The 72089-nt window shown below is 35.4% G+C and overlaps 1 protein-coding gene across 1 annotated transcript; it reads left to right on the top strand.

Moving 5' to 3' along the window:
* Positions 1 to 12619: 12619 nt before the first annotated feature.
* On the top strand, positions 12620 to 42579 carry LOC144445383 (vesicular inhibitory amino acid transporter-like). Its single transcript, XM_078134922.1, has 2 exons — positions 12620 to 12955; positions 41398 to 42579. The coding sequence occupies exons 1-2, from the start codon at positions 12620 to 12622 to the stop codon at positions 42577 to 42579; spliced, it is 1518 nt and encodes a 505-aa protein (XP_077991048.1).
* Positions 42580 to 72089: the final 29510 nt, after the last annotated feature.

The raw sequence follows: 72089 nt of genomic DNA, 5'->3' as shown, positions 1-72089 counted from the left end.
CTCTCCAAAAGGTCGAAGATTTTATGACAGTGTCGTCAGAAATAAACCGAACAACATGGTTTGATTTTCTTGCAATACTCGTAAAAGTGGTTAATGGCGCAGTTAAGCATCGCTTCATCATTACCACCTCTTCTATTGCTTACAATCGTCACAATTTGTGATAATTCAGGCAGAAAGACTTTATTACCGGAAACTTCAAGATGGCCGACACAGATGACACATTGATACAAGTTACAACAATCGATCATACAGCGAGTCTTAATGTCATCCTCGTCCCACGATAATACTAGCCAAAGTTATAAAATCATTTCCTTGACTGTTTGTTTCATGTGAAGTATTTTGTAGTGAATACACTTTGACAATCACACACAATCAGTGTTGCTATTGAATCAAATGTCTATTATTCAATAAATTATCGAAACTTTCCTCTTCCCGTGTTTCGTTTCTGACGTTTCAGTGGCGCCATTTATTAGTTCGATAGCGCAGAATCTGTAAACAGTTGAGTCAATGATGCCCGGTTCAGTTTGAAGACCCTCTAATGAGCGCTCAATACTGTGACCATTATTCATTATGTCCCCAAATTTATTTTATTTGGACGTGCCTGCAGACAAATATGGTTAAATTCCATATTGTTGCCAACGTGTCAATAATATGAAACGGTAACAATAATATAATGAGTGTCAATCATCATAATTATGTTTCATATCTCGTTTGTGTAATGTCCTTGCTCATTTGAACAGCTGTGTCGATTCACTTAATGACGGATCGATAACTCGTCTCAGTATTTGGCCGTCCGTCGTATCGAGATTGAGTTTTTTTTATCTGAAGTGGATGGAACGCATCAATGCCTGGACAAGAATTCTAAATGTAGCGATTATTAAGTGAACGAGGTTACATCAAGAAGGTTTCAATTCCTGCGTTATCTACAAAATATCTTCGTGTCTATATTCATTGAATTGCTGACACGCAACGTCCACTGTCTCTTTTCCTAAATTGGTTGCTGTCTGTCGTAAAACGTGCTCATCGTTCGACAACGTTGCACGTATCGGACATTGATAAGGAATTGTTGGTTAATTCGAACGGTGATCGTAATGCTAAACTACTTACTTTGAATATACAAAGGCCAATTTTGAGTTTTTAAACATCTTTATGGAAAACATTTGTATTCCAATTCATAGTTAGTCATTGAAAAAATTACAATGCCCCAATTCCATATACACGCTTTTTCAAAAATTAATACTGTTGGCATTTTATTATATTTGTGCACGCAATATTTATCTGAACAATTAAGTAACTTCACATTGGTTTAAAAAAGTCCGCTTTTAACTTGAAACAGTGATTTTTAAAACAATGAAATAGCGATTAAATAATTGGAAAACTAACTTCTAACTTCTACTTTTGTTTATAGTTTCATTAGCCACAATCGGAAAGCTTTTTGGACCTCTCCTGTTAGATATAATAACAGGTTTCTCGTAATATCATACATCCTGAAAAGTGAATGTGTTTGTACAGCCATACACGTAATATAGTATAATTAATCCATCAAATTGAATTTTGGGTTTGCACCTTAAAGTCAGTGCCACCCTATATGATCACAAATTCAACCTGTTGCTGTACGATATCTGGATATTATAATCGATTTCTAGTATCATGTATAATGTCTAATCTTTGGTATTCCAACAATTTTCATTATATGGTAGTATGATCGGATGATACTCTAGTTACACCTAGTACAGGATTAAAGTGCAGTGCGTCGCTTGTTAATGTTCACATTCTCTATTTGATGTAATCACAGAAGGAAAGAATAAGAAACTTTTCTACATTTTGTCTATAAATGAAATACACCATTCGAGCTTACTACAACTAGACGCAGACATGCGACGTCAATAGCCAATATTTTGATATCTGACTTTGATGACTAAAGCGGTCGCATATTAGTTCATTGCATGTTACTAGACATAATGTAGACATAATGCAGACACAATGTAACAAGAAACTGTATTATCCTGCTATCTTAAAGTGTAGCACGTGCAGTTTACTATTGGTTTCTGTGTGGTTGTATCAAATTATCAGCCTGAGAGAGAGAGAGAGAGAGAGAGAGAGAGAGAGAGAGAGAGAGACAGACAGACAGACAGACAGACAGACAGACAGAGAGACAGAGAGACAGAGAGAGAACAGTCACCTTAAAAGGCGCTGTAATATGTTGAAACTATTTTCAAAAATCACACACACTCCTACACTACGTTGAAACTCTATGAATGTCATATTACCTTAATCGGAAATGCACTTTGATGTATTTTAACGAACGTAAACAGAAATTTGGCGATGGTGTACGCGTCAGTCATATAGCATTATTTTTAAACACAGAAAAACCAAGCCAAGAAAACCAACAATATGAAATATAGCCATACGACTCTTGAACCTGTCCTATTGCAGCTCATGTTATTTAATAATGTCAATGTTCTTATGTAACCATCCGTGTAATAATTAATAATGTATTGCTCATATTATTTTGTACAAATCGCCCAGTTCTATGAAACGTTCCGTTAACCCAACAGTTTTCATGTACACTGAGTTTATTCTTCTCATGTATTGTGAATAATTCTGTAAACAATGTACAATTTATTTACAGACTACATTGTAAACAACACATTTAGCTGTACGGATTGTGATGCAGATTTGATGCGAACAAATTTAATGCGCATGTCAAATAGTTCAAGTAATGTAAGTTTGACCATAGACAGTAGAGGAGGAGACCCTCTACTGTCTATGGTTTGACTCATTAACGATATCGGCTTTTCGATAATTCATGACAGTTACAAAAGGGTTGGCATTTTATTCATAGGAATGGCAGTTTAGTCTGACTTTATGTGTTTGATATAGTAATTACATGTTGATTTTCCGTGTATGAATTATTTGGTAGAATCGTTCACTAAAAGTTAGTACAGTAATTTGAAATAAATATTACAAGAACGGCTGTGTCTCCTCAGTGAGCAAACATTCGGTGCTAAACGGAAAATGCACGTGTGGCTAATTTCGTATTCTACCGAATTAATTTTACCTCTAACTGTTTCTAATTTGTATATATCTATCATTTAAACACGTCACTAACTTAAAACGATGTATGATTTGTTTGATTATAAACATCTCTTTAAGGAAATATAATGGCATTCGACATCAAAAAAAAAAGCTCCTTCGCATCGACACCATACATAACTGCCTCCAGTGGCAGCCATATTTGATTTCATCCTTTCTGATTGGTTGCTCGCGATGACCTGAAACCAAGATGGCGGCTTTCTTCCACGTCTCACATTTAGTAAACATACATGTACTCCTTTCCCCATATTCCTTCCCAACAATTATGCGTATGTTGTATACATTATCTTACATCAGTAAAACGATTTTAATTTAATAACTTATAGAAAATCTAATATGGTCGAAACTGCAGCGATGCTTGTAATATTCTGCTGGAAGTGGAAGTCTAACAGAGGGAGGTAGTACGTTCTCAGCAATGCTGCATAGCTGTAGGGGCTTGCATCAACATATTCGTATTCAACTTCAAAATGCTCCAAGCTTTTCTTCGACCATTGCACACGCCATTAAACTGAAGTGTGTTCAAGGACTTCTACTTTTATCATTGGAATTCGTCACGACTTGATGACACTCCACATTTGATAAAACATTTCATTTGGTACAGCGAGAAATACGTCAGTATTCGCAGCATTTAAAATAGTGGTGCTTTTCATTTAGCAATTGTACATGCCATTAAACTAAAGTGTATTCAAGGACTTCAACTTTTATCTTTTGAATTTGTCACGACTTGATGACACACAGCAGCTGATAAAACAGTGTGTTTTGTATGACAGGCATTACCATTAGAAATATTCCGATCAAACTATCTTTCACTCGTCTCCACAAGGTTGTTTCTAGTATATCTCCTTTCTCCATACTATACATATTTCTGTGTAAGCCTCTATCTTATATAGCACTGTCTTTTTATAAGTCTCGTCTGTCTGTCTGTCTGTCTGTCTGTCTGTCTGTCTGTCTGTCTGTACGTACGTACGTCTGTCTGTCTGTACGTCCTCACGTACTGCTTATCTGTCGCTGTTTGTGTTGTGTTTCGGCATTTGCCTGACTTTTGTAACTGAGTCTCGTATACATGTAAACGCACTTGAACTTTGCCCCTCTGATTATTATGATATCTATATATTTCACATTTTTTGTCTACGTTCCCGTAGGTCAGGTCCACCTCTCGTGTTCAGTACGACCGTTTGTCATTCTCCCGACCACACTCTCTTCTTCCTCATTCCTGTATATGAACATAACTGAACAGATGCAAACCCATCAACATATAACAGTCACTCAACATTATCCCCTGGGAAACACCTAAAATGTTGAATATCCATTATCTGTACCTCATACCACACGGAATTGACTCTCCTAAGCAAATTGTGACGTTACTGAAGAAGTTCAAAGTGCTTTATATCATGTCAGAGGACAAGAGTAAGACGGGAAATCGTGCATCATAAAATAACAAGCTAGAGAAATACACGTACTATACTCCTTGGAGACATATACTCTTTTTACAACAAAAAGAAAAATGTTTAGCTACTTCATTACTGCATTTTTATCTCTGCTCCCCATCGTTATGCAAATGATATGACATTACATGACATGAAAACATAAAACCGAAGTCATATCAGTTTTTTTGCAATGATCTTTGTGTGTAAGCCAACTCTCCTCTGGGCATACACGGTCTCCCAAGATGCTAACACAGTTGTAGGCGTCGTCAGATTCGCCGTCGTATCTGCTTGAACGAATGTGACATCGTTATGCTTTATTGCGAAACATTCGTCTGCCAAAGATTAGGTTTTGTTTTAACACAACACAATCCTATGAATAGTGTTTTCCCATATCTCAATAGTCATATCAATATTCTAACAAATATAAATGTGATGGCGAATGACATTAATAATAGAAAATCAATCTCAACACGTGTATCATTTAAAGTGTTTACATTGGACATAACTATAAGGTTGAATACTCCAAACACAAAGAAAACAGTAAAACGAATTTCACGATACTTGTTATATCTGAATTCCAATAATGTATTCTTCCAAACGCGCAATCGTTGTGACATCAACCTCCCTTTAATTGGCACGACATATTTCATTTGATGTGAATCAGCACATGTGCCATTTATTCAAATTGTATTCAAATTTGTATGCTTTCTCATTTAATTCACACCATTTTCACGACCGGGTATGACCAACACGTATCTAGCCCTATTTTGGCTTATAGTTTCGTGTTTCACAATATTTCTCGAATAGACGCAATTGTCCTGGAATAATGTTTTATGTATGCTGTATGAACAAGTTGGCTTAGAGGTGGGACTGGTGACGTGTAATGTGTGCACATATACTAGATAAACGACAAGTCGTAAATGTCAAACAGCATCTGCTTCGATTTAAACATAATTTTCAGGACTTGAAAGGTTACGGCGGTGATTTATAAGGAATAAGCTGAACTCTTTGACGGAATATGAAGACTGATCAACTACAATAAAAACTGAAACTAATTTGTCCTTACAGTAAACAGCAAAAGGGTTTCCACGTTCTTGTTTACTGGTTGATGCCAACACAAAGGTCACAGTGATTATTAGTAGATACATGTAGATAGAACTGCCACATAATGGAAACTGATAGAAAAGTAAGATCACTATCGTTAATGATGTAACAGATCAAACGATAAGTTATCCTGTGCCAAACACAAAACAAAACAGAGAAATGAGAGCTAATTTCCTAGATATAGTGGAAATGATAATTACATTCAGTTTTAACTATCAATTTTTTTTGATAAACGCCACGTTCGATCAAGTAATATCAACACAAATGTAGATAGGTAACATATCTGGCTAAATAGACACATCATAGACGTTGGAGAGACACTCAACATCTATGGTAACATCAACAAACACTTAGATAATATCCTAGTGCCATTAGTATTATCTGTCTAATTATTAAATTAGTGCAAGTGGTAAGCGACATGAGTGGGCACAACAAAACTTATAAAGTACACTTTAGCTGGGTCACTTGACTGTTGTCCTCACTGTTTATAGTATAGATCTATTTACAGCCGCCCATCACAGTTTATTACTTACACTAATTAGACAGAGGTTACTTATCTCAATTTTTTTGCTGATGTGTCTTAAATAAACGTTGCCCTTATCAAACATGTTTGATCATTGAAACTGAACGCAATTATAATTTCTGTTGTATACTGTGTAGTGCTACAAAAGCATGCACTCCCAGTCTAATCTTTTCACATGGTTGCTTTCTGCAGAGTTAATTTGCGAATAAAAAATTAAAAAATATGATAAAGTATGTTTGTCATAATTTCAGAATTAAAAGAAAAAGCACACAATACATAGAAAAAGAAAGAAAATATTACCAAATGAAACAAATACACTTCTTACTCATAAAACCCCAGTCACCGAAGGAGGCATTAGTATTTACATAGATTCCATTTATTCATAAAATTAAAACAATTCTTTCCAAAGTTTTATTTCTTATTTGTATAAAATGACAAGTCTTTGAATTAAGCAATACTATAATATTGGTTATTGAATTGAATTGAATAGAATTCATGCACTTTAAGCAGAACTTACAACATTGCCAACTGGTCTAATCCGGTAAACACACTTTCAGCTAATCCAGACAGATTATTATTATTCGAATGAATAAAGATGAATTTTATCGCATTAGAAAGTGCAAAGAAGTACACGATATAATCAGTGACAGTAAAATAGAATGACAAAAAAACTGGATCAAAATAATCCTGGTGAGAAGCATAAAAATAGTTTCCTTGGAATAAATCGAAGATCCCGCTGACATACAATTTGAAAATAAATGAATTATAAAAGTTAGATAACACAAAAATACACACTATGTGGACATTACGGGTACTGCCATTATCAGGAAAAGAAATCGAAGATTTTGCGAAAATAGGCGGCTGTTAACAGTTATTGACATACTTGGGAGGAATCGGGTTCAAATTCGAAAACATTCTACGCAATGATGACAGTACCGCCTGTCTTAAAAGTGATGTTTTAGCATACATAAATCATTAGTTGATTCCAGTAAATTACGACCTTTGACTGCCAACAAAAACATATATGGAAATTTCAAAATAGATAAATTGATGATAAAGTTACAATTAAGAGATAACATTTTTATAATGATATCGATCGCTTTGGTCATTAAACAACATTTGATGTATGGCATTAGATGCCTATGGACGTTATCATAAATAATAAAAACTCTGCTGTTGGTTACAAGTATACATATAAGATAGTTTAAGATTTAGTTTTTAAAAATAATTCTACAGACAGATCTTCCTCGTTTATCTTTTAATCCACAATCTTCTTAAAGTCCATACAAACATGACAGATTTAGGAGACACAAATTTATGATTGTTCGTATATTTGATCAAAATTTCGAAACTCTTACACTAATACGTCAATAAAGAATGCCAAAGTGTGCAAACGTCTTTAAGGGGAAACATACAATTGAGTTGATGTAAGTTTAATCGAAAGAAAACATTTAAACAGCAAAGGTTATATATCACCGATTTTCCGTAATACCACAAGCAGTAAAAGGCCCCAGAAAAAAAAGTCAATCTCCCGTACATAGACATATCATAAAGGGCAACAGTGCAGTCGTCCTGTTCGCCCACACGCACTTCTGAGTCTCACGCTACGAAAACCCAGACAGTAACTAGGGACGCTCAAAAAATTCTTCCAAAGAGAATTGCGAAATAAATAGGGTTTTGGTATTCCGAAGGTTTTTAATCTCCAAAGTGAACGCTGACGTCATTCTTACATGCTGCCCGTTAACCTTTAAACATGAACTACAAATGTAGCTGTAACTGGACTATTATTTGTGTGCTCAGACAACCACAACATATTTACTAAACATAGTTTTAACCATTATGTATAATGTTAATTTGGGGTTGATTTATCTAGTATAAGTAGTCCAGATACAATTTGCAATTATGATCATATTAATGGCACTGATTTTAGGGTGCGAACGTAAAAATCAATATACCACATTATTCGTACAGCTACACAAGTATGTTCACCCACAGGCGAAACAGTACCGTGCAGAATGTACGATATCAAAAGTAAGTCAATATTCGTAACAAAACACTAAAACTTGAGCAGATGATATGTAAATGTGGTGAGTATTAGACAAAGTTCCACCTTTGACTTAATTTACCCATGGTGATTTCTTCCCTGGGGATGTAGACAGTCAGCAGTGGTACTGTGTGTTGTGCTACCCAAGGACAGAGATTGGTGGTTTCGTGCATCACAGGTAGGGTAAAGGTTGGATAAAAGTGGGTATAAATTTGACTTTTCGTGTAGTGTTGGTACAGTTTTAAGTTGCCTCTGTAGTACAATATATATTATGTGCCATAGCAAATGTAATGGCCATACTGTAAAAGCGCCATGCAACGTATTGTCCTTGTCAACAACTTAAAATATTTTTATCTGGGCTTCTTCTGGGAACAAACAGATCTCGACCACTGAATGAAATTTAAAGCAATATCTTTGGTCAACAAGTCGATGTAACATTTAGACGTCTCGACAGAAGATAATGGAATGAAGTGAGACTACACACACTTTGCTACAAATGGACTTCACATCACACTTCAATGTCATAGGAAGTACTGCAATCTCAGTTACAATCAAATTAAACGACAAGTTTGCTTGACCTTTGCATCAAACAATGTCGAATACACCGAAATTGTATGAATCACTCAATGTTCGAAATGTGCTGCATACACTTTCTGACTGACTGACTGACTGACTGTCTGTCTGTCTGTCTGCCTGTCTACCTATCTGCCTACCTACCCATCCACCCACCTACATATTATATCTATCTATCCATCCATCCATCCATCCATCGATCGACCCTTCCATCCTGTTACCCGGAAACCCACCAAACAGACCACCCACTCATCAACCCACTCATCCACCCGCCCACCCACAAGTTGTGAAAATAATATTTGAGTTTGTATGTGTCAGTTACTGGCGATGTAAATAACGAATCGTGAAATAATCCAAGACATACATATTAAACTGCATGGTACGTTGAAACTATTACATTCAATGAAATATTACACATTTTCAAGTAGGTTTTGTATTTGTGTACTGCAGATAAATAAATTTCCGTACGAATTCTTTAATGTTGATGCACATGCCACGTTTCACTAATAACCATCCAACTTTGAAAGGGTTTAGCAGGAAACTAGAGATGCTTGAGATGTAAGTTTTCACAATCAATTCAGTGAAAATGCTACTCCACAAATACGGCTTTATTTAAATTTATTGCCATTTTATGTTTAAACTTGTTAAAATTTAGACGTGAATACGCCAAATTGACTGATTATGTACGTATAAATTATGACATCTCACTAAATGGTAATGAATTGCTAGACTGTGCTATAAATTCAATTGAAGGCATTATATTCTATGCATTGTATTTAGCAAACGCATCCTTCTTTGTTGAAGAGCGACTCTATCTGTCATAACGCCGTCAATCATTGCATCATTTCCTGTCAGTGATGTAACAAACAAGTCGCCATTTAAATATGTCGCTCTTCCTTAATAATGAGATATAGTTTTTGTAGCTCTTGGCGTCCATGGTCAGCGGGACTGTGCTTTATCAATTAAGAGGTGGGTGTTGAATTCAATTTGAAGTTTTCTATGCTTGACGCTGAGCAGAGATATTCGATACAACGTGTGTAGTTGATGAAACTTGACGCCACAAGAGTTAGGCCAGAGTGGGTGAATGACCGGTTATCGCAAGAATTAAGTTTTACCTTAGAATTATTCAAGATTGTTAATGGGGCGGAAAGATCAGCTTCACTAATATCATTCTATTGGTTCTGTAATAGATGACGGAACAAGTCAGTTGATTTATATGTAAAACGGAGAACGATACCTTTAACAGAATTGTACCGAGAGTCACTGATTGAAGTTGTCGGGATTGGTTTGACGTCGTAGAATTTCATAGTGCTAGTTAGGCCAAACAAAGAGAGAGGGAATCGTTTCTGGTCAGGACAGTTTGTCTAAAATGGTGCGACGATGCGATTCTGTTCAATTCTCTAAAAAAACTATCACTCAATCTACTATTTATGGCATTTACTGTTCTTTTTATTTAGTACGTTAGAGCAAGTGTGTATGTGGGGCAGATGTCATTTGCTTGTTCATGATTGACTCACTCTGCAGTTGTCTTCACTGAAGTAGGGAAGGTTATTTTTGTGTTTCACCACGGATCTGCAGACTCCAAGGGCTGGACAAATACATGTCAAAAAAAAAAAAGACCGACGCGGTGGTATTTAAGTGATGCGCGCACTGACCAAAAACAATTCTTGTTTTTCTTGGCCTAACGAGGCTGGTTGTTGCTCTCGTTCGAGTCGTGCGTCCTATAGTAATATTAATTCCAATAGGCCAACTTTAAAGACAGGACTACGTTGACGAGTTTTGTAGCAAGGCTTCTACAACGGATTTAGATGAATGGAAGCAAGTGCGCTTGAAACAAAATATCACCTGTCTCAACCAAACTCTACTAAAATTGTTACATTTTATCGCCTGCCATAATAAAACTTTTGCCAATATCTAATTTTTTTACATTAAGTTAGTGCAAGCTATCATAATCTTAGGCCTAACAAAAACAATTGTGTGGTTACGCGCAATTTTTAAATAGGTGGGTTAAGTAGATTTTTTATTTTTTTATTTTTTTTTCAAATGTGAGTGTCTAGTTCAGATAGTTATGTTTTCCGTTGTTTTCCATATAGTATCTGTGTTATTGGTTTCTTCGAATTCTCATCAGATGTATAGCCATTACAGATTGGAAGAACAGTTTTGTTTTGTCATTTTAAGTTGATGTCAATTTTTGCATCCACTATTTCTTGCGAGACTTCACAATATTTGCGATTTAATTATTATCTTCTCGAATACTAAAAAAAAGGTGCAGGGTCAGCAGTGAAAAACTGGGTGGGGTTGGGTAACCGGAAACAAAAGAAATATTTTTTTAGGACTTATCAGTTCATCACCTACCCATGTACATTGTAACAACATACTGTACATGTATGCCCTTTTCGGATATCACTGATTGAAATGTAACGATATTGTGCCAACTCTTGTCGTGCCAGACAATAAAATGTAACAATGCCAGTAAGGTATTTATCGAGCTAGACAAATCATGAAGAATATTTTCGTTCTTTTTGCGAAATGATGATTCGGAGTTGGATGAGTCGAAAGTGCATTTTCCACACCTTCGGTAAACAGTACCCTTCATAGTATGTGCACGTAGACTTTGTTTAGAAAAGGCTTTAATTACGTTTACATCTAGACTATTTAAGGTAGCGAATTAAAGCAGAAATTGTTTACACTCTTCAATCATTTAAACAGAAAAGACAGAAGAACGAATGAAAAGGCTGTGTTTTAGTCAACGCCGAAGAGTATATAGAACACGACAACGTTTATTAACCAGCTGTTGACTAAACAATCGATCAGACCAGTATTACAGCAACCCAGTACACTGTAGTTCGGTATCGTGTAGACATATCGATAATTGCAAAACCTAACAATTTGCCTAAAAATAATTTCTCAATGTTACAAATCAAGCTTATCGACTTGACTGTATAGTAAAGTATTTCGATCAACTTCGTGTCGTAAAAAGCCTCTTCCTTCTGCTTATGACCCTCAAGTGGAGTATCCTGATTTAAATGTTACTGATTTAAATGTTACAATTTTCACAAATTCCTGTCATTTGAACGTTTATGTTAGGTGATGAATTCTTTTCTCCGCGCATTACTTTGTAATTAGCCGTACATTTCAAATCTTGTTGAATTAATTCATCTACCCTTACAAATAAAATCAAAGCTAGGAAACAGTTTGCTTCGGTTGGCATTTTGCAAACCGGAATGATTAACACTGGTTATTGATTGGTAAATCGAAACTCCTGACTGGGACTCCTTAGGTATGTTAAGATTCACCCGATCGAACAGTGTTCCCTTGGGATCTGATTGGTTGAAATTCTCCCCGCAATCAGTGTCAGACCCTTCTTGGGTGACGAAAACGTGATAACTTGCACTTTCTAGTGTACGATGGATTTTTCTATATTTGAAGTCGGGAACTGATGCAGCGAGTATCTACTTTCAAACCGCAGTGCGTGTCTCTTGAAACGATAAGAACGACGGAGAACGTCTGTGCGAAGGTTGTCGTTTATGTAAGATAGTGACAACTACACGGGGCAATTATATGGTACCGTGTATGTATAGAGGCGGTTGGTTAATCATATGCTTCGTTACGCGGTCTATATAACAATCTCATCTCTTCATTTATTCTTTCAGTGTGCGTGGCGACATATATGTCTTATATATCCACCCACTCGCACCGGAAACTCTGAAAGCATTGTTTAGTTTGTGGTATTTCTTCTTTAAATTGCAGTGGAGTGTATCCACATATAAAGCAAATCGAAGACGTGTTGTGGAGAGTTGTTCCGGAATGTTCAGCGTGTGCACGAACTAAGACAAACTTCAATCAACTATGATGCACGCAGTAGCTAGCGCTGCCACCACGGCTTCTCGTAGACTGGCTGATGCGGGAACCGCAGCCAGGAGGTATCTTCCCTTCCGTAGAGATGATGAAGAAGAACGTCTGCATTTTGCACAGCATGATAAGACGGAAATGACAGTGTTCAAAGAAGATGGTACAGATGGCGACGTGATTAACGACGGCGATGCCGCCGAGAAAGGATTGGAAATGAACGGATCGCTCCCCCAAGACAACAAACCAGTTAATAAAATTGAAGGTAGCAATGAACCAATTGCAAGGAAAACAATATCTGTGTGGGATGCTGGATGGAACGTAACCAACGCTATACAGGTAATGTGACCCTTTTCCCATTCTAAATAACTGGCAGACCTTTCACCAGATCAAACACATTGCCTTAGTTGCGATTTCGATTTATGGAATGCCAAAAGTGTACCGGGTAACTTATTGTTTTTGTCACATGCTTGTTTGGCCATTTCATACCCTACATCGTAATTCCTTTAAAAAAATTAAAAAATATAGGTTGCGAATGATACAAAAATGAGCCAAATATCCCCGTGCGTTTTTTATAAAAAGTACAGTGAATACACTCTACTGCTTGCGCATCTGTTATATAGTAAACCTATTTAGCGAATCAACCGTAAAAAGTGTAAGAACATATGCCGGAACTTGAAGGATTTATTTTGAAAAGCTATTCTGCAGTACCCATTCAACTTGCTGGAGCACGGTTAATCACTATTAACCGTATACAGAACACTCAACTAATATTCAAATGTGGTATATATAAATAATTTATTGACACAATTTTTTCGACGTCAAAAATGATGTTATTTCATCATTCATAGTCATTTATATATCTGTTCAAACTGACAGGTGGCAATTTGCCAAAAGCTAATAACGATTTAGCACGCATCAATGAATCGAATACTTTATAAATAGCTTTTGATATAAAACAATACATGATGAGTACGAACTGGTACAGCTAATGATTTGATCCAGCCTCATATGTGCGTCTACCATAAGAATATTGATTAGGGATAGGAGGGGAGGAAGGGGAGGGGTGGTGGGACAAGAAAAATATAGGAAACCTATTCTCGACACAAATACATTTCCTGGGGAAGAAATCTTTTGTTGCGTTGTAAAAATTGTCAATAATTATAATTCTATGAAAACCTTTAAACTTGGAAGTAATTGTCACATGTGTAATAATTTCAAGGAGCTGTACATAGCGAAATTATAAATCACCGGTTCTTCCTAATAAAATGTGTAATAATAGCCGTTACACGGAACATGCATAACTTGGAAGGACAGGATGAAAGTAAAGTACGGCTCATCTCATTCCATAAATTGAAATTTAGAAATATGCTGCTGTCATTATTCAGTTGAATTGATGTCATGTTGTAAACTTTGTGAAAATTTGCTTTACTGCATATCGAAACCTGATCAATTTGCAAATATTCCCTTTGGTGTCCTTTGGATCAGAAACCTCTTCAAAATACAAATCACGTGTATTTGTGTATTTATCTGAAAGTGATATTGTATGTATGTATGTATGTATGTATGTATGTATGTATGTATGTATGTATGTATGTATGTATGTAAGGAGCTAACCCTAAAACTATGTAAGGACGTAACTGGAGGATGTTGTCAATTAATAAATGGGGGTCACTGGCGTATATCTGACAAACAGTGAATATATATATATATATATATATATATATATATATATATATATATATATATATATATATATATATATATATATATATATATATATATATACTAAGTTAACACACTATGCTTTTTGAGGACAAATCTACCTCAGGATAAAAATCAAAATTCTTTAATTCTCTCCAAACTTTGCTACATGAAATCTTGTTCCTGGTCTTTGACGTTTCAAATTTGGAATTTGAAGTTGTCAAGGAAATCGTCAATCTTTTTATTTTCAGTCAGAGATAATAAAGTATTTGGTGGCCATATTGGATTTTAAATTACATTGATTGTGGCATAAATTTGGCTTCTAGTTCAAAAAATGGATTTGTGATCACTGTTTTTTCTCTCGAGATTTTGAACGAGAGTGAAAGAGTGTATGTTTCGCTCGAAAATCGCTCGAAGTGAATTAAGTATATATATATATATATATACATATATATATACTTATATGTATATACACACAAATATATATATATATATATATATATATATATATATATATATATATATATATATATATATATATATATATATACATGGGAGGTATCACGCTATAGTTGTAGACGCCTACGCAATCATGCCGAACTCACTAAACGTAAGTACAAATTAAAGTTAAGGCATGAGCCGATTGTTTTCTTCCCCTCAAGCTTAACCTTTCATTTATTGAAAACTGGTTTAATCATGGAAAAAATTCGTCATAATCGCCTTACAGAAGACTGGGTTCTGACTTTCCAGTCCCTCCAGGCATCGTTGAATACTTCAAGACAAAAATGTAATTTATGCGATATCATCCTATCTCATTAAACGCAATTTGAGGGTCAGGCTATAAAATATAATTTCAGATTTATTAATGATCGTTAATGATAAGGTTGCCAAATTGTTTAGTCAATTTAAATTAACGAAGGTAATAATTAACCACCAATCACATTGACTGAACGTTATTTGATACAAGGGGTTACGTTGGAAATATTTTTTTCATGTCGTGCAATTAAAACTAGTAGATTTCCAGTGCCCGCGAAAGATATGTGAACGAACAATACGAATCATACAGAGTGCTTTTGTGTATGGTTTGATAATTTGAATATCAACGGTGTCTCTTGAATAATGGTAGCGCTGAAACAGATATCGAGAGTCGTGAGAGTCGGCGATTTACTAAAATCTGTTTATTAAAGGCACGTTTGGTGCTTAAGTGGTACGAAACAGTGTCATCGATTTGTTACTAAAATGTAACTGCTGATTTTACAAAATAACAATGAGGAAATGTAATTTTTGGGATTGAAGAAATAATTATGGATTTCACTAAATCGATTGAAAAAATACACCTTAGGAAGTTGTCTATTGACTGACTATACAAAATATGGTGGTACATTCGATTCGTTGTGCGAGCAGCAAATGTTAACATTTAAGTAAAATGTTCAGTTCTTCACCAGTACATCAAATATCTCTGTTTGATCTTTAAAAAACGTAGCGTACTATGGAGACGTTTTCAGGGCAAACTGAAAATAAAAAGATGTACTGTAGAAGAGGTCTCAGCAAAACCAAACAAGTTGCGTACGATGATAGAGCGTGGGCAAACAACTAAATGGCTATGCAATAAATTATCGAGTATTATCAATGGGGGGCATTATGTACAGCATAATGGATTGTTCCTTAATTTGTGTATATACAGTTTCACAAATGGATGAATGTGCATGATAACATGTACTGTAATGAGCGACTTTATGTTTTTTTCAATCTTGTACTCAGACAGCGCAAGATCATAAACATTCTAAATATGTTATTTTACCCTAACATTGTAAATAATCTGTCTTTGTCTATTGCTATATTCACATTTAACATTAGGAATTTCTTAGTACAGACTACTACCGATTAAAGCCGCGATACTGGTTACTAAAGGTTACCATTGCAAATAGAATTTCAAGTAAAACTGCACAGCTAACGTTTCCCTCCTAAAACCTACTACGATAGCAAATAGACGCCGATGATGTTCACAAACAAGCACCATTTGCTACACAGAGCAATCGCTTCTTGATTAGTTTGATTTTTAGGTACGGACATAAACTAGATGTAGTCAGTATTTATGAAATAATCAAGGTTGTGATGTGCATATGCGATGTTAGGCTTTATACGAATATACATACTTTGACGAGTACTAATAACAACAGAACGAGTAGAAATACAGATGGCAATTAAAATCTTAAATTTGGCAAATGTGAAATCTAAAGATGCGGCCCAGTTCGTGTAAAGTATACATGGGCAACTTGCACATTGTTTTACCTAGTAGTACCGAGGTAAGGCTTTATTTTTTGTTGATTTGAATAGCATTTCACCTAAAATCTCACCCCATTGTATCATTTATTCTTAGTTCCATTAGCATAATAGCTATATTCGCCGACTTAGAGACAGTCTCGGCAATATCAGATATGACTTTCGCCCCGAATACTGGCCTGCTATCCCAGGGGACCAACTCGGTTTGTTTAGCAAGTTTCCTTTCTCCTCCACTGGGATTAAAAACAGGGCAGCATAGATCGTGAACTCTGTTCTCAGCTTGTCGTAATCTGATTTGGAGGGCACTTGCAAATCTTTCTGTCATCATTGCAAGTAGTATCATCATTAGCGATCGCTGTTAAGATGAGACGAGATAGTCTGTGAGAGGATAGTTTTATTGAAGTTCGATTTAGAAAAGTAACGAGTAAATTACCTTAGTTCTCTTGAGTAGTCTCCGAGGATCGACAAGTACTTGCCCATGTCATCATGCTCATTCGGTAGATCTAAAAACAATGCCGCTGGAAATGAAGCGATAGAATGCCAAAATGTTTCATATTGACTGTTTTCCTTTGAAGGGATACGACACGAACTGAAATACAAACGTGTTTTGATTTTCAATTAGCTTCCATGAGACGGAAATCCCAATCCATTTTGTTATGTTCGATATTTGTAATTGCACACGTAAACCAAAGTAAGAATGTACACGCAACTATTGCTTTGGCGATAGTGGAGGGAATATTAAAACGTTTTCTTCGGGAGTAGCATATTTATTAAGAAATATGAAAGAATCAAGAAATAAAATAAGTGAACTTTGACCTTAAACATTAACTTTGTTAGGAGGAGAAATCCTGGGATACACTAACAATTTGTTTGGTGACAGTGGGGGGAATATTCACATTTTTTAAAGAAAAAGTGAAAGATCAATGAAATGAATTAATGCTGACCTTCACAGTAATATAGATCGCAGAGGGAACTTTTCAAGCAAAGTTGGTGTTTTGTTTTAAAAATCTGTTAAAATCCAACTTTTAGGATATATTGTTTCTGCAAATTTAATTCACGAAAATTCTAAGAAATTCTCAGTGAAGACAGACCAAGGGAAAGAAAAGTAGTGGACAACATACAAGTTTTTCCTCATAACTCAAAATACTATCAAACTTGAATTATACCTTTTTCAATATGGCCGCCAAATACTGCGTTACCACTATGCGAAAACAAAACGTTATAATGTATCTTCACTTGTCTATCCGATATCGCTACAAACTACTTTCCACCACCCCTAGATATCTCAGGTTATACTCTACCTAGTCATAGCTTGCTTGGCTGTGACATCCGAAGCGAAGTATTTATCACCGCTGGCGCTTCGAGGTAGAAAACTATCATCAAAGTCCCAAACTATGACTTTGCTAACTCTCCCTGTATGTTATGAATGGATGATGGAAATAGTTTTCCCGAATGCCCTGTTTTGTATGTATTATTACAAATATACCAGTGATTATTTGCATCAGTGCGTGTGCATACCATTTGCACTACACTGTAATAGCATACCCGTATGAAAATGAGCGCGCGATTGTTCCATGTTAAAGTCACATGACTGCATAGTTGTATTTGGTAAAGGAAAGTTGTCGTTTTGGATTGACACGAGTAATGTCAATGGAACCTCGTGACCCCCGTTCTGTGACATGCATGATGTGCGAGTGCCACCTGGTTACACGGTATTTTCGGGTTTGGATCATTATCATTCGTGCTGGCAATGTTTTCTGCTACACTTTCATGAGCGAGGCAAGTGGAATTACGGACACAGAGAAGACCTCACACAATTGTGCAAATGTCCGGAGAACACCATTATGCTAAAGCTCCTAGGTTATGAGTGTTATGCCATATCTTAACGTGATTAGCAATGCATACAAACTATACCTATACACTTTCGTCAGATATTTTCAGGGTTTAAGATTATTAGAATATTAATTACAAATAAAATATCAGTCATCTTTGATAGTGTCTGATCCATGTAAATGCGAGCGAACTTTCTAATTTATGCGACTTTACAAAAAAATGTTATCTTGAAAGAGACAACAGACAAATAAACCTTACCCCCCATGAATACTTCAAATTACTATACCAGCATTTCATTTCTGAACCAGCTAGTTAGCCAGACAAATAATAAACTAAACAATCAAACAAACAAACAAACAAACAAACAGTACCAGACACATCACAAAACAAAACAGACTTACAGGTACACATTTCGTGGACAATAAACCAAAATATGATGCCTGAGAAGGCAGGGGCAAGAACGTGTATTCTACCTGAGTAAGACATTGCATAAAGAACGAAAACTGTTTTGACATTTTCTGTGGTGAATTATTGCTTGTAAGATATGACTAAGATAGCAGTCATATAGGAGCTAGGTTTATCATTTCTAAGTAACGTTATGGCAGTTCTATAGTCAGATAAGACCATGATATATTAATGTCACTGTGTGACGTACTCTGTGTGTGTGACTTATACCTAGATCGTGTCCGTAATTTAGTACTCTTTCCGCCAAGCACGAGTTAAGGTTTTCTACATGACTTGAAAAAGTGTACAGGAAATGACGTTTTAAAATGCAGGGAACGTACGTTGTCAACACTTTTAGAGACTATGCCTAACCAGAAAAGCAAATGATAGATAGAAAGTTCTCTTCTGTTGTCGTATTGGAAACGCACCTGCATATCTCAAAAGCAGGAAATGGTGCCATATGTTTGTGTGATGGCTCTAATTGTCACTGGTAGCTGCTGGAGGTAGGTTCCATATACAATATGCCGCGCTTCTGAAAAGTGTATCGTTTCCGGTTGCACCATATAGAACAAAACTGTCGATGACATCAAATCTACTTCACTGTGTGGATGAAATAAAAGTTTGATCTTGTAAAGTAGTTTATTGGAGAAAACGTCACACCACTCGTCTCTCTTACATTGTGTAAGGACAACAAACAAACAAACACACACACACAAAAAACAACAACAACATACAAACAAAGCAAACAACACAAAAAAGAACAACACTGTACAACAATTTGATAACATTACAAATGGAATAATCTGATCTGTAACTTTCCGTGTGTTTATTTCTGTGAACATGGAGCCATTTCTGTCATTTCACGTATTTTCACTTTGCACTTGCAATAAAAACAATTCATAAAACCAAACGCTGACATCAGTTCCACTTCACAGTATACACGAGGCGTAAGACTGAGAATTTAACGTATAATGCGGCTTGGAAGTAATAAAAAGTCAACTATCTTTTACTGTCACTTTTTAAAAAAGAAAACACAATCCTATTCTCAGTTAAAAGCAAGGAAAACAATAGTGGTCACCTTGCAAATGTTTGACATGGGTGTCAAGAAGCGATCAAAGGCAAACAATTTTAGTAGTATTCAAAATGGCCTCCGAATACTGAGTTAATAATCACTGTATGGAAATAGGATTAAAACAAACGATTGCTGATTTCCTAGAAACCAAGTAAGGCAGCCCCAAATTAGCGTTTTTTCTCCGAAGGTGCCAGGAACAAGAATACATGTATCAGAGTTTGAAATATCTAGAGATAATTAAAGAATGTATGTATGTATGTATGTATGTATGTATGTATGTATGTATGTGTGTGTATATGTATGTATGTATGTATGTATGTATGTATGTATGTATGTTCGTAATGTACGCACGTACGCACGGGTGTATATGTACATACGTAAGTACGTAAGTTTGCATGCATGTATGTAAGTATATCATTTTCAACATACAGAGATAGTATCTGTAGCACTGTTCGATATATTCGATTGTGATATTACTTGGGAATTCACTGCCTAACGACTCAATATTACCCGAAGCTAAGACGCACAAATCTCGACGAATCGACTCTCAGCTGATAGAATCAACTCAAGGAAAGTGGTAGTGGACGAGATAATTGAATAGAACCATATCTAACGCTGTGCTACAATTGTTATCCAAACAATTCACTTGAGACAGCTGTGTATCGATTTCGTTTTTCTATCAGTTTTAATTTAGATATATCACGATTGATTTTATACATGAAGTTCAAGGAAAAAAATTAAATGTCAGATCTTACCATTTAGTATTCATTTTTTAGATTTCTAAATGTGAAATGTCATATATATTCATAGGAGTGTAGGCATAGGAAACATTATGATTCGCCAAGACCTAGCTTTAAGGTAGGCTTTGTCAAGTCGATACATGTTCCTCTGTTGCTTAAAATCTACAAGTACGATCACTACGATTATACTTGGTTGTCAAGGATACGAATTCTTTATCTTGATCCTTTAGCCGTATGTCCATTATTTATTGTTAGACAACGATTTCAGAAATGTTTCAGTAATATATGTTTGGGTAACAATGGGACCAGTCTGGCATATATACATTCAATGCATACATACATACATACATACATACATACATACATACATACATACATACATACACCCTTTACCTCACCTCCCTCCCTGCCTGCCTGCCTGCCTACCTACTTGCAATTATAATAATAAACTTACCGAAACTAATCTTTTGGGGCATTCATTCCGGTGCAAGTTCTTTTAACTAGATGATTTCTAACTTTCCCGTTTGTTTGAATGTGTTGTTTATGACTGTGATATTTCAAGTTAATCTACTTCGATCTTTAAAATCTCACACTTCGATCACGAGTATAAAGAACAAAAGCGCATTCAGACTATCTACACTACTTCGTCATTTATAGTACGTGATGTGTACAAGGTTTGTTCTTTACATCTCAACTCCGAGGAGAGGAATGAAACAGCAACCAGTACCACAAACCGACTAACTTGATAAGTACAATTTCACAAGAAAACGTGACATGACTGCATAAAACAGTTTCAAGAATAAATCATGAAATAACGAGTGAAGCTTCCTTCAAGTGCATTAGTAGCTTAAAATGAAAGAATAACAATCGCAGGTATGTCAGCAACAATGACTAGCTCCAAATCTAAAATCGGAAAGACAAAATCGTGATGTAAAATAAATAAACTGTACGTGAATTTCGAAGTGTTGCTGAAAATAACTCATAGAATTACACAAGAATTGTTTGAAGCTTGTCCGGGAATACCAACAAGAAATAAAATGATTTGAAGGCAGGGAAACGAAAACAGTAAAACCAGATTGTATTACATGGTATATAACGAGTAGTCACATGCAGAGACATAAACGATTTATATCCTTCATTTTAGATCTCAAAGTACATAATTATATGGGGCATGAAAACGAGCGGGGATTTCAGAACATATATTATCGATGACCACGATATTGAAAAACAACATTACGATATTTTGTATTCTATTGACTTTGATCTTTTTAATGATAAATTTATGACTGTGGGGCATGTGATGATGTGAATATTGTCTCAGAAATTGTAAACGTTCTTAAATTGAAATTTAAGCATAATTAGATGATTTAAATAAAAGTAATTTTACATAAACAAGATATTTTAAAATTTATGAACTATTTAGAATCAAATCAAAGCAACCTAAAAGGTATGTCATATGGTAGTATTGACTTAATATCGAAAACATTATAAGAATTCCAGCCCTTACTGGATATTATTCAACCCGTTTTATTAGTGCGAGTTCAAGGATTATTAATTGATAATGGGAAAAAAGATAATGTGGAATTAAAGGCGTCACCACTTTAACTTGTAGCCGAAGAGCATCTAAACTAACGAGCGTTTAGGAGGAAACAACGGGGTATACATTTAGTCAAAGGAAAAAACGTTCATTTTCCAATTGGATATAGTGAATGAGAAATTCTATTCGTGACATTTACTTCTAAAACTGTATATAGTTTTACTCATTTGAAAAATATTGAGTTGTATTTTCAACTTTGCTTTGGCAGTGTTTGCAGCTGTTAAGCGGCAGCTGTGCAATTCTTCGATGTATGTCTTAGCAATGAATCATACCATTGACCAGGGTTAGTTTTAGCCCTTGGCAGTCAATTTCAGATATAATGATTCAATATCAATGCAATTTATCCGGCATATTTATTTACCGTGAAATTACGTGGGAATGAAGCCATTGAGGCTTTTAAAGACCCCTTATTGTTCTGAGATGGTTATCAATACACGCTTTAAAATGATTAATTGATATCTTCATTGGCGAATTCCATTCAGATACTTTATTTTCTCCCTCTGTGTACCAGCTATGTTACCATTGCTGTAATAGAGGTATTTTCCACAGCCATGGATCAGCTATGTACACATACGTGTACCAGCTAAATGAGCAAAGTTGCCTGGATGTGAACAAAATGGTTATTACAGTGAATGATTCCAATATAGCTTTAACTTGGGCGTGCAGATCACAGCTAATGCATGGTACAGAAATGTGTAGAAATATTCTGGCATAGAGATGATGTTCTACTCCATGTAATAGCACGTGATACTTTTACACGCCTTGTAGTAGGGCCGTGGAAAATTATATCCTGTGACGGGGCTGCGATGGATATGGCAGGTGCATGGCTGGGTTCGTATCACTAAGATGTGGCCACACCCTATCATAAGGAGATGCACATCCTAGTTCTAGTACATTATGTGCAAGGTTCCTTGTGTATGCCTACATCATCTATATATATCCACATGCCAAATACCACGTTCCTTTTCTGCACGTGTCGTGGCTATCTATTCATGTTCAGGGCGTCGAATATCACTTGGTCGTCTTTATAAAGAGTAAATTACGACGGAATGTTGTAGAGGTTGGCTCATTAACACACGTTCCAGGGCAAGCATGAGGGGATATTTTGCATAATATATCATAGCCTATTAAAAATCAAGTCTAGAGTATCATGTTATGCATATTGTTACAACAAAAAAATATATATCCAGTATGTATGATGTTTCTATGTTCTGTGTACTGACTACAGGCAAAAATTAGACTATAGTTATATACAGACTGTAACACATTAAATCGGCAACATAAAAGGAACATTGCGATAAAAGACAACAATTTGGATTTATAGGATGTTGCTTAATAAAACAAGAACTGTTGACATATTACGACATACATGACAGACCGTCATTAAAACTTAGGAAGAGGAACCTCTAGTAAGGCAATATAATCTAAATATAGCAATACTCGAGTACTCAAGTTTGAATTGAGTGACAGCGGTAGAGTGATTCTGGCCTTTATAATAACCTTGCTAATATCCTGGGTGTCATTAAATGAGTTACATTGGTAAACTGGTACGACGGAATGTTGAATGACGTCATTAGAGGCGCAAAGGATCATGGGGCAAACTATGGTTTGTTGAACTTGAATTGAAGCATTATTTTATTTGAAGAAAAACAAGCCAGAATACTGATATAACGGAGAGTTCCTAACCTATAATTTGTAAAAATTGCAATATTAAACAATCAAGTGAACTGACTTCGTCAAAATAATTACTTCGTTTGACAAGTAAATTAAACACAAATTGGCTTGTTCTTGACAAATCAGGTACAATTCATAGTTTTCCGATTTTATGGCGCCAGGAAAACTAAATGGAACAAACTAATGTGGGTTATTTTGTTCCTATGTCTATATGTAGTAAATTGAATGCATGGGTTTTTGACCATGAGACAAATTACCACAAGTCTTAACACTGTACAGGCCTCGGAAATAGAAGTTATTATTCTGTTCACGAAAACCCCAATCCGTGGTCATTATCAGTTGAAATCGGGAACAAGAAAAGCAGGGGTCACCATACAATTTCGAATTCTCTGATATAGAAATCTAAATGATGTCAAGATTAAGACATTTTAGAATCTAATATGGCAGCCATATACGATAAGTTTATGAAACAATGAAAGGGCAAACTTTCATATGATATTGCAATATTTAGAAAGATTAAGGGACAGTCAGACAGGCAGACAGACAGACAGACAGACAGACATAAACATACAATTAGACAGACAGACAGGCAGGCAGGCAGACAGACAGACAGACAGACAAACAGAGAAACATCACTGTCACAGTATACCTACACTTGCTAGAGGAAAAAATAATGCCAAGCGGTAATGAGTATTCTATATCAAAATTCAAATTCATATGTCAATAAGTATGTGTTCTTTTTCATAAATAAATAGCTTATTCATTTACGATTGCTTTTCATCCTCAAACAAGTTTATTAATGTATAAAAATAGGCTCCACTGAAATCATGTTGTTTTGAGTCCGTTTACTATCCAAGTCCATTTACTTCATTTTGTATAAATAGCATACAATAATGTTTAGTTCTCGTCAGCACCACTCCACTACCGTATCATACACCTTAGTTGCCAAAAATGTAGAAAGTAAAATGTGTGTGGCAGAATGGACTGTTTGCTTGATTGACACATTTTGCGAAGAAAATACAATTGTTGTAAAATCACACAGACCTCATGGCTGTAGCTGTCCACGATAAGCCGCCACGTTCGTTGCCTGTGCCAAATAAATACGTTCCTGCTTCTGACAACTTCATTACACATTTGTCAAGGAATTGTGGACCTGTGTTTGAACTTGTGAACGCAATAATAGCTACTGTATCACAGAAGAATACTGCAGTCACTTAAAAAGCTTTTCAGTAGGAAAGCTAAAGTAAACCTTGCCACCGAGTGACAGAACCATTTCATCAAAGCCATCGAAACAAAAGACCGATAATAACACGATTCCTTGCTATCTGATATCCATCTCCTGTATTAACTAATCCTAGGGCCATATGAAAGTTAATTCAATTTCCCATGGTGGTGGCAACAAGAAAAAGCAATCAACAGCCGAGAATCATGGAAGCCGATTTTGGTTGTCTAAAATGGCAGATAAGTGTTTGGCCTCCGGGTTGTGGACTCTAGCTTTCAATACATTGATTGGGAATTGCATCTGCTGTTATGATGCTGCGAACGGGAACAATGTCAAGTGACGGTTTCAAAAGGTTCTGGGAGACAAGATAATCTCCTGGTGAAACAAATCGTTATATTCTATACATAGTTCAAATAGTCAGCATGTTACAGCTGTTATAATTCACTTGTCATTAATGCATGGTACACTATTACTCCCTATGATAGCCGTATTCCACTAATATTGATCACAAAACACTCCTTGGTTTTTCTTTGGTGCCCTCCACTGCACAATCCCAATATGTCACACTTAGCTTTTCACCAGATTTCAATATGTAAAAGATAATTTACATTAATGGGACGAACTTAAACTTAAACTTCCAGGATAAAAAGTACCCAGAAACTGGGGTTTCTGACTAGTCATGTCATGATTTCGCATTGTAGAAATTTTGTCAAGAAACATTAATTTTATAACTATATATATCTGTGTGTGTGTGTGTGTGTGTGTGTGTGTGTGTGTGTGTGTGTGTGTGTGTGTGTTTTATGAATATCCATTCAGCATCTTTCCCCTGGAGGGGCGTTACCCTTCAATAATTAATCATTTGTTTTCTGTGGTACAATTATTGTCTACTAGAAGTTCTTATATTTCTCTGGATAACGACTACTCGCTAGATTATATTATATTACATATCTTCGTAACATACCTAAAATATCATGTGTTTAAAAAATCTTACCATTTTGTAGTGTTATGTGTTGCAACTAACGCATGTTTAATATGCCCAGCTGACTGTATTTTAGCTGTACAGTATGTTTTAAAACATCTCAGACAAAAGGATGTGCTATTGATAAAAGTCGTAATGTCAATAGAGCAGAAGTTAGAAAATGTACTCAATGTCTGAAAAAAAGGAGAAACAGCTTAAGTTTCGTCGGGATTCTTTCCATTTCATAGGCCATAGGTTATGTGAGATGAAAGGAAAACAAAGGTAACAAAAACCGCCGGTGAAATACACAGCGAAGACATTGTAGCGCTGCTTCGAATATTTACCTACGTGTTTAAGTGGCCAATTCGTCCCTATATTCCGAGTGTACTACGTTTGTCCAGCTGTCTCAGGTCCAATTACTCTGTCAAACATAATCAAATCTATCGAGTTAATTCAATCTCGACGACAATTTTTAAATATTTTATTGCATCTTGCCTATCTCGTTTGCCAATCACTGACGACAGCGAAAAGACAGCAAGGTTTGAACTATATAGAAAGAAATCGATTTTACAACTTCATAAGTAATTAATAGTCGCCTTGGGCTAAACCTGTACCCTCAACATATGCTGTTCTAAAATTAACAGTAGTTATCTCGTTTGTCCGACGTCTTATTAAAATTGACGATTTCCTGTCATTTTATGTTCGATAAATTGTTATCCATTTATAATTTGACACTACACAGCTGCAATTGTTTGCGTACAGTTCGTCTGTTTGTCAATTAAGTAATGCAAATATTACTGCTGCCTAAACGCAAGTTACTTCATAGGAGTTTATGCGGTATGCGTTGTATGAAATAACTTCAGCTTTAATCCTAAATTCTCAACAAAAGTAACTTTTATGTCGTCCCCTGAATTGTTTCAGTAATACCACAGCACGTAAAACCAAACTATTGTTTATTTTAAATACACCACATTCATAGACCATTTGTAAATTTTATGCTTCTCGCTGGAGGTCTTATTTTACTTAGCCTAATTTCGCTTTGTATGTCATCAGCAATTTCCTAGTAATGCTGCACTGCACTATTATTATTATTTGGATCAGACAGCCGATAATATGTTTACTAAAAATTCCAAAATGTCAATAATCAGACATTACGCATATTGATTAGAGGTCGTTGGCGCTATACAAGACAGTATATTTACCCACAGATGATTCATTAAGGTTCAGAGAGTACGATATTATGAGTAAGTCGTCATATCTAAGAATTTATTTATTTATTTATTTATTTATTTATTTATTTATTTATTTATTTATTTATTTAGATAAAATAAGTTTTAGGTAGTAAAACTTTAAAACAACAAACACACAATTCCAGTCGAGTGTACCTGATGCTGCATGTTTAACATTAGACTATAGTTGTTATAGTTTCTTGATATGTAATATTTTCCTTTACATATCGATATTCCTAACACTTTCAAAATTCAGTTTTATCTTAATAAAATGATCTCACGCCGTAATTGGATATTACTCCCAACAATTGTCTTCGTTAAAACATAGAAAACAGCAGACGAGATGAGTAGGGACAAAACTCGTAGGTCACTGCACTGGCATAATTTTCGAAAATTGGTCAAAATAATGGCGATTTGGAAGATTTTATTCCTATTTCGAACACCGCAGAACAAGAAACCTATGGAGACATGGATTGTCGTGACATGTATATTGGACGATAATTATTTTATGTTCAAAGACAATAATTTGGCTTTGTGAATGGTATAATTAACATTATTTAACATCTGAATCCCAGTCTATTAATATTTAACATCTGAATCCCAGTCTATTAATATTTGACTTTATTCACAACATTGAGTAGACTTACAACTTTTAATATCGGGATTTTGTTGAAAAACTATGTTACACTCGAAGTACAATCTGCGCTGCTAGTTGATATTCACTTAATCCTGTCGTCTTTAACAGCACATTTGTACAGCATACAGTGGATTTCAGGTGTTATATTTACATTTGTAGACATGCAAAGTAACGATCCAACTTAAAGAGATTTCGAGTAATGGTTTTTAAATTAGATTAGTTAACGCTACTGATGTGATTTGTTTAATAATCAATTTCAAAGATAGACAACCACAGACACAACGATTCAACACTACGTAATTGAATGCTCCCTCGCCGTCTACGGATGTGATTACTCGTTCTCTTTGGGCAGATATTAATGTGTTTGAAATATGCCAACAGTTTGCAAAATAACACTGGTGGTAAGTTTACAGCAGTACATTGACGCCATCCTTTGCTACAGCTGATGCTATAGTAGAGTATCGTATATGCTGTAATGGAATAGTTTAAAGGGCAGAGAGAGAGAGAGAGAGAGAGAGAGAGAGAGAGAGAGAGAGAGAGAGAGAGAGAGAGAGAGAGAGAGAGAGAGAGAGAGAGAGAGAGAGAGAGAGAGAGAGGGGGGGGAGGGAGGGAGGGAGGGAGGGAGGGAGAGACAGACAGACAGACAGACAGACAGACACAGAGAGACAGACAGACAGACAGACAGACAGACAGACAGACAGACAGATAGATAGATAGATGGAGAGACAGAAATATGTGTAAAAGGAAAGTAAGGTAGAAAGTGAGAATTAGCAAAAGGTAAGGCTTGCAGAAAGGCAGACAGATACCAGAGATGAGAGAGGAAGAGGGAGATAAATGCAATTCTTCGTATGCAAGTTTTATATCGACGTCATTCACGGCATGCGGATATTGTACACGGTAACGATGCCATAAAGCTTTCTAGATAGAAATCATTTTTAATGATGTACGCAGTGTGTTCACAAAGTGGGAGACATAAGTACAAGCGAGTGATGTACCCAGAATAGATGACTTAATGGTCTTCTATGAAACGTGACCAACAAGCTAAATTCACACATTCTCACCGCTGTTATTTTTCATCACAGAACAGGACTATACGTCGAGGAGAGACCATGAACGTTTCATTCTATAATTGTCGTTTCTCCAAGCTATATAACTTGAAAAGATCATCCAGTATTCTAATAGAGAATATTTAGCTTATGAAAATAAAAGTCAACTACGTTGAGCATCGGTTACTTTCATTCACTTCAATTTCCGCACAAAAACGTACTACATACAGTCTTGCACGTTGTCAAAAGAAGCTGCAAAATTATGCAACAGTCTGTGTGTATCTATTTTCATGATGATAGTGTGAATGCATACTGGCGTTTTGTACCATGGAAGCTAAAGTCGTTGTCTGACTGAACAAAACTAAAATTGAAACAAGTCGCCCGACTCTGCAAATATCTAGCTAACATTTGTTTCATTTTAAGTATATTGTCTGGTTAACCAAATATCTTTAAGGTACTCACATTGTTAGATCTTATCACCTTGTGTGACAAAAATCTTATTAACATTGCTAAATGTTATCACCCGCAACAACATTTTAATAGATAGACACATTGACAGAATGTGTGTATTGTTACAATGTGTAAGATTTGACGACAACCTGTTAAGATTGCGATACTTCATGCAAAACAATGTTGCAATATTGATAGGATTTTTTGTAGACCAGACGATAGGAACAAACAGTGATAGCAGGAGCTTTGTCAAGCTAGGCGATAAAATGTAACACTGTTAAGGGGATTGGTGATGGGTAACAAAACGTTATGTTTCAAATCAATTGGTTTACATATACCATTCATACCAATTGTGAAATGCATATATTTATTATATAGCGCATGCGTTGCCTCCTCATCAATTGTTTGACAACTTGAAAATCATAGACTCGCAGAAGTTCTCCGTACATGTCACGTGTTTAAAATATGTGTTCTTTGTAATTTGAATAAAAAATGTTGCAACAAAGATCGATATCATTAATTGGTAACAAGGGATAATGTAATAACAATAAGTTTAGATTCATGATTGAGTAGTCTATGATTGAGTGCTATTTTATAGGCAACTCTGTCAGGATATATTTTAAATTTTGTTACTGAATTTTAGGGTTATGTATGCAGATGCACATTTTTGAAACGTGTACATAAAGCACACTTAAAACACATACACACGTGCAAACATGCACGCGTTCAAACACACATGTGTGAGCACACAAATGTACATGAAATTCCTTCCAATTGAATTCTGCATATTTGTTGATTTAAAATAATTCTGATCATAACTTACAAGTGAAATCTATTTTTTTTGTTTAACATAGAATATTAATTGAATGTTTCATAATAATGTCCAGTCTTCATCACTGTCCCTTACTTTATTTTTAAAGCATTTATTATTTATAAATTGTACAATACAAAATGATTTAATTGAATTTTTAGACACAATCATTTCTTATCCAAACTCATGAGTTATGTAAAATTATAGTTGAATATGATAAAATAGGTATTTGTGTACAGATTTTCGTCAAGTTACTTTGCTCGTAAAGCTTTGAAGATAAACAAAATACTTCTAAACCCGTCCCCAATTTAACATCCTGATTCCTCCTTTATCTTTCAAAGCCATACTAAATGATTTTCGACAAGGTGGACTCCCTCTACGTTGCTTTGCACTTGAGTATCGCTGTGCTGTTTGGAGACCCAGCATAGTGCAAATAGACCATCACTTGATGTATACTTGAAACTGAAATGTTTTATTCTTCAAATAATTGAATTTGCAAGCTTTAATAAGGTACCGTGTATCAATCACGACGTGTCTATGGATACAATGAAACGTGAAGCCATGATGGATCTTAACGCACATTTTGTCAGAAATCGAGTAGACACAATTTCTTTTTAATCTACCATTCTGAACTAAGGAAAGTGAATTTGACCTCTTAGGTTGTCAGAAAACTGCGAGTTTTATTAAAATGTTAGCGAGGACCATTGAATAATGAAGCAGGTACTGGGCTGAAACGACTACTCACTAACTAAAGAGATGTCGTGTTTGACGATACAACTCATCCGTATCATATCAGTTGAGTGGTAGACTTCGCATCACTGAATATCGTTGTCAATTTCTCTTCCTGAGTTCATAATGATTTACAAGCTACTCGCATGCACTGTCCATCTATAATGACTATTGTACATACATCAATGTTAACGGATTCTTTCCATTTGTCAGTCTATGTCAAAATGTCTTCAGATGTCAATTTTGTTGTGGGGAAATATCTGTCTATCTATCTATCTATCTATCTATCTATCTGTATGTATGTATGTATGTATGTATGTATGTATGTATGTATGTATGTATGTATGTATGTATGTATGTATGTATGTATGTATGCATGTATGTATGTATGTCTGTCTGTCTATGTATGTATGTCTGTATGTATGTCTGTCTGTATGTATGTATGTATGTATGTATGTATGTATGTATGTATGTGTGTGTGTGTGTGTGTGTATGTATGTATGTATGTATGTATGTATGTATGTATTCGATGTGGATGGATAGTAGGTATGTATGTGCATATTCGTGTTTTGTCATTATATTACTTAACCCATTTCAAGTTCAATATATTATACACCATTGTCCAGTATCTAGCAATGATGACATCACTGCGGTTTGCAGCCGTATGAAAATTATGTGATATTTATATATAATCCCATGAAATCAATGTTAGTTTTACGTCATAATGATTCCGCGGACTAATACAAATTCGAACTCGTAGGCGGTAATTTGTAGTCCGTGTAATCATTTGAGGAGCATTATGACGTAAAAGTAACATCGATTTCATGGGATAATATATATTTATCACATAAATAAGTATTCCCCCACATATTTCTAAAATTTTAAATCGATTTCTATGAATACTGCATCGTTTCATCGCATTATATTCTTCATCGCGTATTAAAAAATGGCGCCCGACGGCTATGCAAATTACGTAATCGCGTGACCTGTCGCGAGGTCAAGCTTACCTACATGGAACGGTCATACTGTGCTGTGGTTTTTCAACTAAAATTATCGGTTATAATAATTTACAACATAAGTAGAATTTGTCTGAATACGTCATTTTAATCATATTTGCTCGGAATGTGTAAGTTCGGGGCTCTGAGCTCGAAGGAAAATTGGAAGTAAGCTTGCCGGCTGCTATATCGATAATCTACATGATTTTTAGATAGAATAAAAATTTACCAATTAAGAAGAAAAGTACCTCTACGTATTATACTCATGCCATCCAAGGATTTATGTAACTTATGTGTGCATTTACGTTTTGAAAGCACATAATTACGATAACGTGATCGTAGCATTGGATTGGCAGGAACACTCGAACAGTGGGAGAAAAAATAGTTCGGTAGAACAGGGGTGATATGGGTTTTGATCTGCCGTGTTTATCTGATAAGTATTGTAATTATTGTAATTCTTAGACACCCCGTCAACTTTGATTTAAATCAAATATTTGCTTTCTGTTATGCCATGGTTGTCGTTCAGTCTTGAGTTGTTGTTCTTGTGGTAGGCTGGCTTTTGTTATAGAAGGTTTCTCTCTTTGAATGCAAATATCATTTCTCAGTACCAATCCCTTCGTATTCATGAAGTCATGTGATGAAACGATTTTAGCTGTATGTTATGTGATTACATGTCACTCTAATAAACATACTACTGTATACTTCATCCGGACAAAACTTCACTTGACACCTGACAAGGAAGCTATACATCAAGCACGGGTAGCTTTAATCTAACCTCTCTCGTGGTTTAACGGACCAGTTGATAACGAACATCTCGCATGCCGGTATCGTCTTGAGAAATAGTGCACTTTTCTACTCTGTTGACCCTAAGTGGAAATCGTATGACGCAAGATTTGAGTAGAAATCGATACCTTTTCCGTATTGCAAAGACAAAATCTGGATGATTGCAGCTACCTAATCGCGGTGGAAAGTGATAGCGTTTGGGGATACAGATGCCGTATTATTTATTGATGAATACCTGGTATAACATGATTTTCAGCCAACAAAGGTCATGAAAGACAGGTCCAATCGTTACACAGATTAAGATATGGGAGTAATACTGGTGACTAAGCACAGCAATGACCAATACACTTTTCGTGATCAGAAAGTAAAATAACTGAAGTGACTAAATCACAACACAACGAACCAATAAACAAAGACCAATGCATTTCTCATTAGTTATAATTTAGACAATTACTTAAGTAACCGAGACAATGGATAAACCGATCATGACAAATCAGTAACGAACAGTTTAATGGGTGTATGATGACCAACGATATGATCATGGCCAGGCCAGTGGGCAAAATTAGCAAAGTAAATGGAAGTCACGTGAACTCACGACAATGACCAATCAGCACCAGTTGAAAGTGTTCATTTGTTAATGTCACTAGATGTTAAATGTCAGCCATACAATGGGAATACTAATATTCTTTATCATGGGGCTTCAACTGACTGTGTGTTTTATGTTATAAATAACAATTATAGCTCTAAAGACGTAGGATTGGTGTTCCACTCATGGGACATAACGTTTGTGACACAGAGCTAGACATATTTGTACTCTAGACTAACAATAACACAGACACAACAAACACAGCAGGATCCTTTGCCCAATCACATTGAACACTGATCAGCATTGCTATTTTTTCACGGTGCAGTAAAAATAGGATTCTAATGAAAACTTTACACATGAACTTGATAATTTTAATGGCTACAATTGTTTATTTTCTAACTGATAATCAACATTTCAACTTGACTACTTCTATATCACCACTGTGCATAACACATGTGCATCAGAAGTTGTCTTAGACTGTCGACAGTCGCTCGCGCCTTTTTTCCCTACGTTTTATCTAAACTTAAGTCGTCGCCTCACTCCGATCCGGCGCAATACTACTATAATCGCATACTGATATCGAGGGCCAAAGGCAATATAAAGGGTCAATAGTTTCATTCTATCAAACTTCTATCATTACCTGGCAAAACATTACGTAAAGATGAAGTTACTGTCGCTCTATTATTTCTCGGTTCAATACATCCTCTGAGTTTTTGTTACATTACAGACATCATTGCCTCTACACAGTGTCCAATAATCAAGGAACGTTGTTTACTGTATCACCTACATGATTGGTTGACTTGTTAAAACTCACAATGAATGTTTTGGCAGCCAATAATAAACATTTAATTGGTGTACAAAATAACAACAAATAAATGTAGAGACACAGTGTAGACGTGATATATGTTGACCATATACTTTGAACGATGTTTCCTGGCAATTAACTATCATGTTGAGAAAAAAGAGAGTACTCGACTCTACATGTTCTGGAAAGGCATTGCCTTTAACTGTACGGTTGTTGGTGATCAATTGTGTTGCATAATCAAATATCATTATATTATAAAAATATCAAAACATGTCAGTCTTGCATAGAAACTGGTATTTCTCACGACATGTACATAACTATAACCAGATTTAAACTGAATGCCTTCCGTAAGGGTGATATTGATTTTTTGGTTCCAAAGAAGAGATGGTATGGATTTATCTTGGCGAATCTAATTCTCCAGCAAGAAATTCCAGTAGGAAGCTGGTGATATCACCTGGAAGTTGAAGCTGAGCTGGTTTGACCGACGGTCTCCTCATGCATGCTTTCAGAAACAGAAATATGCATGATTTTCGAAAAAAGTAAAAAACAAGATTTTCAATTTTGAAATAGTGAAGAGATGGTAAGTTATGCAGGTGAAATCTCCAGCATGATTGCCTGCAGATGCGATCTTACGGCCAACCACACATGTAATAATGGGAAGCTTTTATAGAAAGTTGTAGCATAGACTTCATGGTAGGCGTTTTTAATGCCAAGAAAAAAAAGAATTTTTTTCTGGTGAGTTTGCACCACCTAAATACCCTGCCTCGATCTTCTTTTTTCTCGTGTTTGTCCAGCCAATGCAGACTGCAGATCCAAGGGAAAACAAAAATAACTCTCCCTACATTAATTACTACTTCAGGGAAGACAACTGCAGAACTAATCATGAAAAATTAAAACAAAAATTCGCGTCGTCACACCACTTTAGGCAATATTTCCTGACCAGAAACGACAACTTTCTTTTATGTTACCACAGTGTCTAATTACCGGGAAATGCCAATATCTTATTAAAACTGAAAGCTACATTGCCAATAATTTCAGGACAGATGTATGTACCTAATTATATTGAATTTGAAGCATGCACTCTTGAGATATAGCCTAATTACTGAAAACCATTAATTACGCAAATTGCTCATTATTATTTATGGAATGTTTACCAAAACCTAATCAGTTCTTGCCATTACGCTACAGAACGCGTCTACTAAATTTCGTTTGAATTGATCCAGCCGTTTTTTAAGAAAATTGTGACACACACACACACACACACACACACAGACATTTCCATCCCTAATATAAAACCTTCCTTACGGAAGGTTAAAGGTGGCATCTTAATAATATGATACACAATTTATTGGTACCAATAAATGGGAGATATTACTATTAGTCTCCACTGCCTAACTTTAATTAGTCCATACGATCTACCTCTTTAATACTGTCTGCATGCCGATTTGGTCATGAATTAGTATTAGTGTAGTATTGTGTACTCTGACTTTAGCTTGATAATGGAATTTCAGATACAAGCTGAGCAATTTCTTATTTCGCCACGCCACTGCTATATTGTGAAGCCTTGAGGGCATGCGGTTATATCAATCTGTTATCTAAGCCTCAAACTCATGGGTAAACTTAGTTGTGATCTGTTTTATGTGTCCAATGAGACAAACTTGAATAACCCTACGAGTGTCCAAAGGCTTGTGATTTGCGGAAAGAATAAAGCTAGTGATTAACGAGTTACGTTTATATATCTCAGGACATTTAAGTTTCTTCTATTCAAACATCGTGAATAATCAGGACATTAGGACTCTCTCTCTCTCTCTCTCTCTCTCTCTCTCTCTCTCTCTCTCTCTCTCTCTCTCTCTCTCTCTCTGTCTGTCTGTCTGTCTCTCTCTCTGTCTCTAATCAGATTCGTCAGATTGATTATATTGTTGATAATTATCGAAAACGTACACTTTGACATGTTTAGTGAAGATTTTTTGAAAATCGAAAGGCCTTGCAAGAAGTCGGAAATTTTTGACAACTCACATTTGGATATTTCAGTGAAAAAACTAACAATTGTCGTGCTGTAGGTTATGAGTTGGTCTCGCCATTCCTGGCATGAATGAAAACGGAGGTGACGAGCGATGGAAGTAATACTAGTGAAATAATCTTCATGGCCCGGATATAGATTTTGCTGAACGAGTTTGTTCGGTGAAGGGTCTAAATTGGGAGGGCCTGTAAGCCAAACTATCGAGGTCCGCAAAACACTCCTCCAAAGGTTTTATCGTATACTCATAAAATGTTTAAATACATTTGATCTAAATATTTTACATATTTTTGACGACAATGTTGGACATGATATCAAAATAAATCACCATTTTCTTAACATTGAGAATGCATTCCATTAATTGTACTACATAGGACAGGATCATATGTATAAATTAACATATCAAAATTTGACAAAATCCCTCTGTCTCGTAGGTCACATCCTGTAAACGTTGAACCTTACAAAGAACGTTTTCGATATGAATATCTCTTTCTTGAATAACGAAACCATTCTCCATATTATTATACCAGGCTGACTACAAGTAGGAACGGAATAGATTCCTAAAGTCGGACAATGTAATAGCACTTAACTGAAAAAAAAATTCTACGATTAACAAATATTTGATGTAATTGAAGCTTAGATGGAATTTAGATGAAACTAGTCAGTGATTTATTGAACGTTTATAATTAGAACAGTCTTAGCAGTATTGCATTGCTTGATATCAGAAAATAAGCCTCGTTATTATTCCCCAGTGACTACGTCTCTCTGATGAAGAAACTAGTCAGCCGTTCAAGCATCACTAATACTGACTTCAGCATGAATGAAGCACAGAGTCTTCATAAAGAACACATATACCCTGGGGGTCCAAGGACGTACCGTCTAAATATCAGCTCGTCGTTCCCAAATTCTCTATGACAAAATAGCTATGCTTTCTATAATATGCACACGTTTGTCAAAGAAAACCGCAAATTAATAGTCTGTGAAAATTTTGATGATACAATAATTCCCCCGAAACCTTGACATCACCGATGCTAATTGGAAAGTAAAATGTTCGTCTGTGTGAGTGATGATCGCTCATTTGACAATACATATCACTATACAATTGTAATAACACAACATTCAACTGCCATTAATAAAATTCAACATTTCAATTACAAATATATTTTTGTCAGTGTGTTTTAGACATACATACATACATACATACATACATACATACATACATACATACATACATACATACATACACACACATACATGCATATACATACATACATACATACATATATACATACATACACACACACATACACATACATACATACGTACGTACGTACGTACATACATACATACATACATACATACATACATACATACATACATACATACATACATACACACACACACGCACGCACATACACACATGTTTTACATACATACATACATACATACATACATACATACACACACACACACGCACGCACGCACGCACGCACGCACGCACGCATGCATGCATGCATGCATACATGATACATACCCAATCTGTGAAATTGCCAGATTCATGAAACGAGTAGGTAACTTTGCCCAGTTCATGAAATAGTCAATCGTGTTGCCCAGGTTACGAAGTGGGTATGGTAAGATATGCCCAGTATATGAAATGAGCATCTTTTATTGGACACGCACAAAATAGAATAAGAATCAAACAACTTTATTATCATGTATTTACAAACTCATCGCTTCACAATTCTTATTTCATTATAATTCAGTGTAGCTTGTGTTTTTAATAGAGTTCGATAATCAACACCCCAGTTCAAAACTCTCTCCAAAAATTTAATTTCGCCCCCTTTAGATCATAATCTATACTCTCATTTGCATAAGGATGACTATTTCATGAACTGGGCAAAGTTACATGCACATTTCATGAATTGGGCAATTTCACAGATCGGGTGTAATACATACATACATACATACATACATACATACATACATACATACATACATACATACATACATACACGGTTTGAAATACACCATGATATTTGATAAGGAAGACAAGTGTTAGGGAATGTTACAAGTATACAATGCGTTAAACTATTTCACAGTCTGACACTCTCTGTTCAGGGTGTTATATAAATAGTCTTACTAGAAAGCGCTCTTTAAGGGGGTTGATTCATGACAAAAATTGAAGAAAAAAGTAGCTTTGATTTTTGATAATGTGTACTGCCGAATCAATGACGTCGCCGCCCTTTGTTGTGACTGTGTACTTCAAGCGATCCGAAAATAAATATCACATATTTTTTATCAAAATGACTTGTGCTTCAAATGATTAGTCAGTTTTTAAGTAACATTCTATTCAACATAGAAATGTATAACGACTGCAAAAATACTACGACAGTAAAAAATGAAGCTAATATAAGTGGAAGAATTGACGCGTTACAGTGTTTTGTTATTAACCCAACACACCTTATATCTGGCAATAGTGTACAAGTAGTTCCGCCTGTCAATTTGTCGACTGACAATTCACGTCTAAGGCGATGACAGATTGATCCCACTTTCCACCTAATTTCAAAATAATGAGGATTTTCCCATTGCATGGAAGACATTTGGACTTGGGATTAAGGACATTAGATTGATCGTTATGGCTTTAATGTATTGTTGGAAAATGGAAATACATTACAGCTAGTTTTTTTCTATGCTGCATATGCACTGTACAATATATAAAGGTGTCATGTCGATCAACGTTTTCCGATAACTACCTTAAAATGACAGCTGAGAGTAGATTTAGCTATGACTAATTGCGTCATCCCTATTTCGGCGAAATTCAAAGAATGCGACGGAAGATTAAACACATTTCAGTAATGATGCACATCCGTTGCAAATGTGGTCAGAATTTAAAAAGTACTCTCCGGTCTACCTTTCAATGTCCTGTTGTACTTTTAGGTGTAGAACGCATTGTGCAGTCAGTTCCACAGCAAAATATTACGACGTGATTTTCTTCGAGATTTAGACTAATTTAAAAGACTTTAATATCGACGCCAAAGTCGACATACCACACATAGAATATATTTGATGCTTGCTCCACACAACGCAGACTATTCCTATAAACTATTATCAACACGTTTTTTACGTTAAGGTAGTATGCTCGTCACAAATAAAATTCACTTGTCACTTGTTCTCCAAGAAAACTCAATCCTAATCCAAGTTGAAATCAAGGGAAAACAAAGCATGGATCACCATGCAGCGTTTTGAAATATAACTCAAAATGTCGTCAAAAAATAAAACATTTTCCAATATGGCCGCCGAATACAATGGGGGAATAAAAATAAAACTGTCGACAAAACGTTAAGCTCAAACGAATTTTTTTCTTTCTTTAGAAACACCAAAATCACGCTCTCATTAAGTAAAGTTGAAAGAGATTGGAATAAATTGAATTTATGGCAAATTTACATTTGTCCCCCGGGCATATTCTACATTTACCAATGTACTTGGAAGATATTGTATTTCTACGATACATTTCGTGATTCTAGTCATTCCTGACATTAACTTTGTAATTCTTCATTCAAAATAACTTGACATGCTTCATTCATCTGCTACAGAAAATTACGTGCCAAGTATTTTGCAAACCCGTTAACGAAAATGATAATGTATTCACAAGAGCTTTTAATGTACTTTTTGACTTTAACATTTGTAAGTGAACAAATTACTATTTGTTGTGATCCCGATATTTCGGTATTTCTTTTATTGTTCGTGAATTATCTTTATACAGATCAGTATATGTGGACAACTAAATGTATAGAATACGATGGTCACTGATTTTGAAATAAACAGACATGGTGTTGCACTGTATCAAGAACACATTCAACATTGTTTAACAAAGTTAATTGAAAAAGATGATATATGAAAATAAATCATACATATTATATTTCCCTATAACGTTATCCTGTTACTTTGGGAAGGAACATTTGAATACTGAACAATCTTGTTCTTTGTTCATTTATTCCCTTCCCCTTTTATTTCCATATTGCCTAAACTTTGTTAAGTGCACTGTGTGTAATAATGGCATTTCAGAAACCTTGCTTTTGAATGACTGCTGCATGTAACCATTGACTCAAATATTCTGTGTGATCAGTAGTCCTTAAGCAATTCCAGCTTTATAAACTGCTCAATGTAGATTTACAAGTATGTGACAATGGATTTTGACATATGTCTTGTGTCTTTATTCAAAACAGTAACGTGCGTTATTCCTGTCCAACAACAGAAATACCAGATATAAATATCATAATGACGTACTCTGTTTATTTAACATAATAGTCGGAAGTTGTGTCTAAGTTGCCAAACCACGCTGTACATGCATAATCCACCATTTCTATCATGCAGACTTTTTACTGTTAATTAGTTAAATATCATGTGCCTTCTTGAAACCTCTCAATCCTTGCTATTTGAAAGCTTGTTCCTGGCCCTTTTGACGTAAACAAATTGGAGTTAATTGTCCTGTTTTTAAGAAAATCGTCAGTCTTTGAATTTCCAAAAGGTTTAACACAGTATTCGTCGGCCATATTTGATCCTAAAGTGACACTAAATTTTGGTATAATTTTCACCTATATCAAAAATTTGTATGGTGATTATGACTGAAAATACATTGGAGTTTTCTTGAACAAAGTAACAGCAAATGTTTTAAAGAACGTAATTCATAATTGTGAGGAGTATTCTACATTAAGGTGTAATGTGTATTTTGTTTATACATATTGCATACTGACTTGGGAACACTTGTGGAACGTGGGGAGATATTTGTATGTCCTACCAATATCCCTAGTATCCTACTAACACCACGGCTCTTTTTCTGGTGATGACTTGATGTATCCCCATATGTCTTATTTTCATATACATTACATTCACACTCAATTATCTAGGTCACATAAATAGGTTGTCAGAGGCAACTCTGTACTATAAAGATAATCGCTACACAGACAGACAGACAGACAGACAGACAGACAGACAGGTAGGTAGGTAGGTAGACTCACAGTCGGATATACAGATAGACATTTGGAAAACATTTGCTTCTCCAAAGGAGCTACAAATAACCACCACACACCATAAAGTTACAAAATGTGACCCTTTAATTTTGTTTTAAAGCTAATTGTTTTTCTTCTTCTCTTTTTTCCCCTTCAGGGCATGTTCATAGTAGCATTCCCGTATTCCGTTCTTCATGGTGGATACTGGGCTATAGTTGTGATTATCGGTATTGCATACATCTGTTGCTGGACTGGTAAAATATTGGTGTATTGCCTTTACGAAGAAGACGAGTCCGGAAACAAAGTCCGTGTGCGTCACACATACGTTGAGATAGCAGAAGCAGTGTGGGGGAAACGTAAAGGCGCTCAAGTAGTCCACGCAGCGCAGTTTGTGGAACTTATCATGACATGTATCCTGTACCTAGTGTTATGTGGAGATCTACTAAAGAACAGTTTCAAACATTCGGGAATTCCTGAAAGTGCTTGGACTATTATATCGGCATTCTTTCTTGTACCCTGTGCATTTCTGCGTAACCTAAAGTCAGTGTCTCGGCTAAGCATGGGTTGTACAGTGGCGCATATTTTTATCAACATCATTATCTTTGGGTACTGTATGACGAGAATTCAACACTGGCATTGGAAAGAGGTTAGAATTCTGGTAGATATCAATTACTTCCCCATCGTTCTTGGCATCGTGGTGTTCAGCTACACATCGCAGATATTTTTACCCAGCTTGGAAGGAAGCATGGACGATAAACAACACTTTAACAAAATGATGCATTGGACGCACGCACTTGCTGGTATATTCAAAGGTCTGTTCGGTTATGTCGGGTTCCTAACGTGGGGATGGGCAACCAAGGAAGTTATTACAGATAACCTACCAAGTGATATATTCCGTGCCATCGTCAATCTCTTTCTGGTCGTCAAGGCCCTTCTATCATATCCCCTACCCTATTTCGCATCCGTGGAGCTCATAGAAAGAACCTTTTTCATGGGACGACCTGCGACCCCTTTCCCGTCATGCTATGCGTTAGACGGAGGACTGACTGTGTGGAGTATATTCATCCGCAGCTTGTTAGGTGTTCTTATACTTCTTTTGGCAATTTATATTCCGCATTTTGCTATTTTAATGGGGCTTATAGGAAGCTTTACCGGGACAATGTTGTCTTTTATATGGCCTTGCTGGTTTCATATGAAACTTATGTGGCACAAGATTCCACTCTACCAAAAACTTTTTGATGTCATCATTATTTTGACCGGAGTGATATGTGGAACTGTAGGAATTGTCTACTCAAGCCAGGCATTGGTGGCAGCGTACCATGAGAATTCTGATTTTTAATTGCAACGTTGGTGCCAAGTGACGCACAACTACCTGTTCATGTCAAAATGTCAGCGGAATTTATCAAAGAAATTTATGTATAATATATATGTGTTACTAGTCGGAAAAATCTGGATATCCTTATAATAATAATAATAATGATAATAATACTAATGATAATATTACATATTTTATAGCGCCTTTTCGCTATACATGTTGTGATTATAGTACCATAAATTGTTATTGTGTTGGTAAATCGCTACGTGGATGAATATATTATAAATCGCAAAGCAGATTAATATGAATAAATCGCCACGCGGATGAATATTTGTAATGCGAGTGTGACTCAATCTCGTTGTCACATGCCAGCGAATCAGATGTAATTATAGGAAAATATATATATCAATTTTATTACATCAGTTATGTTAGTTATCATCAAGTATATTGATCATGCAACAATTTGATTACTGTATTCCTACAAACACAAACGTAGACATGTTTTTTTTAATATAACATTTATTTGAGATAGAAAAAAAATAATCTAAGTGACATTATTGAAGTTTCTCAAGTTTAACTTGTTGTTGTTGAATTGTTTGACATTGTAGGTCTATATACAAATACAAGTTTCTCAGCAGCTGGACTTTTACAGCCAGGGTTTCACGATTAGAGGCTCTAGTCTGCACCGTTACACTTTTCACCATGGCATTGACAAGGAAGCCATTTTGAAAAGTGCATTGTGGGAAACTAAGCAGTGATAAACAGAAACAACTGTAAACAATCTTTTCGACATTTGCATTGAGAACAATCTAAAATATGGTATGGCGTGTATGCGTGGCTAAATATATCCTCTTCATTTCGTGAATATAACTAGCATATAAGCAATATACAGTAACATTGTTAATGATACAAAATGCACCTACCCTGGCTTTGATACGTTTACAGATTTGTGACAACTATTCGTCCTAACTCTCTAACTCGATCGGGTGTATTTACAAGACAATTACACGGCGTAGACATGTGTCATTGCTTTAATTCACATCAACTAACTTTGCTATATGCCAGGCCAATGAACGATTTTCACTGTTGTAGAAATCTTGATAGAAACTACCTTGATAAGTGTAATTCTTACAGCAACAAATCAATCAAACTACGTTCTTTTCTCTGACTCACATACCAATCAATAAACACGTGTATTGATCACGTTGGACTGCTTCCAGATGAAAGGCACAATTCATGCTAGCCTTGGGGCGCAATTTACATGATGTGTTTTCCTAATAGAATAACATTCATAAAGTGGCAGGTGCTCGTACTTGATGTAAAGAAACAAGCAAGTGATAAACGCGGGGATATTGTAAGAAATGCAAAATTATTCCCTAAAAAGCTTAGACTTTCAAAAAAAAAGAGTCTAGATAAGGATGCTGCGATCATTTATGAATCGGAGCATGAAAATTCATGGCTCGTTTCTTTGTCACGGTTCCTTTATTTTGTATAGCTAAGAACAATCTATTCTACTGATAAAATCGGCACTTGAAAGATGATTTACAATCATGTAACATAAAGAACTACACCTAAGGTTGTTTGTCGTTGACCAATCGTTTTGACACTTTACTAAATTACTCGCTAGCGGCTCATTACTCAACCGTTTATACATACGGTGGTTTTTGGGTAGATTTAGCGACAATCCCTCCCTTTGGGAGAGCATATATAGAACACAATAATCCCCTGTTTGTGTATCAGTACGTTTAGTCGATCTGTAAAGTCATTTAATGCGTATTGAACACACACGTGATACGTTTCTTTGAAATTCTTGAATCTCCTTATATCGCGACAGCGTCAAAAGAAGTAAACGAACCGAATTCATGTTATGTTCATGAAAGCCTTGAATTCATGCTATTTTCATGAACGCCTTGCATTCAGGCTATGTTCATGACTGCCTCGAATTCAGGCTATGTTCATGAAAGCCTTGAATTCATGTTAAGTTCATGAAAGCCTTGAATTCAGGCTATGTTCATGACTTCCTCGAATTCAGGCTATGTGCTTGAATGCAACGCATTCTGGCTACGTACATGAATGTCTCGAATTATTGATACATACAACATACGTGAATACCTGGATTCTCCCTATGTAGACGTGTTACGTTCGCGAATTGCCTGAATTCTTGCTATGTGCAACATGCATGAATGCCTCGAATTCTCCATACATAGTACATGCAAGAATGTCTCGAATTCTAGCGCTATGCTACATGAAGTGTATCGAATTCTGGCTACGTACAAAAATGCCTCGAATTATGGATACGTGCCACATACACGACGAATGCCTTGAATTCTAGCTACATGTTACATACATGAATGCCACGAATTCGAAACCATATACTACAGGCAAGAATGCCTCGAATTCTAGCTATATGTTACATGCAAGAATGCCTCGAATTCGGGCTATGTTTTACATCTATGTATGCCTCAAATACTGTGTCCGACTGTCTCGAAATCTGAGCCCGTGCTTGTGCGTGTATATATGCCAGTGGTATCGATTATTTTAGCGGTACGGGACTGGAACAATAGAACCGTCTCAACTTTATCATCTACATTTAAAAGAAATTATCGTTCATGTAAAAAATCTTGAAAAACACGCAGTTAAACTCAGACATGTACTATAAACTTTTTTGCATTGCTCTTACATGACAACCTCGTCGACGATAGCTGTTTAAGTGTATATATACCCTGATGGTTTTCTTTCCGATGACAGCGTAGTGATGCATGAATGACTCGAAGTCGCTCTAATTTCCTGTCTCTAACTACGACCAAACGATAGGAAATGTACATTTTATCAGCTCAATATGTGAAATGCATGAGTTCATAGAGGTCACGTGATCATCTTAATATTTCACTGTAAACTATCCAAAGCTGCTAACCATCCACGTCACGAAACATAAAACTTATAAGTGCTTTGATTTTGAGCCTCAGAAACATGTAAACAACTGTCTTCGCTTCTTATGATTTAATAGTATATCTAGGCAATAACTGTACACTTTCACTTCATCTATTATCTAAATATATGTCTAAACTGTACGTTGTTTAAACGAATACCGTACGACATTGTACCCTGTCGATTTATTTCGATTGAAAAGAGAAAAATCAATCTGTCTGCTAAATCTGTTACTTAGCTATGTAATAACATTTATCAAAATATTATCTACAATAAGTTTAATTTCAATCACATTTATCGACTGATAAATATCAAAATATTATCTGAAATAAATCACGGCTAAGTATTATTATTTACAAATGTGACGTTATAATAATCAACAAAACATATATAAAATGGTTTAAATGACATTCTTTGAGTGGCATATAAAACTAATTATACTTACTAAGAGTGGATTGAGACATGGTGTTTGTACAGTTTGACTACAAAAACAGACAGACAGACAGACAGACAGACAGACAGACAGACAGACAGACAGACAGACAGACAGACGCAATGACATGACTGCTTATTGTAAACTCAAATAGATATTACATTCCATGTTGTGTGATTGTCACATGATTTAGAATGCCTCTACAAGTGTAATGTTTTCAATGAAGAGCATTTAAATGAAAGGTCTGGCAATACGTACCGCAGTAATTGTGTCAAGCCTTCAAATTTAATTGCCATGGTTCCGGTAGTGTTGTGTCATATTTCCACATAATTCTGTTCGTCGACGAGTACAAGATTCACTGGAAAAAGTTCAACATCCTTCATGGTATTGTGTACACCTGCCAAATACCCCGTATATAAACAGTCGCGAAAGACATATACACATTTTTCACACCTGTTTGTCTAAAAATTTGATGACGATAGGCGTTTATAAACTGAGCAGCTTCATAACAACAACAACAACAACAACAACAACAACAACAACAACAACAACACAACGAAGTTGAAATATATAAATTATTGCCATTGGTGCTGAAAATCTAAACTTTGCATTGCTTTTCAGAGCATTACGATCCGCCTCTCACTGATGTTACAATGACATGAATTTATAAGGAGAAATACATTTTCCAACCTTAATTAATGTAATATCTATATGTGTACGTATTTTCCGTTTAAATGACTTTTTAGAAGATATTTTATCAGTTACATCAGCTACTGTACAGTATCATGAACTTTACGAGATGTACGGCATGTTATGAAATCTAAAAAACTAAATTTAGCATTCGTATTATATGAATTTCTTCAAGCAATCTGTGGTTTTCTACATCCACGGTTTGCATAGTAATGATTGGGATAATTATGATTGTGATGATAGTGATGACAAAAACATCACATACATGTTATCATTTGAAATATCTATTTACTAACGGTTTAAGGAAGTGAATAACAATTCACACACACATCTCCAAAGCCATGCATATGGAAATAACAAGGGACAAGGAAACAAATATATTCCATTGGAAAGCCGTATACAGGTATCACGTGAATTAAATGTAATAAATTGACACTGGGACTTTGGAACATTGGAACGAAACGTCAAAACGACTACTTAAACGTCAAAATGACTCCTCAAATTATATATATATATATATATATATATATATATATATATATATATACACACACATACATACATGTACATACATACATACATACATACATACATACATACATACACATACATATATATGTACCATTAGTCGTCTGATGATCCCAACAGCGTGAAACACTGTGTATCTTGCTTGATACTGTTATATATTGTACACACACACGCACACACACTCATATGTATAATTGCGTGCGTGTGTGTTTACACTTGCATGTAATTGTAATACATATTTGTCTCATTATGTATACAATATATGCATTTAAATAGAATGTATAGATTCGTCTATTGCTTTGATGTTAGTTGTAAGTTGTAAGTCATGATAGATAGTGAACATTGCGAAACATCAATACGTAAAATAACTTTTGATTATATAGTTATATGATGGATATGTACAGTGAATACATTGTATTATTAGCAATAACATTGTACTCTGTCACTCTGCTGGTGACCTTGACGGTAATGGGTCGAACATTTCCGAAGTATTATATTGAGTGAGTCACTATAACGTTTTGTGTACAGTCTAGAATCCATTAGTTACTGAGTGGTTGTCATCTTTTCTTGTGTCACGTTACATGGTTCAGTAGCACGCCCTCTTGTGGTGATAGTTTAGCCTGTACTACCCGTTTGTTTGTGGAGGTGTTTGCTTTCTAGATTCATAGATCTTGAAGTAAAATACTCCGAGATATGACATGATGTGGTAGATTTTACAGCAATAAGTTACATATAGAATTGTACAGTATGTAAATTGTCTGTTTTAGACGACAGTGTAATTTATATAATTAATATTTCCAGAATGTCTTCTGTATAGAGCGCATTACTACGATGACGTGTCATTTTGTTGTTGTGGATGTATGAATTGAAATTAAAAACAATCCAATAAATGAGATAGTAGTTATTAAATGTATATGCATTGTTGTGTTATGTGTTTTGGCAATTTGATTAAAATATGATGTGGTGAAAGTGGCTAGATGTCTCAATTTACCTCTATTTCCAACGTTGTTTGATAAAGTTTGTTCCCTGTGAAGGCGGCGACCACCCGGAAAGAAAAACGACACAGAAACGATGGAAATAAAGGTAAATAAGGACATCTAGCCGCTTTCACCACATCGGATTTTAATCAGATTGGTTTTTTGGTTGGGCATTTTTATTTATTTATTTATTTATTTATTTATTTATTTATTTATTTATTTATTTATTTATTTATTTATTTATTTGTTTGTTTGTTTGTTTGTTTGTTTGTTTGTTTGTTTGTTTGTTTGTTTGTTTGTTTGTTTGTTTGTTTGTTTGTTTGTTTGTTTGTTTGTTTGTTTGTTTGTTTGTTTGTTTGTTTATTTATTTACTTATTTATTTACTTATTTATGTATGTATGTATGTATGTATGTATGTATGTATGTATGTATGTATTTATTTATTTATTTATTTATTAAATTTATTTATTTATTTATTCATTTACTTATTTATGTATTTATTTATTTTATTTATTTATTTATTTATTTTTATCTCTTTGTTTAATTTTTTTTAATTTTTTAATTTTTTAATTTTTTTTTTTTTTTGGGGGGGGGTAATGGCCAATGTATCCTCATACCAGCCTCAGTATAAATGGCTGCAGTGGGCTATAGCTATTACGTACATTTCGTCTCAAAATTCTTTAAGCTGTATAATCCATGTAACCATATACATTTGAGACAATTCCAAATTACATAATATCTATATCAAGTGGTTAAATTGGCTCTGATGATGCATGCAATAGTGGATTGAGATTAAACTAAGCTGTTGCATATCCAGCACACACAAAAGGAATGAGCAAAATTTACGACAATATAATAAGCGGGCTAAGAAGTCATTGGGTCGTCAAAATTCTAATAGTCTGGAAAAGCGAGTTTTGAAGTGTTTTGCTCTTTATTTGTGATTTTTTGGAACCAAATTAAAGTTCAGAAATCATTTACTAAGTGCACATATGTCATATGCAAAATATGTTTCAGCTTTGCTACAACAAAAATACACTTCATCGCCACAGAATACGTACTGCATAGTATAACTGTTTCAATTCTGGTAAAGAAAGGAGAAATTAAATAACATATCACTTTGAGGGCGAACACACACACACACACACACACACACACACACACACACACACACACACACTACAAGCATACTTCAAAAACAAAACAATGACATTAGTAAATATTAAATGTACATAGATTGTTTAGTATCCAATTACGAAGGTATAATGAAATAAAGATACCTGTTTGGAATCCGTGAATTAAGCGAGTACGAAGCGTTCGTCCGTACTTTATTTCAATATACTTACGAAATGGAGTCAAGTAGCAATTTCTATTCTACTATACTACGAAGGTGATGTCGTTAGTTGAAGTGAACCCTTTGGAATTCGAAGGAGATGGAACGCTTCGAATGTTCTGATGGTCTAAAATGGGACTTGTATGTATGTATGTATGTATGTATTTTTGTATGTATGTATGTATGTATGTATGTATGTATGTATGTATGTATGTATGTATGTATGTATGTATGTATGCATGTATGTATGTATGTATGTATGTATGTATGTATGTATGTATGTATGTACATGTATGTGTGTATGTATGTATGTATGTATGTATGTGTCTGTGTGTGTCTGTCTGTGTGTGTGTGTGTGTGTGTGTCTGTCTGTCTGTCTGTCTGTCTGTCTGTCTGTCTGTCTGTCTGTCTGTCTGTCTGTCTGTCTGTATGTATGTATGTATGTATGTATGTATGTATGTATGTATGTATGTATGTATGTATGTATGTACGTACTTACGCACGTACGTTTGTGCATGTGACTCTGTCACTGAGCGTGCGTGCCTCTGTGTGTGTGTGTGTGTGTGTGTGTGTGTGTGTGTGTGTGTGTGTGCGTGTGATTCGTGGATGAAAGAAGCTGCGCATGTTCCATTGAAAATATCAAAAAAGTTAGTATGTAGCAATGACATTGTAACATACTTCAAACGACACAACTGGATGGATCATACACCATATAATTCAATTCATACTGATATATTTGTGTTCGCGCCTCCATATTGAAATGCTATATCTCATTGTTTTCACGGTGATAACATTAAAATGTCCCGGTTACAGTTAACAATTCGTGCGTCATATTTGCCAACCACATACATTTTCTGCCTCAAGATGGCGCTAAACCATGAAAATCAACCTCTAGGATTCGTTGTCATTTAATTTGCTATTGAACTGAACGTTACACGAATCGACGCACAGTACCACATTAAAACAGCCACGACTATGCCATTTTCAAGTTAGATCTCAATACCTTCTCTATAAGGAAAATGAAAAGTATCAACTTTTCAAAACATATACCATCCAATCCTCCATAAAATTGTATTTATCATGTTCAACTCTGGACTTGAACTCTTTCCTTTCAAAGATTGTATCATTTTATGGTGGAATAAATGAAGTTATGAATCTTTAGTGCGCCACCTCAGAAAATACTAGATAAATCTTCGTTTTTAGAGGACGACCTCTGTTGCACAACGAATGCGCCATCGTACAAGTGGTGGTGTTGCGAAGAGACTCATTCTCATTTCACGTAGGCTATGATATCGAATGGGTTCTTTGACCTGACAAGATATTTTTATTTCGTCGCTGCAAGGAACATTTTTAGATTGACGTGCTGTCTTCATCAGCTGCAGCTGTTGTTGATTGCCGATTAGATGTAGATCCTAAATACGGGTCAGCACGAATACAATACAACATAACTTCTCTGGTTGTATTATCAAGTCATTCGTTGTAACATAGTTCAAATAGAGTGCCAACATTGAGAGAGAGAGAGAGAGAGAGAGAGAGAGAGAGAGAGAGAGAGAGAGAGAGAGGGAGAGAGAGAGAGAGAGAGAGAGAGAGAGAGAGAGAGTCGAGAGAGAGAGAGAGAGAGAGAGAGAGAGAGAGAGAGAGAGAGGGGGGGGGGGGAGAAAGAGAGAGAGAAGTGGTAGGCGTAATGTTTTCATTATTCAAGTTGTTAAATAGAAGAAACTGCAATTTTCTCGATAACTTTAAACGTAACTCGTTCATACTATTGCTGGCTATATTCTCTCCGCAAATCACAAGCCTTTGTACATTCTTAGGGTTATTCAAGTTTGACTAATTGGACACATAAAACAGATCACAACTAAGTTTACCCATGAGTTTAAGGCTTAGATAACAGATTGATATAACAGCATGCCCCCAAGGCTTCACAACATAGCAGTTACATGGCGAAATAAGAGATCGCTCAGCTTGTATATGAGATTCCATTATCAAGCTAAAGTCAGTGTACACAATACTACACTAATACCAAATCGGCATACAGACAGTATTAAAGAGATAGATCGTGTGGACTGATTGAAGTAGGCAGTGGAAACTAGTAGAATTTTTTCCACTTCTTGATACCAATAAAATATGCATCATATTGTTAAAATGTCACTTGTATAGTTATGCACATGTCGAGAGTAATACCAGTTTCTATACATGATTGACGTGTTTTGATATTTTTATATTATAATGATATTTGACTATGCAACACAATTGATCACCAACAACCGTACAGTTAAAGGCAATGCCTTTCCAGAACATGTAGAGTCGAGTACACTCTCTTTTCTCAACATGATAGTTAATTGCCAGGAAACATTGTTTGAAGTATATGGTCAACATATATCACGTACATATATCATATACAGTGTCTCTACATTTATTTGTTGTTATTTTGTACACCAATTAAATGTTTATTATTGGCTGCCAAAACATTCAATGTGAGTTTTAACAAGTCAACCAATCATGTAGGTGATGTTGCGTGAAACGATACAGAAAACAACGGTCCTTGATTATTGGACACTGTGTAGGGCAATGATGTCTGTAATGTAACAAAAACTCAGACGATGTATTGAAGAGAGAAATAATAGAGCGACAGTAACTTCATCTTTACGTAATATTTTGCCATGTAATGATAGAAGTTTGATGGAATGAAACTATTGACCCTTTTATATTGTACAAACATACTTAATAATAGACCATTTTCTAAATGCCAGTATGTAAATCTATATTTGTAGGTGTGTGCAACCCACAAGTGAGCACGCACTCTCGATCTCTGGCAGTGAAGACGCGCAGGTAAAAAGAGCCTTAACCTTAATGGCCCTTTCGTGTACAGTTGACATCTCTTGACAGCACTGTAAGCACAACGCTGTACAATTGCCAATAAGTACCATGTTTGACAACTTCCAGTACAGCAACAACTGTTAAATTCACACGGGAACTCGGTATATAACACGTCTTTGTCTGGAGCAAAAATGTCGGATGTTGATTTGAGGACTGATAATTTGAAGCGTTGAACTTTCGAAGACCGCTTTAATACAACAGTCGACGACGGATATGTGCATATTTCTTATTGTTCGCGAAATTTTAAAAGTCCTGCCATCTTACCTTGTAGAATACTGACGTATAACAGCGGAAAACGATTAAATCGCCCCTCGGAAAGACAACAACGTTTTCCTGAATCTGATATCTATGTACACAGTACTTTTCATGATATTTTAATAGTTTATAAAAAATCCACAGCGTAAAGAAAAGGAGACGACGATAAAGCACTAATTAGTCATATATTGACGTCAACTGGAGGAGAGTTACCGGGCGTCTGTCCAGGTGTGTTGTGAAGTTCAAATTTACTTACGACTCATCGATAAGTGTTTCATATATACATTGTACTTAAATGTCTTTTATCAAGAAGGAAATAAGAAAAAAAATCACGTAACGCAATATATATGATTGTTATGACCTTTATTCATGAAAAGAAGAAAACGAAAACAATCCTCCGGCTAAAATACGAAGTGATATCGATTGATAACAACATAGAATGTCATCAACAAAACATGTCAAAATAGAATCCCTATAATGCGCCAGCTGACTTTATTTACATGTCTACAGTCTCCCTATATCTAAGTTTGGTAATTGGAAGATTGATAAGGATATGGAAATCCTACTTGAAAACAAAGATGTCTTGTCATCAGCCCACGTCACGAAATTTAATTTATATGCTAAATACCGCATGCCTAGACAGCATGCATGTAATAAGTACTGAACGCTGCAGACATATTGATAAATGGATCAATAAACACCACAAAGTCGGCGTCTTGATTTATAAGTTTCTGTCGAATTTAACCACGTTAGGCGGCAATTCATAAAGTTAATTATGAACGAACGAGAGAGGGGTATCTTACAGCTTTTCTTGGGTCGGGTTTAGTTATTTATCTCTTGGTAAGTTACTTTCTGATCTTCAATTTCACACAGGTGGGCCTATTGGCGGTTTAGGCACTTTATTCGCGTAATAACTGTTCCACGATACATAAAACATCATCATTTCAGGTTGTTTCTTTTAGGCTTGACAATTGTGTGCGATTGAAGGGGGGGGGGGGAATGGACGATGATATGTTGTGATGTGATGTGATGTGGTGTGGTGTGGTGTGGTGCGGTGTAGTGTGGTGTTGTGTGGTGTAGTGTGACGTGACGAAATATGTTATGCAATGTTACAGTAACAGATGTGATGTAATGTAATGTAATGTGATGTAATGTAGTTTAATATATAATGTAATGTAATGTAATGTCATGCGATGTGATGTCATGTCATGTCATGTCATGTCACATACATTAATAAAATACAATTTTAACAAAAACAGAGATCAAAGTTATAAATCAGGTTCAGCAAAGTATATAAAATGTGTAAATTTTCAAGATAATTGTAACCTGACAAATCGTTTTTCGATGAATGTAGATGTTGCATAAAAAACAGTGTCTCTTCATCAAAACGTCAGTTGCTCTTAGAACCTTACTGAGTGAGTGCTGCTATTGTTTTACTCAGTGGGGATGACTGCTCACCTTTGGGCTATTCATTACAAGAGGGATGTAGTAACATAGGATCTGATATCCAATTACTTCTAATGTTGTCTCTCAAAAAAACGTATGTGTCCACAACGAAGTGTTCATACTATTTTGCAAACTGTCGTAATTGAAATTGTAAGCTTGTATGCATTATATATTGTCTAAATATTTAAAATAATTAATTATGGAAATGACATTATAATTATAAACCACATCAGCCAACTATATCAAACTCGTGTACTGTATTATAAGAAATACACGAGCAAAATTAAAAATGAAATTTGAAGTGTGAATTCTTAGCCTAATTACCGAAATCATTAATTATGCAAAATAAAACATCTCTTCCCTTACGGAAGGTAAAAGTGTAAAAAAAAAATTAAAAAAATATGCATAGGTTTGCATAATTTAACTTCATTTCCCGACCCTTTATTCACAGTGATTTAAAATACACTCATGGTGAATATGATATCCTGTATAAATAACAGTTATTTTAAGCTGTATTTGCTTCAACTGTTTTTATTTTATTGTCAAAATTGTATATCAAGATGTATATTGTGTAGCTAGATATACAACTGCACGTTAAATAGATAAAACTTAATTGCATTTTATTTCACAATACGGACCTTACAGCTAATACCGTGACTGAGAAGTTGAATTTTCACGCAAAACGTAGGATTTCATGAACCACGAGACAATAATATGTGGCGATCTGTCTGACTGCAAAGTAGTTACCTACCTTATGTTCCGATATTCAATATTTAATTAACACTGGTATGAAGGCAACTCAAATCCAAACACTCGCACAAGACTTCAATATGTCACGACATGACCACCTTTCGATACATTCGACCCCTAATTAATTAAAGTGCCGTGTCTTTCTAGACGTAATTGAACGAGTACAGTAGGGTAGGATTGAGAGAGTAACGAAATGAATCCAGTAATTGGTTAAGCTGAAAACAAATATTCTGTGGTTCCGATTACGCTTCTTTTTTAGAATGGGTGTGTAGGTAGATTTTTATTTTTATTTTTTGTTCATGTGTGCATTGAGTGCCTAGTTCAGACAGTTATATTTTCCTTTACTTTCCATATGGTCTCTGTGTTTAAGTGGTTTCTTCTCATCAGATGCACAGCAATCCCAGATCGGAAGAAAAGTTTTGTAATATCTTTTTGAGTTGATGTCAGTTTCCGCATCCACTCTTTTTTGCGAGACTTTACAATTTTCGAGATATTATTTTTTCTCGAATACTTAATTTAAAGTTTAGAAAGACTACGGAATAAACAGGGTTGGCATTTCATATATCAATCAAATATGCATATACTCAATTATGCATTAGAATTTCCAGCTGCCTTCATTTCTATGAAAAGATAATCAATATATGTCAGGTCGGTGTTCTCATATACAAAGATAAGACAGATTCTAATAGTGACGAGATTACAGAAGGCTCAGATGTTTCTTCTTGTTATATTTCTGTTTTGAAGAGCATCGAGAGAAAAGAACAATTTTTCCATACGCGATGATTAGTGCGTATATATATCTAACTTTGTATGGACGATAGAAAGAGCCCAATTTCATTTAATACTCACAAGGCATGGTATTTTCCAAGAATATCAATGCTTGTTGGACAGGAAGATATCTTCTCATGAATTGATTCATTTAATGTTTCCGATTATTTACTATACTATCAAATTAAAGCTTCGAGATTATGTCCACACACAAAAAACTTGAAAGCTTAATTTTACTAATACACCGGATTTCCCTAACGTGAAAAAGAAAATTCAATCTATTGCTATAATTAAAAATTTGAATAAAGGGCATCAAAAGAAGAGATAAGGGAATACTAGTGCAATCGTTAGAGAGAAATAAAAAATAGAGGCTTCAGAACTAGAAAGACATTTTGATTACTGGCCCAAATTTTCAGAGATATATCTATGGTATCTGGAATAGAGTTAAATTAAACATACAATTTAAAGGAGAAAATATAATCTTTGACAGGAAAACACAATTACTGAAAAACTGGAATCCCTATATACAAAGAAGCGACATTGTAAGCATTTCTTTCCCTTGATAACTATGTTGTCGTTACCCAGTCAGCGTTGATAAAATGTGTTTGCTATCGTCAATACAAAATGGGTCTTATTATGAAGTTTGGACGGCGAGCGCGCGCTGTTGTATAAATTCGCAATTGCTGATATTGTTTGATATAGTAAGCTGTTCTATATATCATGCTATGTTTGTCACACCCTTGTTGTAACAAATGGCTCAGAGCTACACGATATATCTCACACTTTATGGCAATGTGTGAAAACAGAATTTACAGCTCAATACTGTGTGACGATAAATGATCTCTTTATTCATGTCAACTTGACATGTATCTATTAATTATAGTTCGTCTAACTTGACACGTGTGGGACAATATACAATGCTTGCCTAGTTATGAAGGTACTAGTAGATGTCCACGCCGAGGGCTGTTATGGGCAGCAACTTTTTGCCAAGGCTGAAAGATGGGGGAAATAGTGGCTACATAAAAACACGAACAGGAGTAATATGACGTCTACTAGGAATAAGTTAAGGCTAGCCAATAAGTGTTTAATAAAAGTTATATTGTCGGGCTCACATTTTTTCCACAGTCAAAGTAAATCACCGAAAAGTGGCGTGCTACACCGGAAGTATTACACGAATACTGTTCTTGGGAAAATGGTATCAACTTGTGCGCGATATGCAAAGCGGGGTCACTACAGGTTACTAGTCAAACATTACTGATATGAGACATGTTTACCTTTGTTTTCATAAGTGTGGCCATTTGGAGATTCTTTTAATTTGGTTTTATAAAGTGTTTAAGGATAATATTGTTTCCGCTGGCGTGTACATCTCCAATTGTGTTATCATAATAATGTGTGGCGCCACTGTAATCTAGCGAGTAAAAGACTTGTCTGTTTTTGGGTGTGTGTTTTTTTTGCTAGTAAGAAATAATGACTCATTTGATTAGGTACTAAATGGTGTTCTTTCGATCTTCCGTACAGTAGAAGTGCTATAATTGTCTTTCAAGAACGACAGACGTAAAGTTCAATCACAAATATGGCGTCAGGATGTATGATAGACAGCACAAATGGGTTAGCCAAGATAAAGTAGCGGGTTGACCTGTTTTATTAAAGGCCCAATTGAAACCACTTTCTAAACTCCTAACAGAAATATAATAGGCTTTGTAATTGTAAAGCAAAATGTCGAGGACACGGTGAAGTGTTGTGTGCGGGGATGTATCCATTAAAAATGTACTGCAGTCAGTATCTCTCTTTTTTGAGTTTCTGACACGAACACATTGTACAATGTACAGAAGCGTTCGACTGTAAACATTGGTTGTTTATCAATCATACAATTTATAGCAGATTTTTATAATTACGCCCACGTACTGTTAAAGCGTATATCTTTACTTTTTTATAGAGCTTTTAGAAAGTTCTTGAAGAGATAACGCACATTGATGTTATACCCTTTCAGTGAATGAACTCTGTTTAGTTAAAATAACTAGAAAATGAATTCAAATTCTGAAGGCGCTCAAAATGAAGTAAGCGGCTATTAGGTTAGCATATACTCCTAGAAGGAGGTATTCGTCCGTATTAGGCTAGGGCGGTGTCTGGCATATTTAATTCGTAAACTGCACATTTGCTGACCGTACGTGCAATGTTTTTGTCTGCTCTTTGACAGTGCATTACACACTGAGACATCGCAGAACGTTTGGAAAATATAATTCCAGATTGGTACGAATGGAGTGTTGGCTGTGTTGAAATATTTCTTTCATATTGCTTAACCTGTGACATGGTGTTGTGCATCTAAATGTGGCATCAGGTATGAATTGTGTTGTGTTGTATAAAGCTGGAAGGTTGGTGTTCAATAGGTGCACGTTTTGTCGGTAGTCTATTCAGCAAATAGTTTGTAATGTTGATGCTAGCAATTTCTCTAATACTGCTTTGATACAGTGTTAGAGTATACAAGAAAGACACAAGTACGTTTTAAGGTATACTTAAAAACTAGTGCCAATGTCGTCGTAGCAAAACTGTACAGTTTTTGTTCATGTTTATCCGGTTGCCTATCTGCCCCTGTTGTTACCTTTACACACCATCATCTTGTTGCACTAGGCATATTTACATACACAAGATGTCACATCTTCACATCCCCACCAAACTTCAGCCCAATCTGCCCAATAGTTTTTAAAGATTTTTGACCAACAAGTCACGTTTGTAGACCTAATTGCATATCACTAGTGGAAACACCATGTCTTGAACAGTTCCTAATCTACACCCTCCCCCTTCCCACCAAATTTCAGGCCAATCTGCCCAGCAGTTTAATTTTTTTTGATCAAAATTTTTTTTTTTACATTATGAGCTATTTTCCATATACACACACTGAGTAATGTCCCCATCAAATACCAAGGCAATCGATCTGGTCGTTTTTGACTTTAAGTCTTTTACACCCGCACGCACACATACATCAGCATGCACACACAAACCACGGATAACTAACACAAGCAAACACACATACATAACCCCCCCCCCCACATACATACATAGACTTTTAACCTTGCCGAAATCATTACTGTACCTCAGTTCTGATGAGCTAACAATACATATTATACACAAACCAACATTTCGATAAACCATGCTTACGTCATTGGTTCTGCAGTGCTCGAAATATGAGTCAAAGTGTTTCAAATCAACAATATTTCGCCCGAATTGTCAGAAATAAAACTTGAGGATTTACATTTATATGATTTCTAAGTATTTCGTTCATTAAGCCAGTAAATATTCGTGACCAAAGGGTTTGTTTCTACTAGTATATCATCGACTGGTATTGACAAAGACCCGTTTTTCACTCGTATTTTTCATTTGCTAAACTAAGCAAAGAAAGAAGAGTATTAATGAAGTGAACTATTACCAGGAACACGTTTTATGTCATGTGTTAGCTAATCATTACCCGACTGACGCAAATTGTCATCTGAAACATCAAAATAATAAAAAAAATATTTGTATTTTCGTCCACCTTTATTATTTTGCGGAACAGCGCCCTCCCTGGCAAGAATAAGCAAGTGCCTGGACTGTATGACGACGTCATCTATATAATCGTTGCGGTGGCGACGACTTGTTCACGAGCCGAGCATTTATGTCGTGACAGAGTTTTTCAAGTACGGGACTGAGCACATGTCAATTGTGGAAGAAGCTGGAAAAAGGCATATTACCTGGAATCCAATAAAAACAGGAGGAAAAAGGAAGGAAACGGGGAAGCTGAAAAATACGAACAATAATGAATTTTTTTATTTTTTTTGATACATTTTTTTTTAATCGACTGACTGACCGACCGACCGGCCGAGACCCACGGCTGCCATGAAAAAGTAATGAGAAACATTTAAAAAATAAGGTCACCCCAATAGAGGTGTGTGGCATCTGGCTATATTCACTGCAAATTTATACATCACCATGTTGACACATAACATCAGGAATCGGAAGGTCTCGGGGAGATATATATCCATTCGTACTTGTCAACTCCATTTCCAATTATATATCCACTCATTCTATCATATTACTCCTGTTCTATGGATTGTTCCTTGTATCATTTTAGCATCATAGTATCGTTGCTCTAAATATAGCCTGTGTTGTATTGACACAGCAGTGAACTGATACAGGTCTACACACTCTCATACAGCACTAACAAACAGCGGTATCACTTTGATGAAAAACAAAACACATCATGCGAGTATTATTTTTTTCACCTGATTATCACCCATGACATAAATTTACATCCCAATCATCAGTCTACACCAATTTAAAATAATGATATTCAGGAACCTATTTTTCTTTAAATTGGAACAATTAAAAAGCTATTTTAAAATATGACATAACTACAGTAGGTACTGCTCTCGCCGTTCTCACTCGACGATTAAAATCACATGAATTTTGATTTATGATGTATCGAATACATGGGTAAAACTGTCATACGGAGATATGATCACGTAAAGTTGAATCAATATACCCTAGACATCTCTCTCTCTGATCGTCATGTTCTATTGATTGGGTGAACAAATCACATACCGTGTGTACAATTCTAGTTAATTAAACTCTTTTCAAAAGTTACCGTCACCAAGGTAATGACTATGCTTCCTGTGTCGATCTAGTAGAATGCAAATCTCCCGGAAGTGTATTATGCACGGTCTATATTAGTCGAGATATAGATATAATAGCTTTATACCTCAGCGACAGAACACCAACTACTGTGGTTTCAAAATGTCCTATAGCTCGTACACTTGGTCACTACCATGATAGTTGAACAAACAGCGTAATCGATTGATAAATTACAGCTATGCTTCTTTGCTTCTTTTGTTAAAAAAACACTCAATACCTAGACGGGCTAGGGGTTATCTGTATTACCATGGCAACGGAGTTATATACACGTTATTTTCGAGAAATCTACATACAGTCAACCAAATTATAACAAATTTTAAAAAGCTAGTGAATAGGTACGTGCATATAATTCAAACATATTTTTAATAAGTATAATGTATGTTCATAAAAGAGGTATGTGATGATAACATCTTAACTTCATGCAAATGAAAATGTTTTATTACTGTTGTTGTTTTGTTATATGTCATGGGGTGTGTTAATATATTATCATAAATTATTTTTTGTACATGGGCTGATGGCCTGGCAATGGTAAAGACCATTTATCACTACACACCCCTTTGTAATTATTTCTGGGTGCCATATATTATTGATATGAGAAACTCGGCTTGGTTAATGCTTGGTTTTGGTTAAGCTTTCGAGGTAAACTAAGTTGATATCTCGTGACAGGCAAATTAAAAAAAATGTAAGAGTTGGATTACACATTTGTTTCCCTCAGGAAACTTGATAAAATACGCTTTGAATAAGACCTTTCCGCAACAGTTACCATGGTTAAGAGGTAAGTCTCTCGACTACGTAAAGTCACAGTTCAAACCCTGACCGAGGCATAACGACAAGGTAAATAATTTGTGATAAAAAAATACACAGTATATAGAGTAAGATACGTTCCGAAACAATAGGAAAACTAAAGAAAAAATGGGATCCAAGGTGACACCCGCGACTTAGCCGAATCCGCGACTTACCGAGGCGCGAGTTAGCGAGGGCCCACTGTATGTATATAATATTATATATATATATATATATATATATATATATATAGTTTACGCTCTGCCACTGCGGTATATTACGCTCTGCCACTGCGGTATAGAGCACTGTCTTATAGCAGATTGATACTCACCGAGTTATATATATATATATATATATATATATATATATGTATATATATGTATTTTTTTATCACAAATTATTTACCTTGTCGTTATATATATATATATATATATATATATATATATATATATATATATATATATATATATATATATATATATATATATATATATATATAATACTGTTGCGTTGTTACATGTGCAATTTTTGTAAATTATCGTAACACTAAGCCCTACTTTGCTATATGAAGGTCGGTAAACTGTACCCATGGCCATGATAAGGAGCTCGAGGCCGCTGTTATGGATCTATATAAGAAAACAATTTTAATTTTGTTCTCAAAATACTATAGTTCAAATTGATCATCCATCAATGTTGTTTGGGATTGCCAGTGGACGTGATAACTTCGTTTCTTTACTCTTATATATTAATTATTTTAGCCATAGGCACTCTTATAAATTTGTAGCATTCATCAGAATAAAGAGTAGGATACGTAGAAGGAAAGGAAAGGAAAATGTCGAGGACACAGTGAAGTATTGTACCGTATCCATTAAAAGGTACTGCCAAAGTTATGCTTCTTACACTTTGTTGAATTCTTAATACTTATGTATGTAATTGTAATCTTTAGTACTGTACACGTGTACACTCTTACTGTTACAAGAACAGAACGTTACACTTCTGCATTCGAGGTTCAAAATGCCTTTGAATTTTTAGCTGCCATAAACACTCAGTGAAATTAAAAATGTTTGGTCTATTACTTCAGCAGATGGAAGTGCAATGAATATCGTAGGTATAAGCTCAGAGGGTGAGTAGGCAGTATTTGTACGAATGAAGTTAAGGGGGTACAGATGATTTTAATCCCTACAGAAGGGCATAAATCTATTTGATGACTTCAGGCAATGTCAACCATTTGTTAGCCGTATCACAACACATTAAACACAGAACATGTGAAAATACGAGCAATTAAATGCCGTAATGTATGGCTGTATACGTGCTGCTTGCTTTGACCGACTTCTTTTTTTCAATGTACCGTTTGTATGATGTATGAGTCTAACTTAACTGTGTTACGTAACATACGAGCCAGCAGTCATTAAATAGAAAATGACGTATGTTAGCATAAATCTGTTCACGATTAGAAACGAAAAAATCGTATATGTTATTGTGTCGATCACATTTTATTGTACGCATCTGGAAATTTCATGTTCAGTTTGTAGCAGTCTGTTTAAGCGAAGATCCGGGTGATACACTTGATGACAATAAATCCATAATGCTACAGTAGTGTGTAGTATGAAATGCTTACGTTTGTAATGTATATCTTACTTGACACAGAGTCTATTACCCACATATCAGGTTATCTTAATGTCTAAATAGGTATTTTTCAACCTGTATATCTTAAGAGTGAGGTATCATACGTTCACACTAATACTGTTAGAACGTATGTAATACCGGCATATGGCAACTTCGAAAGTTGTCGTGAGTTCATCACACTTCTACATACATCACCATGGTGATACATCGGTATATCGGTATCACTTGAAGGATCCGAAATATATCCATTCGTATCTATGAAATCCGTTTTGACACACACACTGGGTATACACTGTCTACATTGTATGGATTATTTATCTTCCAGCATATATTATCATCGCAGTCCTAAAGATACCCTTATTGTAATGAAGGAACAGAGACTTTTTGCACAATCACATGGCAGTAATTATGATGGGTATTACTTCGATGTTGAAATTATTTACTTAATTACCGCACACGATTTTAATTTGAGTGTGCATAATGCAAGCACCTAAATTATTCTTTTGAAAACTTGGTCCATTTTCATTTTCAGAAAAGAAGTCATATTTAAATATAATCATACAACTACGGTATATGTTGCTCACATTAGTGATAACTTGAATGGAGATTAAAAATCAAAATAATCTTCATTTATAATTGTGCTAATCTCCGGATAAATAGGTCACTTAGACATAATGAAGTACATTCTATTTGCGTACCCCGTCCCTGGGAATTTCTCTTCACTTTTTTTTATCAATTGAATGGTTGCACCACATAGTCGCGATCCAAACTAGGTAAATTCTAGTCTTCTCAAAAGAATTGTCACCGAAATAATGACCGTCATTTTTTATACCATGCACATATGTAGTGACGTCACCTGTCACAAATTTCAACTATAGAAAACTAAGAAGGTTGATTGATGTGTGCTATAAAAAGACTTGTTGCTCTTCACTCTGGCATTTATTTAACAAGCAGCGTGGTCGATTTATAAGATATAATTATGCTACAGTTTTTTAAGAAATTCAATAACTCAATTTTAACAATAATGGGCTTGGGATTATCAATATTACCATGGTAACGCATCTATATAGAAATTATTTTTAAGAAAAAAAATCAATGGTTACCGTACAATGCATCCAATCAACCAAACTGTAATAATTTCGTAATATGAATGAATAATTAAAGTCATGTAATGCAGATATCTTTTCCATTCTGTTAGTTCGTTTACAAGTTGGGTTTGTTGCTAACATCTTAAGTTAACGCAATATAAATATTATTTTACTTATATTTTCTTGTGTAAGTGTATTTTACAGTCATTTGTTTTAATTTTATTTGTATACACGAACACACATCAGACAAATAATTTCATCATTTATGTATTTTATCACAGGTGTAAGGCCTCCAACTCATCGTAGACATTGACGTTAAGTAAATTACCTTTGTCTGTGTCTATCTGTATGTCTCTGTGTGTGTGTGCCTGTCTGTGTCTCTGTCTGTCTGTGTGTCTGTCTGTGTGTCTGTCTGTCTTTTTGTATGTCTGTCTATTGTCTTTTTGTATGTCTGTCTTTTTTGTCTTTTTGTCTGTCTGTCTTTTTGTCTGTCTGTCTGTCTGTCTGTCTGTCTGTCTGTCTTTTTTTCAGTCTGTCTGTCTGTTTGTCTGTCTGTCTGTATGTATGTATGCATGTATGCATGTATGCATGCATGTATGTATGTATGTGTGTATGTATGTATGTATGTATATATGTATGTATGTATGTATGTATGTATGTATGTATGTATGTATGCGTCTCTTCTTGATTATATATATATATATATATATATATATATATATATATATATATATGTCTATTTAACCCTCTTAAAAAGTTTACAAAGATAAGAATACGACAAAGATACGTATTATTTTGTACCACACGCAAGACAAGGAAGGTGAACTCTTTCGAAGAAAAACAAACGGATTCATATCGTAGTCATTCTACATCTGGACAACACGTATGCGTCGATGTCCTTCATTCTGCGATGCTCGAAATGTGTACAAATACACGTGCCGCCATGCTAAAGCCAAGTTGTTATCTCCGAACAGAAAATATGGTTTATATACACTAGTCGTTCTATGTCAAGACAACCCATAGCAATGGATGTGAGCTGCTTGAGGTCAAATATATCCATATCCAATTTATCATGTTATTCTTGAATAGGTATAATTCTATTATTCCCCAATGTTGTTCTTCATTCAGCCCTTAAATACATGTGATCTAAGAGTTTTCATTACTCATCTAGCGACTCGTACTGACAAGGCTCCTTATGTAGCGCATATTTTACTTGTGTGAACTCAGGAAAATATTGGGGAATAATATCTAAAACTCGCCATATAAGTGGTCCCATTTTTCCATACATGTTGTTTTCATGTGGGGTATAATTATGATATTGCCCATTTTACTTTAATCAGCGAAAAAGTGCCTTATCTAAAGGTAATGTTACTTCTCGACTTTCGACACGAAGTGACAAGACCCCCTAGCCAACTAGTATTATCATTGACTCAACCAATTTAAGACAACCATTGTTGAGTCAGATATGTGCTTCTAATCTAGTTTGTTTCCTGTCAACAATCTCCTAGAGTAGTAAAACTGTATTCTCGACAAATCACCCTTCATATAATTTCGCTTAATGTTACCAATATGATGACTTCCGATTGAACATTAAAAAAGACAAAATACACGCCAGACTTCAATGTCTGCAGGTTCTCATTTGATTCAGAAACGCATTTGATGTAAGTGAACTTGATTGGGTCATTATCAATCAATGCCATGTGGTCCGACATGCCCCTCCAGCACAGTCACGATACACGAATTCAAAGAGCATACTAATAAACTAGTTTGACATGTGTCATGATCACATCCTGGCAAACACGTTAAGCTAGCCTACTTGTTCTTCATTCTCATCTAAAACATAGCAATCATGTCAAAAAAGGAGATTAAGATTCATTGATGGAAATTGATAATCATGAAATAACGCTTGTGAATGATATTATTGTAATTGAAAGCAATTCTAATTAGCTGATTAAAAGTACACTCGCGACCCATCACTGCAGGAATTTAACGAGATATAATAATGAATTATATATTACAGAGGTTAACGAGCGAAGCGGGAATACAGAACGTTGACTGGTTTCAAACATTCTGAGAATTAAAATGAAATATCAGAAGTCTCCAGATCTAAAGCTGTGTATTACGCAAACACATATTTGTACACATACATACGTACATACATACATACATACATACATACATACATACATGCACAGTGAACCTTGTAAATTCGAGCACTAGGATTTGCACATCCTAGTGATAGGATGTAGCCACATCCTAATGCTAGGATGGAGCTTCGAGAGCACAGCTATGTACCAGCTGTGTGCATCACAGCCACGTTCATGGGTATATTCACATTCCAGTACCATAGCTGTGTACTGCACACCTAGCACAGAGTTGTGCGCATCCATGTAACAGTTATGGTTGAATAATACCCTGTAGCAACCCTTTTGTTTATATCTGACTAGCATTGCTCACGCAGCTGGTACATGGCTGTGGGAAATACCGCTGCGCTGTTAGAGCAATGTTGACATAGCTGGGATATGGCTATGAGAAATACCTATGTAACGGCTATGCTCACATGGCTGGTACATGGCTGGATCTATGCTGCATTGCTATTTTTTTAACGTCCATGTTACATTGATGTTGGCGTACCAGTTACACTTCTGCCAAATCTAGGTGTTGTTTCCACCCGATTTCTCTGTGAAATATGTGACTCGTTTTTGTACAAACCGTTTTAAAGGTTTCAAATTGATAAACATGGAGAGAAAAAACTGACATCATTCGTGTTGTTGGTGTTATACAACATAAAATTGCGAAAACAAACCCTAAATCTAATATTGGACAATTTTGTGCCCTGGGCGACTACGTTATGGCTTAATTAAGATATCGATGATATTCTGTTAGTGCATGACTTGACGCCAGTAATGTTGACTATTGTAATGTGATTACTGCTCTTTTACAATCGACGATTATTCTATGATTTAGAGGAAAGACATGTTTATTATAGTACATGGAATATATATAAAATAGACTTCAAAGACTTTTTGCGTTGAATCGAAGACATATAACCCAATTACGTGTTTATGTAATGTTTTTTGTTTCGATGGAATTTGATTTTAGTAAAACACAGCTGTACTGTACTGTACTGTACCCTACGGCAATATCAATTGGATATACACGACTACTTCTCCGCATTGGCGAGCACGTACTTTCCATGTTTATAGCCTACAACGCCTTTTCTTTAATTAATGCATTTTACGCTTGACGAGAATACATGAAGTAAAACACAGATATTATTAACTTTATATTTCAAAATTTCAACAACAAAAAAAACCTATACATTTAATTGTATGTTGGCTGTGTTCATACACAGCTTGACAAAGACGTCCAAGTCACGTTGGTGAAACTATATCATTTGGGATTAGAAGTAAAGGCTGATTTGAAACATTTCAACCGGTTTGAGTCATACCTACATACATACATACATACATACATACATACATACATACATACATACATACATACATAAGGCAAAACTATGTTTCAAGTCAGAACATTTTGTCTAAAGTGGTGTGACGATGCGATTTTTGTAATTTTATTCTCATTAAACCTGTCACTCAGTGTACTATTTATGGCAGTTACTGTTAATCTGTCGACGCAGCATGTCAATTCTAAAACATTACTCAAATATATATGAGTCTAGTGTTTCTAACACCTAAAAACGATCCCCTGTTCAGCTTGCTAAATGCAACACTGAAGACACAGACCATAGTATTCAAATGAATTTACATATTACGGGAATTTGAAATTTGAGGAAAAAAACTACTGGAACATTACAACGTATTAAAACATGATTACTGGTAAGCTAGTAGTCACGCAACACAGAGGGCGTACTCATGTGACCCCAGGTCACGTGTTACTTCATATTTTTGCTTATTTATATTAGTTTTAATCAAATGCTATTGAACTCTGTTTGTCGCCAAACCTTTGTATTCTTTGTCAAGTCTTAAAGTTGTTATTGGTTTCGGAATTTTATAAACCCCTGTAGAGATAAACATGTTTAATAGATTCCCCACTTAACCTGCCTGGACAAGACGATTTCAATAAACTATTGGTCGATTCATCACTACATACACACCGGGGTAATGTTGGTGAAATCCGCCCTAGGCCTAGTGTAACATACTCTATATGTGCGCTGAAAGATCTTTCAGGTAGTTCATTTCGTTTAATTCCTTGATTGGTATTTGTCAATTATCCAAAGAATCAAAGAAATTCTTGTCTAGGCAATGTAGACATTTAGCTTGATAGCTTGATCATGATCAAAAATAAATCTGGCCAGAAACGTCACAATAACCGCAAGGGGATTAATTCTTTTATGGCAGAGATTTGATAATATTAAGAATATATTTTGAATGACATGTTTTTTACTCGAAGGACCCAACAACTCTGGTGATGGTAAACTAAATTTTGCAGCACTCTCGCAATGATATTGCGTTCATCGGAGTCTCACCAGCCTACTATTCCGATCTAAATATTTTGTACACATTTTTATCTTCAAAGATACGCTTTTGAATTCAACCAAACTTCAAAGTTTGCAAGAAGTGTAGATATATATTATGTCACACATATTGGATATTGCATCTTTTTTTAAATGACAATAATACACGCACTTAATATTGCACCATGTCTAGTAAGTGATCATTTTCATCAAGATCACGTACAGCTAAGCGTTAGTACCTGACTCTTTCAACTTGACATAAATTAGCTCTTGGACTAGTCGCAAGCCCGTTTCTGTGGCACGGAAATCTATGCGGGTAATAATAGACAGAATGATCCGAATTTATTATTAAATAGCTGGAATATTGAACTTGATGTGTGAAAAGCCTGGCGTCGACATTTAAAATGAAGTATGTAATTGCTTGTCTCTTTTGTACTAACTGTCCACTCGTTATCTTTGTCAGTCATTAGTTGAATCTTTAATTATCTTCAAATCAGAATACCATAAACCCCTAATAACAGACTAAGTCTCCATTTCTTGTCTACATATGTGTTTACTTTAGTCTTTCTATGTTTTAGCACGAATGCCGGATGTATTACAAGGTTTGCTCTAATAGAACTCACATTTTAAAAACGTTCTATCTTATATATGCATGGTATGATTCATTTATGGAGGTGAAAAGTTGGCAACTTAACATTAAAGCAGTCACGATAACGACGTATATATTAGGTTCACTGCATGTCTATATTATATTGCTAAAAGGCAATCTAATTGGAGACATGGACATGAGATAGACATATTACTAACCTTTATTTGGCTGTAAATGTTTAGGGTTTGACGTCATAGTGTCTCCATAATGGTGTTTAATATCAAGTACGTCTTCTTTCCATTCTGACGGAGATAATAAATTTGATTAACGTGAACGTAAACTTTGAAAGATTTACATATGGGTTCTTTATCCATTGCTGGATGGCTTCACTATTAAATTAATAAAAGGTTTATTGAATGAAATAAATGAAATTCTATGTTACAAGTATTTGGGTCGACGTGGCTATAGCGAACTGTACGTTCTTTAATGGTATTGATATGAAGGTTCTTTTACTTATGTATGTTGGTTTTACTCAGCGAGTGATTATTTCTATACACGGTCTGAAACCTTACTAGAAGGCAGTTCCTCCTAATAATTGATTAGCCATCCCTCAAACTGTAATTTGCACCCTTACACTACCTTTAATTAAAATGCACTGATGAAAGACTATATATTACCTAACAGGTTTTGATTAGGCGAGTACTCCATGGTCCGTTTCGCAATATTACTCCATTGGAAGAGGTGTATAATCAATTTACAAAATGTAATTAAAAAGTACTTTTAGAGTTTCATATTAAAAAGGTATTTGCATCAAATAGAAAGGCGATGTTATATAGTTATTACAATATATGTATCATGTGTTTGTAACTACTGAAAAAAATGCGAGAATATTGTATGAGTATTGTTTCCCTCCAATGTGTTCCATTTTAATTCGCCCCGTTACATTACACTGCACTGCATTACATTACATCACATTACATTAAATTACGTTACATTACATGACATTACATTACATTACATTGCATCACAATATATTACACAATATATCAGGCAGACGACAGATAAATAAATGTCGGCAGTTAGACAACGGTGCAGCAGTGCGTATTTGCCTACCGATGCGCGCTCACACGTGGTTGTGCGTGTGCACATGTGTGTACATGCTAAGCGAGCTGAACTTTTAGAAACAAATGGACGAGGTTTGGAGCGACGGGCGCCGGCGCTACTGTACGTTGGGTCCCATGTGTCCGTCTGTCAATGCATCTATACATTCACCTGTGCGTCCATCCGCCCCTCTGTCCATCCGTCCATATGTTTGTTCGTGTCCACCTGTAGAGGCCAATTTCAATCAAACCTACAAATGTCAGGTGCTAGAGTCCGCATATTCAAGTCACTTCTTTTCGTTACCTTCGCGACAACGGTTAAATGGTGGCAATGTTGCCAATTTATACAGCACTGTAAGCTTGAAAGCTGGGAATTTTATTCATGTGTAGCAAGCTTTCCAATGATATTATTAAGTTTGACCTTGACCATCCTTTCGAAGGTCAAAAGACCTTCATTTTCAAAGTCAGATAGGCATGATGTGCCCCTCAAAACATTTTTGCCAACAAATTGTGAATGTTACATAGTGACTTCATCTGAGTGCCTACACAATGTTATCCATAATGAAATTTCTTACGAGACCTTGACCCTTGACCTTGACCTTTATTTTCAAAATTAGAATTGCATATGTACACTTTAGAGATAATTTAAACCAAACCGGTTCAAATGTCGGAATCAGTAGTCCAAAATACAAAGTATTTTGTTTCATGACCTTGGCGATAATGGCTGAATGGGTGCTATATTTATTTTAAAAATTCACCTTTGTTCACTAACTCTAGCTGGAAGGTTAAAAGATAGAGACCTTCTTTAAATGACTACATCCATGTTATCTACAATGGGCTTTCTAATGAGACCTTGACTTTTGACCTTGCCATCTGTCCTCAAGGTCATATAGCCAAAACTCACTATATGTTAGATACAGTAGTCCAAATATGCCCATCACTTTGTTTTATGACCTTGGTGACGATAGTTGAAATGTTGCTCAGTTGAAATTTTACGATGTATTTCTTCGACAAGAACAAATTAATCAAGGGCCAAGCGTGGATACGTGATCTTAGTGGGGGATTCACGCAAAAACATACACTCATTTGTTCCTCCCGGTAATGAAATGTTATTTTTCATGGCCATTTTCCTCCGTAAGGAATGATGCTTATTGAAACCAAATGTTTAGAGTAAAGGGTATCTGGTCATTTAATAAATGCGTCCTCTGTCATCGACATCAGACTAAACTATTCTTAATATTAGCCACAGACTCAATAAAATGTTCACTAAATATGAATTCATTTGTCTAACACCGTATTATTTCACATGCGACCCGCATTTTTGTTTGAGATTCGCATCGGAAACCACCGACACGAATGTGTCTAGTTATAGCTTTACATCATTGACTGACTTATGTTGTCTTCAGGTATTATCTGAGTTATTTACCTGAGAGCAGAAATTGATAAACTTCAATAACAATTATGTATTATTTCCCAGCAGCATAAAAACAGTTACTGGTTTGAATACCAGATATTTGAAGTGGTGATATGTGAAAAGAGCTCCGAAAGTTCTAATCAAACGAAACGTTTCGAGCAATAAACACTTTGTTAATGTGTATAAGGTTGTGTCGACATCCACAATGGTTGAATCCAGGATTTGAGTTCTACCCCTAAGTGATGGCAAAATACACTCCAGCAAGAATGATATACTAGCAGTATTTTTTTTTCAGATACAGCAATCCCCTGCAAATAATAATAACACATTGAAGACAAAATGGAACATACTAGGATATTACAATTGATTAACTTTTATGCCCTTCAGCTTATTGTGTGACATTTCATACCTTCATGTTGTTGTTGTGTGATAGTTAGAAATAGAACGAACAGCTCTGGGTCTAGAATGCAGAAATTGTAGACAGGTTATAATGTCAGAGTTTATTGTACAGGAAACCGAACATGAGAATGATCCATCGGGAAAGGGATTACCGCTGAGTTACAGGATCATGTACTTTGGGTCTATTACACGGGGCTCTATTGCATTGAGATTTGACCAGCCAGCTGTCAACATACCTGTTCATCCGTATGTGTTCATTCGTACACTTCTCTGCCCAGCAGTTGTCTTTAAAATATATAGTTGTCTTTAAAATATAGAGTTATCTTTAATATATATTTCTGCATAGGTAAGGCAGGATATTGTTATTATTTTAGTACACGTACATTATATTATTTCTGACTGAACGGC

This window comes from Glandiceps talaboti, chromosome 14 (assembly GCF_964340395.1).
Source record: "Glandiceps talaboti chromosome 14, keGlaTala1.1, whole genome shotgun sequence".
Lineage (NCBI taxonomy): Eukaryota > Metazoa > Hemichordata > Enteropneusta > Spengelidae > Glandiceps > Glandiceps talaboti.
The sequence above is the reverse complement of the archived record's forward strand: the minus strand, read 5'-3'. Positions and strand labels throughout refer to the sequence as shown.

Bases quoted from the DNA above. Each gene is read 5' to 3' on its own strand.
- LOC144445383 (XM_078134922.1), top strand. From the start codon at position 12,620: ATGCACGCAGTAGCTAGCGCTGCCACCACGGCTTCTCGTAGACTGGCT. The intron at 12,956-41,397 runs GTAATGTGACCC...TTTCCCCTTCAG, and splicing joins ACGTAACCAACGCTATACAG to GGCATGTTCATAGTAGCATT.